Here is a 68,989-nt window from a genome sequence, read left to right on the forward strand (position 1 = left end):
CGGTGTGTATGCCCAGGAGTGCGATCGCTGGATCATATGGCAGTTCTATTTCCAGTTTTCTGAGGAATCTCCACACTGTTCTCCATAGTGGCTGTACTAGTTTGCATTCCCACCAACAGTGTAAGAGGGTTCCCTTCTCTCCACACCCTCTCCAGCACTTATTGCATGTAGACTTTTGGATAGCAGCCATTCTGACTGGTGTGAAATGGTATCTCATTGTGGTTTTGATTTGCATTTCTCTGATGATGAGGGATGTTGAGCATTTTTTCATGTGTTTGTTAGCCATCTTTATGTCTTCTTTGGAGAAATGTCTGTTTAGTTCTTTGGCCCATTTTTTGATTGGGTCACTTAGTTTTCTGGAATTAAGCTGCAGGAGCTGCTTGTATAATTTGGAGATTAATCCTTTATCAGTTGCTTCATTTGCTATTATTGTCTCCCATTCTGAAGGTTGTCTTCTCACCTTGCTTAGAGTTTCCTTTGCTGTGCAGAAGCTTTTGATTTTAATTAGGTCCCATTTGTTTATTTTTGCTTTTATTTCCAATATTCTGGGAGGTGGGTCTTGGAGGATCCTGCTGTGATTTATGTCGGAGAGTGTTTTGCCTACGTTCTCCTCTAGGAGTTTTATAGTTTCTGGTCTTACATTTAGATCTTTAATCTATTTTGAGTTTATTTTGGTGTATGGTGTTAGGAAGTGTTCTAGTTTCATTCTTTTACAAGTGGCTGACCAGTTTTCCCAGCACCACTTGTTAAAGAGACTGTCTTTTCTCCATTTTATATTCTTGCCTCCTTTGTCGAAGATAAGGTGTCCATAGGAGCGTGGGTTTATCTCTGGGCTTTCTATTTTGTTCCATTGATCTATATTTCTGTCTTTATGCCAGTACCATACTGTCTTGATGACTGTGGCTTTGTAATAGAGCCTGAAGTCCGGCAGGTTAATTCCCCCAGTTCCATTCTTCTTCCTCAAGATTGCTTTGGCTATTCGAGGTTTTTTGTATTTCCATACAAATTGTGAGATTATTTGTTCTAGTTCTGTGAAAAATATTGTTGGTAGCTTGATAGGGATTGCATTGAATGTATAAATTACTTTGGGTAGTATACTCATTTTTACAATATTTATTCTTCCAATCCACGAACACGGTATATTTCTCCATCTATTCATGTCCTCTTTGATTACTTTCACTAGTGTTTTATAGTTTTCTATGTACAAGTCTTTTGTTTCCTTAGGTAGATATATTCCTAAGTATTTAATTGTTTTCATTGCAACAGTGAATGGAATAGTTTCCTTAATTTCTCTTTCTATTTTCTCATTATTAGTGTATAGGAATGCAAGGGATTTCTGTGTGTTGATTTTATATCCAGGAAGGGACTGTTGAAATGCACAATGATGGATTAGGTGTTCCTGGCAGAGAGATGAAGCTTGATGCCCATGGTGGCAGCTGCTTCCTCAGTCCTCCTCAGCTGTGCTTCTCGGTCATCTAAACCACAGCCCTTATGCAGCACCATGGGGCCAACAGGACTTCATACACTTCGATGTCAGAGCAGGTGTCTAGTTTGGCTGCGAGGGTGAGCAGTGGGGTGGGTCTGTGGAATCCAGCCTTTGAAATGGGTGGCCTGTGGGTTACAGTCCATGGGGTCAGAAAGGGTCGAACATGACTTAGCAACTGAATAATTATAACAACAAAAGCAGTAGCAGTAACAATAATAGTTAACTGTTGGTCTTTTGGAGAAGATGCTTTCTGGTCATTTTAGTTCAGTGGTAGTTCACAGGGTCAGGTAATTTGGTCAAGGCTCTGTTACCATTAACTGTCAAACCAAGATTTCAGCTGAAGCTTGCTGACTCTAAAGTCACCACGGATAACTGCAAGCAGGGGAAATACAGCCATATACAAGTCATCCTGTGTATTCAAGCTCAAGGTACCGTTGCCTATTCAAACTCAAAGTACCGTCTTGTTTCCAGATTACTCTATCTTTCCCCATTAGACTTTCCTATCATCCCTTCTGATTTCCCCAGTCTGAAACATAAAATCCCATCATTTGAAAAACTCTCTGGTCCTTATTGTCAATAGAATTATTTCTCCTTTGTGCCAGCCACTCATGTTTCCTCCAGGCCTGTAACCAGGGGAAACTATGACTTCCAGAGCATCCTCTGCCCTTTTAATGTCCATGTCTGGACTGCTCAGATACTGGAAATCACACCCCTACACAGGTCAGTGACTTGACCTCCAGCTCCCAAGGGACCCCACTCCTGCCTGCTAGAACTTTGAGGTTTCCTGCTTTTGAACTGTGGTATTGGAGAAGACTCTTGAGAGTCCCTTGGACTGCAAGGAGATCCAACCAGTCCATCCTAAATGAGATCAGTCCTGGGTGTTCATTGGAAAGACTGATGCTGAAGCTGAAACTCCAATACTTTGGCCACCTCATGCGAAGAGTTGACTCATTGGAAAAGACCCTGATGCTGGGAAGGGATTGGGGGCAGGAGGAGAAGGGAACGACAGAGGATGAGATGGCTGGATGGCATCACCGACTCAATGGACATGAGTTTGGGTAAACTCGGGAGTTGGTGATGGACAGGGAGGCCTGGCGTGCTGTGATTCATGGGGTCGCCAAGAGTCAGACGTGACTGAGCGACTGAACTGAACTGATGTCTCCTTGTCTCCCCCATCCCAGACTTCTGGTCCATTTGCATCTCCAGGAAGGATTCAGTAAGTAGATGACAACTCTCTGTGACAGAGGGAAAGCAGGAGTCATTTGAGGGGGGCTCCCTCACCTTCAGCCCACGTGATTAGAGCCGTGCTCTCACCCTCTTGTCCCCTCTCTAGGATGGAAGGTGTGCCATGCCTCTGGTCAAAGGGCTCCTCTTTTGTGCTCGGCATCCCATCCATCCCCACCTCATCATCTCTGATTAACTTCTTCCGTCTTCTATGGGATCACTCACCTAGAGCCGAATATCCTGGAGTGTGAAGTCAAGTGAGACTGAGGAAGCATTACTATGTTGGAGGGGGTGACAGAATTCCAGCTGAGCTATTTAAAATCCTAAAAGTTGATGCTGTTAAAGTGCTGCACTCAGTATGTCAGCAAATTTGGAAAACTCAGCAGTGGCCACAAGACTGGAAAAAGTCAGTTTTCATTCCAACCCCAAAGAAGGGCAATGCCAAAGAATGTTCAAACTGTTGTACAGTTTCAGTCATTTCACATGTTAGTAAGGTTATGCTCAAAAACCCTCAAGCTAGGCTTCAGCTGTAAGTGAACTGAGAACTTACAGATATACAAGCTAGTTTTAGTAAGAACAGAGGAACCAGAGATCAAATTGCCAATATTCACTGGGTCATGGAGAAAGCAGGGGAATTCCAGAAAAGCATCTACTTCAGCTTCACTGACTACACAAAAGCCTTTGACTGTATTGTTGCTGTTGTTCGGTTGCTCAGTCATGTTTGCCTCTTTGTGACCCCATGGACTGCAGCACGCCAGGCTTTCCTGTCCTTCACTGTCTCCCGGAGCTTGCTCAGACTTATGTCCATTGAGTCGATGATGCCATCCAACCATCTCATCCTCTGTGGCTCTCTTCTTTTGCCCTCAATCTTTCCCAGCATCAGGGTCTTTTCCAAGCAGTCAGCTCTTCACATCAGGTAGCCAAAGTATTGGAGCTTCAGAATCAGCCCTTCCAATGAATATTCAGGGTTGATTTCCTTTAGGATTGACTGGTTTGATCTCCTTGCTGTCCAAAGGACTCTCAAGAGTTTTCTCCGGCCCCACAGCTTGAAATAATCAATTCTTCAATATTTCTCCTTCTTTTTGTCCAGCTCTCACATACATACATGACTACTGGAAAAACCATAGCTTTGACTGTATAGACCTTTGTCAGTAAAGTGATGTCTTTGTCTTTTAATATGCCATCTAGGTTTGTCATAGCTTTTCTTCCAAGGAGAAAGCATCTTTTAGTTCCATGGCTGCAATTACTTTCCAGTGATTTTGGAGCCCAAGAAAATAAAGTCTGCCACTTTCCATTTTTTTCCGCATCTATTGCCTTGAAGTGATGGAACTGGATGCCATGATCTTAGTTTTCTGAATGTTGAGCTTTAAGCCAGGTTTTTCGCTTGCCTCTTTCACTCTTATGAATGCAGCTGGTCTCCCATGATGGGGTGCTGGGGGGCAGAGGGGTGATCCTGAGGGGAGGAAGGCTCAGTTCAGCTGCAGGATGGGGACACCCAGGGGCTGTGTCAGCAGAGGTCAGGGTTGGAGCCCCTGCAGGTGAGCACGAGGGCACATCCCAGGCCCTGAAGGGAGGAGTGAGCCTAGGCATGGAACCGGAGCCCCGGGAGGTGGACAGCAGGCAGCAAGGGCCCCTCCCTGTCCTGGGCCTGCGGTCCCGCGGATTTGATCACAGGCACAAAGCCTGCTCCTAGGCTGGTTGGGGAGGCTGAGGCAGAGGAGCCCAGAGTCTGGGGTGGGCTGAATATGTGTGGGAGGTCAGGGGCTTATCCTTGCAGCCCAGGCAACAGCAGGGTGTGGGGTCAGGCAAATCAAGGTGGAGACACACAGGGAGGAGTCCAGCCCAAGGAAGGTGGTTTGTTGCTGTCAGAGGTCTCGGAGCCTCCTCATGACCAGGACACAGACTCCTTGTGCATGGAGAGCCCCCGGCATTGTCACTGTCACCTTCCCAGGGGTTAGCAGGTGGGGACAGGCTGTCCCGAGGGACCTGGGCATCCAGTTCCTTACCACTCAGAGCGGAGCTCTAGGCTTCACTGGAGTTGGTGATTTTGCCCCAAAAGATGATGCTCTGAGAGTCTTTGCTGAGTATGGAAAATAGAAATGGCCTGTTGAAATGCACCATGGTCATTGGGCGTATGAATCCAGAGAACAGGTTAACTTTATTTCTTGCGGCAGCAGCTGCTTCTGTACCCAGCTCCCCCACGTCCAGCGCAGCACTGGGGACCACCTGTGGGGACACCAGAGCAGAACCCACCGGAGATGGGGCGGGCAGCAGTGAGCAGTCAGCTAGCGCCTCAAAGGGAACAGACCTTCATCCACTTTCTGTCTCTGGCCGGTCACTACAGGGTTAACCTGTTCAGTTTGTCCTTCCAACAAATCTCTCAGCCGGTTCACATAGACGTGACCCACGGCTGCGCAAAGCGCAGTCAAATGCTGTAAGTCCTGGGCCCAGGGTCAGAGAAGCAAAAGAGCAGTGGCTCCTTATCTGGATCCCCCTCTGTCCGAGTCCACAGACTGTACTGTCCCCCAAACACCCCCTAGTGCAGGGGGAGGGGTCGGGTCAAGCAATTTATTTCAGCAACTGTCCACAGTCCCTCCACGTCGAAGCAGCAGATGGGTGAGCACTGCTTTCTGCTCCTTTCCTGCCCCAGCTGACATGTCCCTGAGCCCTCAGCTACCTTGCCTAAGATTGGCTTCCCAGCCCTGGACCATGAGGCCCCATAGCCCCTGTGTCTCCTTTACAGGGTCCTCTGGTAGGTGGGGTCACTGTCCAGTCACTGCCCCTCCCCTCAGCTGAGCCTCCAAAAATGAAGTCAGCCACTGTTTCCCCATCTATTTGCCACGAAGTGATGGGATCAGATGCCATGATCTTGGTTTTCTGAATGTTGAGCTTTAAGCCAACACTTACTCACTCACTAAGTATTTACTGCGTGTCCACTGTGTGTTAACCCTTGTTGTTGTTGTTCAGTTGCTAAATCAAGTCCGACTCTGCAATCTCACGGGGTGCAGCACGCCAGGCTTCCCTGTCCATCACCAACTCCTGGAGTTTGCTCAGCGTCAGTCCTTCCAATGCATATTCAGGCTTAACTCCTGTAACCTCACTGAGAATGCAGTCCTCAGTACAGAAGTGTCAGAGTCCCCACTCTCGAAGAGTTTTCAGTGCAGCAACGGGCCCTGATGAGTCAACTTGCAGTTAACATGCATACTGTGCTTTATTCTTTGTTAACAGAGTGGATCAGGTGGACTTCTATCTCAAACCATGTGTAAAACTCACCAGGATTTCCCTGGTGGTTCAGTGGCTAGAACTTCACACCCCAGTGCGGCGGGCCGAGGTCCAATCCCTGGTCAGGGAACTAGATCTCATGTGCGGCAGCTAAGACCCTGTGCAGCTAAATAAAGAAATGTATATTTTTAAAAACTTTACTCAAAATAGTTCAAAGACCTAAGTATAAGAACTAAACCCATAAATATCAGAGAAAAGCAAAATTAACATCCTTGGATTTGGCAATGGATTCTCAAACCTGACACCAAAAATCATGAACAACACAAAAAAGGAGATAAATTGAACTTTTTCAAAATTAGAATTTTTTTGCATCGAAAGACACTATCAAGAGAACAAAAAGACAAATTACAAAATGAGAGAAAACATTTACAAATCAAATATCTGGTGAGAAAATTGTATCTGGAATACTTAAAGAATATTTAGAACTCAACAATAGGACAATCCAATGCAAAACTAAATGGAGGACTTGAATGTCCTTTCCGAAGAAGATACACAAATGGCCGGTAAGGACTGAGCAAAATCTGTGTGTGTGTGTGTGTGTATGTGTGCGCGCGCTCAGTTGTGTCCAACCCCAAGGATTCTAGCCCATCAGGCTCCTCTGTCTGTAGAATTTTCCAGGCAAGGATACTGGAGCATTCCACTCCATTTCCTCCTCCAGAGTATCTTCCCAACCCAGGGATCAAAGCTGAGTCTCTTGCGTCTCCTGCATTGGCAGGAGGATTCTTTTTACTGGAGCCACCAGGGACGCCACCTGTTCAGAAAAATATCTGACCATCATTCATACACAGGGAAATGCAAGTAAAAAGCACGATGAGATGCCACCTGATATCTACTAGAATGATGATGATAAAGATAACAATATACAATATAATAGCAATAATAATGACAAACAACCAGAGTCGTCAAGAGCACGGAGAAGTTAGAACCCTCGTACGCTGCTGGTGAAAATGTAAAACGCTGCAGCTGCTGTGGAAATCAGCTGGGCGGTTCCTCAAAGAACGAAAGGTAGAGGTACCACATGACCCAGCAATTGCATTCCCATGTACACACCCAAGAAAAATGAAAGTATATTTTCACATAACAGCCTGAATGTTCCCAGTAGCATGACACCTAGAAACCTGAAACAGACAAACGACCATCAACTGACAAATGGATAAAAACAATATGATACATTCAGAAAATGGACCGAATTCAGCCAAGGGAATTCAGCCATAAAAAGGATTGAAGGGCTGACACGCATAGCACGTGGGTGAACCTTGAAAGCATCTTGCTAAGTGAATGAAGCCAGGGACGAAAGATCACATATCGTATGATTCCCTTTATAGGAAATGTGCAGACGTTAAATCCGGAGACATAGAAAGCATATTAGCGATTATTTATTAGTGCTGGGGAAAGCAGCAGCAGACAGTGAGAGCTTAACGGGTATGAGGTCTCATTTTCTGTTTCCTCAGTCATGTCCGACTCTTTTTGGCAACCTCCATGGACTGTAGTCCACCGGGCTCCTCTGTCCATGGGATTTCCCAGGCAAGAATACTAGAGTGGGTTGCCATTTCCTTCTCCAGGGGATCTTCCTGACCCAGGGATCAAACCCACATCTCCTGCATTGCAGGTAAATTCTATACCAATGAGCCCACAGGGAATTTAGAAATGATTTTTTAAAAGTTGGAAAGTAAAACGTAGTGATGATTGCACAGCACTGGGAATGTACCAATTGCCATTGAATTTTACACTTTAAAATGATAAATTTTTTGGTATTTAAATGTCATCTCAATTTCAGAGAGAAAGAAGAGAGAATTTGATGCAGGGTAACTAAACTCCCTGTGGAGACATTGTTTGGATTCTAACTGAAGGAAACCAATTAAAAAAATAAACCAAACTAAACATTTGGGGACCACTGAGGGAAGCAAAGACTTGATATTTGAGAATATTAAAGAATTATGTTTTATTTTCAAAGTATGATGTACTATTTTGGGTATGACTTTTAAAATTCTTATCGTTAAAATTTAAAGGATGTGTGGGATTTGCTTCAAAACGACAAAGACGGGGAAAGTGATTGAGAGGCAGAGAAAAATGATGCTGGCCCTATACTGATAATGCCTGAAGCTGCTGATGTGTGTGTGGGGGGTCATTATGCCATCCTCTTTATTTTTGTATATATCTGAATTCTTCTGTAATAAAAATCTAAAAAACGCACAAAAATCATTGAAGGCAGGATTGTGCTTTATTCACCCGTACTTAATAGACCCTTGGCATGAAGTGGGCCCTCCAAGGGAATGAATGACTAACGAATGAGTGGACAGAACCATGCATCCCACCCTAGCCCCCGGTGTGCCCTCCCTTCAGTGAACATCACGAGAAAGAATCAAAGATCCTGAGAAGTCAAGGAAAAGTGAGACTTTTATGTGTTTATGCATTTGTGTATATGGTTGTGTTTCTGTGCAGGCAACGGATGAGCCAATTAAAAGCAAAGTCAAAATGAACAAAGCTGGGAGAAAATTAAGTTTGGCTCACACGGCCTTCAACCCATAAAATTCCTGCCTCTGCCCTCAGTTTGGAGGCTACCTGTGTGCCACCCTTACCACCAAGCCAGCTCAGGAGGGACAAGGCTTTTGAGTTACAAAAGTTTTGCAAGCACTCTTTCTGTTAGCTTTTCTGTTCACACTGCATTAAAGTAGAAAGTTCAGTAGATTATTCATTACTATTTAAAAAGCACTCTTGCCAAAATGAAGAAGCTGCCGTGACATCATGACATTTGCAAGAGTCATAAGCCAAGCTCCTAACAGGCAAGGTCAAGGACGTGAACCCTGCTCTCCACTCATCCCTCCTCTCCCTCTACAGCCTGGATCATTTTGGCCCCATTTCCTGCAACTTCCCCTTGAAAGCCCAGCCTGCATCCTGTCCTGGCCCTGAATCTCTTCTCTATACATCAGCTGGAGTCATTTTCCTACCAGTCATTTCTCCTCACCTCAACCCTCTGTTTAAATCCCTTTAAAGCTTCCTAGGACTCTATGGAAACTTCCCAGAATCCTTGCTGAGTGTCAGGCCAGGCCCCCAGTGCTCCAGCGGCTCCATCATGGCCCAAGCTCTCTGCAGCCCCTTCACATCCTATTCTGGTCGTATCCAGTTTCTTTCCCTACTTGACACTGTCCCACTCATTTTTTTTTTTTCCTAGCTGGAAACATTCTCCACTCTGTTTACCCTCAACCTTCTATTTTCCCTCTACCAGCAGAACTGAGATCCCTTCCTCCACGAAGCCCCCCCAACTCCCCCTGAATTTGGTCGTCCCCTTTCAGCCTCCTTGTTCATCACCCATCTTCCCCATTAAATCCTAAGTCCCACGAGGACCATAGCTGAAAATCCTTATGGGCAAAATGACTTTGTGGTTTAGTGTTCCTCTGACATCCATCTGGTTAGGATAACATCCTGCCTGCAATAATATGGCCTTTAGGGAATTACAGAGCCTCCCTGTTCCTCTATTTCCTCATTGGTAAAATGGGATGAAGAGCAGCATGTATCTTGTGTGATCAGCTCAAGGACTAAATGGGTTATTTCAGGTAGAGGTCTGAGCAGGCTGCCTGGCAGAGAGACCTCAACCCTTCATTTGTGGATGATGTTATTGTTGTCCGGAGCTGCTCTCCCTGGTGATGACAGAGTCCCTGATCACAGCACGGGGAGGCAGGGCTGGGTGTTGTTCTTACTGCATGTGTGTGTTTACTGCTCTTTCACTCCCAGGACACCTATTCTGCCTGCTGATGGGGATCCACTGTCAGGGGAGGAGGTGGAACTGGTCAGGAGGTGAAGGAGCTCAGCTGGGAACCTGGAAGTAGCTGGTCTCCAAGGCTGGGGTGCTGGGGGGCAGAGGGGTGATCCTGGGGGAAGGAAGGCCCAGCTCAGCTGCAGGAAGGAAGGCTCCAGGGGCTGTGCTAGAAGAGGTCAGGGTTGGAGCCCCCTGCAAGTGAGCACGAGGGGACATCCCAGGTCTTGGGGAGGGAGGCGTGAACTTGAACCTGGAATCAGAGACCCTGGAAGTGGGCTTTGGGCAGCCGGGCCTTTCCCAGTCCTGGGCCTCCGGTCCAGTGGGCTTGGTCACAGGCACAAAACTGGCTCCTGGGCTGGCTGGTGAGGCTGAAGTAGGGGGCCTCAGAAGTAGGGTGGGCCTAGTGTGTGTAGGATGTCAGAGGGGCTTGTCCCTGGGTCCCAGGCAGCAGCAGGGCGTGGAGTCAGGCACAGAGCCTCCCTGTTCCTCTATTTCTTCATTGGTAAAATGGGATGAAGTACAGCAAGTAACTTGTGTGATCAACTCAAGGACTAAATGGGTTATTTAAATGGGTTATTTCAGGTAGAGGTTATTTCAGGGCAGAGACACACAGGAAAGAGTCCAGTCCAAGGAAGGTGCTTTATTGCTGGTAAAGGGCTCAGCGCCCCCTCAGGGCACAGACTCTGTGTGCACAGGGGCCCCCAGCATCGTCACTGTCACCTTCCCAAGGGTCAGTGGGTGGAGTTGGATAGGGGGGCTGCTCCTCAATGCACAGAGGCCAGGCTGCTCCGAGGGGACCAGGGCACACAGCTCCTTCTTCAGTGGACCCGCCATTCGGAGGGGAGCTCTAGGCTTCACTGGGGTTGGTGACTTTCCCCAAAAAGATGATGCTCTGGGTGTCTTTGAGAACTATGGCAATCAGGAAGGGCCTGTTGAAGCTCAAGGGGATGTCGATTAAAGACGTGATTGCCACCTTGATTCCCGTGACGGCAGCTCCTTCCGTGCCCTCCTCCCCCACGTCGAGCACGGCCTTGTGGACCACCTGTGGGGACACCGGAGCATTACCCACTGGAGACGGGGAGGGGGGGGGGGTGTGGGCAGGGGCCTGAGTGCCCCTGGGGACCGACGTTCATCCACCCGCTCCTGGTCTGTTGCTGCGCTGGCAACCTCTTCAGTTTGTCTGTCCTCCCATCAGACTGTCAGCTGGTTTGCCGGCGTGATGCACAGGTGTGCAAAGTGAGGTTGTCAGTGATGGGTCGAGGGTTAGAGAGGCACAGAGCTGGGACTCCCTGATTCTGGACCCCTCTCTGAGTCCAGAGACTGTGATGCCCCCAAATTCCCCCTAGTGTAGGGGCAGGGGCCACCTCAAGGCACTTTTTTTTCTTGCAGGGACTGTCACAGTCCTCCAGGTCCAAGCAGCAGATTTGGGTGGAAACAGCTATCCTCCTCTCCTGTCCCAGCTGGCATGTCCCTGAGGCCTTGGCTGCTTGGCCTAGGACGTGATTCCCCAGCCCTGCACCCCTCTGGCTTCTTAGCGCCCGTGTCTCCTTTACCAGGCCCTCTGGCAGGTGGGGTGCGGGGGAGACTGCAGGGCGGTCCAGCACCCGCCCCCCTCATTCACTCTGAATCCTCTGCTTCTCGGACCGCAGTACCAGGACCCCTTTGGGGCTCTTCTTTCCTGCTCTTAGTGTGTATTCATCACGATGGCCCTGACCACTGTTAGTACCTATTCTTCTTCCCTGCTCTGCTGGACTCTGCATGCTGGATAAGAACTATCACCTCCTTCTACAGACGAGGAAACCTGAGGGCTATAGGATTTGCCTCTATGGGAGTGAAAAGTAGAGCTTGGCATGGGGTCCACCACTGATCTCACCTCAGGGGCTTTCCCAGTGGTGGAATCCGGATCACATATTTCAGGGAATGTGGGGACAACCCCCAATATGATGGTAACCCAGCTCTCCTAGGCTTGGGGAGTCCTGGGAAGGGCTACTGAATTATAGGAAATTCAAGGAATTTCTCAATTCAAAATTAGCCAAGCATCTGAATGTCTGCCCCCATTCAAGATCCTAGGAGAAGGATGAATTGTCCAAAACTCGGACTCACCTGGGAAACGCTTAGCTTGTGATCATCTGTGATTCCTGACAGGTCCGCCTCCTGGCTGAAGACTTTCTTAATTTCCAGCTGGGGAAGTATGCCTTTCAGCTGATAGTCACTGGAGATGGAAAACCTTGGCAGGTTGAGTTCATATATCCGTCTAGGAAATATGGAGAATGAACTCATGCTTGACTCAGCTTGATCTTCCGTGGTTTACTCTCCAACCACCACCTTACCCCTGGGGGGAAAAGTACTCCTTCCCTCAGGTTTCTAAACCCATCTGGCTAACTCTTTCTAGCTCTTTAATCATCCTTTCCTTTCTGCAGGAGTCTAACCTAGGGACAGTGCACAGAGGTTGGGACCTGGCCCTGCTCCTCCCCTGCAAGCTTGCGGGGCACAGGAAACACCCTCCTCCAGCATGGATTCCACAGCTGCTGGGAGACTGTGCTGGTGAGGCTGCTCCATAGGCACCAGGAAGGCTTCCTGCAGGAGGTGGCACGGAGCCTGAGTCCCAGGGGAACGGTTGGTCTGACTGGGTGAAGAGGAGCTTACGAGGAGGTGGATGCACTTGCAGGAATGTGGGAAGCCAGAGGGGCTGCTCCACAGCACAAGGGCGGCCTGAGTGTGGGCGGCAAGGAAGGAAGGAGCTGAACCGGGGCTTGGAGGGGACCTCGGGAGCTGGGGGCTGCAGTCAAGGGACTTGGGGACATGAATCATCCAATTCAGAGTCTCCATCTGGCCTTCCCAGTTGAGGACAGGGCAGTTTCAGCTTCTGAGCAGAGCCGCCAGCAGGTTCTTGGAGCAAGAGATGCTGTCTCCCACGCCGAGGCCTCCCTCCCTCTCTCTGTATTTCCCTTAAGACTCTTGTCAGGTGTCTGGTCTTAGGTGCCAAATACGAGGAGGCTGAGGCTCCGCTTAAGCGCTGGGTTCCTTTGGAATGCTTCTCATTGTCATTCCTCATTTATTTATTCATCCCTTCTCCATTTATTCAGTAAGACATTCCTGAACACCCTCCACGGGCCAGGAATGTACAGGCACGCGTCCCCCCAGGGCCTGTAAATCAAGGTGTGTGAGTATTCTCTCCACTTACCACTGTTCACTGCACTCCTGCCCTGTGGCAGCTCTTGGGGTGGGAGGGGGAGGGCTGGGAAGGGAGCACACGCAGGGGGAAGGGGCCCCTTGTCCCGGGTCTCCTGGGATCTGCAGGGAGGACGGGCTGAGAGTCGGGAGCCCCAAGGCCTCAGGTCCCCTGGACAGGAGTCGGGGAGGGGCTGCAGCGTCTACTTCGCATGCAGGCAGGCCTCCAGTCCCCTGCGCTTTATAGAGTGCCTCCCACACCCTTCCCTCCTGGGTCTGCAGACCCTCCACCCAGAACAGAGGGCCAAGGACAGCCCTCCCCTCTCAGCAGGGAGCTGGGCCCCAGAGAAGCACAGGGAGTGGCCGGGGAGTGTGAGCCTGGGAGCGGGACTCTGGGTCGGGGGGGGGGTACCCTGCCCCCCTAATGCTGCCCACACCCCCTCCCTACCTGCCCCTGCAGACCCTGGCCCAGCACTGCCTCTCCCTCTCTTGTCCCCCTGAGATCGGTCTCCTGAATCCCACCTCCTGGCCCGTGTGTCTACCCTCGGTTTACCCAGAGCCCGACCCCTCCCCACACTTCCTGCTCCTCCGGTCTAGCCCCCAGTGCCCTCCCCTGGGTGACCCCACTGGGCTCCTGGCTGGCCTCCCTGCCTCCATGCTTGTCCTGTGCAGGCAGTTCTTCACTAGGCACCCTGGGCAATGCTTTTAATACATTACTCGGGCTATTCACTCTTTGGGTCAAAACCTTGTGACGAGTTTCCATTTCCCTTAGACAGGGGGAATCAAGGGGTCTGCAAGGTCCCATGTAATCTGTATTCCCCCTGGGTTCCCTGACCTTGCCCAACTTCCCCTCTCACTCCCTCTGCTCTGCTGCTCTGGCCTCACTAATGCTCAACCACACCAGACTGGCTCCTGACTCAGAGGCTTTGCACTGGCTGTTCCCTTGGCCAGGAATGCTTTTCCCAACACATCCGCATGGCTCAGTCCCTCACCTCAAATATCACCCAAGGACACTCTATTTGCAATCACAAACTACCTTTGGGAATACTTGTCTTTTTCCTTTATTATCCTTCACTTCTGCATTTCTCACCTCTCAAAGTAACAAATAATTTAGTTGTTTTATTTCTTGTCTATCTCCTGCAATTACAAAGTAAGTGCACTGAAGGTGGGGGATTTAGGGGCTTATTTGCCTACCTACCCTCAGGGTCTGAATTATTATTATTAATATGAGAACAGTCCCTGGGGCATAGCATGTCCTCAATTAATCTGTTCAGCCGGGGTTGAGTGGATCAATGAGTAAATGAGTGGTTGTGATGGAAAGGCCGTGCCAAGCTGGTCCTCAGCCTCTGTCTCACCTGAGCCCTCAGCGGCCTACAGTTCCATCTTCCTCCATCCACCTACAAAGGGTGGCGCCATGGAGAGAATGTGCGTGAGTGTTGTGCGTTGTGTTGAGGGTCCTCAGGACTCAGCACATGTTAGAGGCAGAGGAAACCTCAGCCACTGTCCCCTCTGAGGTCATCATCTTGTAGGAGAAATTCAAGCCCAGAGCCACACAGGCAGCAAAGAGCAAGGTCATCCCCGGGTGGGTTCTCCCAGCAGTTCCCACACCCCTGCACATTCCTGAGGCCCTGTTGCTGGGGGTCAGGAGTCCAGGAAGAGGGCGAAGGACTGAGAAAGCAGGTGGACCCACAGCCCTGTGTCTGGGGACAGTCACCTGGGGTACAGTGATTCTCGCCACCGCGTCAGCGTCTCCGGGATCAGCTTGGCTTCCAGATCCTGCATTTTGCCCTTGTCAGGGAGGATGAAGAGGGCGCTGTCGTTGCTGGTGTACGTGAGCTCCACCAGCGTGCAGCCCAGCTCCTCGTCCCGGAAGAAAGGGGTAATCAGGCCCCCAATGCTCATCATGGGCACCTCCACCGTCTTGTTCTCGCTCACGAAGAACAGTGACTTGGAAGTTTGTTTGGGATCAAAGGGCGTCCTCCACTGGGCTGGAGGCAGAGGGACAGGTCAGGAGTGTGTGACTGCAAAGACCGTGCCCTCTCCTTCCCCCGCCCCCTGGTCCCTGAGAGGGAAGATCCTCCCCACACCAGCAGCCCCCCATTGCACGTGCCTCTAGGGATGGCTCTGCCAGGTGTGACCATACACCTGGAAGGTAGGTAAGCTCTTGGAATGGAAGTGAACACAGATCAGGATTGAAAAGAGGAACATGAAGCAAAGCTGGCTAATTGTTCTACATGAGCAATCAACAGGAATGTGGAGGGCATGGGAGAGACAGAGGTGAGGCTAGGGCCTGGGGAGAAATGGGACCTCCTGGTCCTTCAAGGGAAAAGTGACCAGGGGTTAGTCGTTGGCTTTTCAGGGAGGACACATGTCCCCACAGCCTTGTGAGCCCGGCTGGAGCAGGAGTCACACGGGGACCCGGAGGGCAGGGTGGGGTCAACAGACGAGAGGACTGGCGTCTCCACCCAGGAGGATGGATCCTTGCTGAGGCAGGGACTTCTAGGGGATTTCAGGGCTCTGGGACTTCATGGAGTGCGTATCCATCCCCACCTCCTGCTTTGTTTCCGCCTCTGCTTCTGTCCTCATGGTGAGAGGTAGGGGCAGAGGGAAAGCAGGGCTGGTTGGAGTGCCCCTGGGAAGGAGATTTTGGAGGAAAAAGTCTCAGGATGGGATGGTAGAAGAAAGCACAGGAGATACAAAGGACAATCCAGGGAAAGTCAGCCCCGGATTCCTATTTCAGAGCAATTCAGTTCTCGGCCTTCCTTTGCAGAGGAAAACAGTGGCCCCAGAGGGCCGTTCTGGGCTCTGCCAGGAACTCCTGGCTCAGCGCACCTGCACCTGGTGGGTCTTCGACACCTGACCACGTCTGACTTGGTCATCCTCTTGGGGTCCCTCTTTGCCCTTCTTGCTCCCTGTGCGAAATCCACCTGCCACTACCCCGCCCCTTGTGAATATCCGGGGCCAGGCATCAGACCAGCTTGAAGCCAGGAGAGGTTCCTGTCTAGGAGACTCCCTTCTGCAGAGGCTGCTCCCGGATGGTGGCCTGGCCTGTTCCACCCTAAGTTGATAGAAGGGCACAAATGAAGACCCTGGGGACGCGCAGGCTCCTCAGAGTCTGTCTCACCATGAAGACAACTGGCCTCACTGGGAGCCTCCAGAGACCAAGTCCCCAAGCAGGTCAGAACCAGCCCATGGTAGGCATAGCTGAGGGATCCTGAGGGCTCCAACACCACCTCATCAGGAAGGACATACACAAGAGTGATGGGAATGGGAAGATCCTTCCTCTAGCAGCCGGGAAAGGTTAAATCAAAACAAAACTCTCCCTCTGCATCAGACAACGGGTTAGCAGCGCTCCTGCACTAATGTCCTGTAATGACCACTGGCGTTTGAAAAATCCCAAAACACACAAAGCCTATGGTTGGGGCAGGGTCTTGATGCCCTAGCATCCTAAACTGAGGGTTCATGTGCAGTCACTAAGTCCTGTCTGACTCTGTGATCCCATGGACCCTAGCCCACCAGACTCTAGGCTCCTCTGTTCATGGGATTTTCCAGGCAAGAATACTGGAGTGGGTTGCCATTTCCTCCTCCAGGGGATTTTCCCAACCCAGGAATCAATCTCATGTCTCCTGCATTGTAAGGCAGGTTCTTTACCACTGAGCCACCAGGGAAGCCCACTCCTATTTAGTATTTTGCCTAATGACATCGTTGGCTGACCCAGAACAGAAATAGCCTGCTGCTGCTGCTGCTAAGTCACTTCAGTCGTGTCCAACTCTGTGCGACCCCATAGACGGCAGCCCACCAGGCTCCCCCGTCCCTGGGATTCCCCAGGCAAGAACACTGGAGTGGGTTGCCATTTCCTTCTCCAATGTGTGAAAGTGAAAAGTGAAAGTGAAGTCACTCAGTCATGTCTGACTCGTAGCGACCCCATGGACTGCAGCCCACCAGGCTCCTCCGTCCATGGGATTTTCTAGGCAAGAGTACTGGAGTGGCTTGCCATTGTCTTCTCCGGAAATAGCCTGAAGTCACACACACAAAAAAAGTGTATTTCCTTCTGAATACCAATCCGGGCACCCACCTTTAAAGTAGATGTAATTCACCAGAATCATCTTTGTGAGTCGGTCAAGGTTCTGGAACAAGTCCACAATTTTCCCCTGGGTTTTATTCTTCACGTAGTCGTTTATTAGACTCTTGGCAGCTTCAGGATTCCCGAAGTTGGTGGAGAAGGCCTCGGAGGCGTACAGCACCCGGGCATCTTCCCTGAACTTGTCCAGCAGCTTCAGCTCCTCCTGCACGAACATGGCATTGCCCACGCTCAGCTGCAACTGGTTACTGGGTCGATTGAACGTCTGCAGGAGGTGCTGGAAACCCTGGTGGATTTCTGTCTCGGGGGTCTCTGTGAGGTTGAACTTGAGACCTTCCAGGATCTCCGTCAGGGTGGGGCCACGAGCCCCCAGAGACAGAAAGGCCAAGGCTATGGAGATGCTCAGAGGGGAGAAGATGACATTCTTATTGGGGTTCTTCAAAGCCAACTGCTTGTAGAGGCTGAAGGCAAAGTTGGTGTTGCTGGAGGCTAATGAGTGGTCATCCACAGGCACCCCTTTCTGTTGTTCTTCCGGGGTCACATTCTCTGGGAGGCAGTGGACACTGGAGCAGAGCCCAGCCACCAGGAGCCCCAGAGCCAAGTGCGGGGACATTCTCTCTGCCCTCGTGTCTGAAAAGCAAAGCTCCTTTCAGTCTCTGCGTGTCAGATGATGTCCCAACCCCCACCCACTGACCCTGTGCTCTGTTCTCTTGAGCTCTGCTGCTCTGTGACCTCCCAGGGCTAGGAACCTTCCTGTGTTCCCAACACACATGAGGAGGCTCTGGGCTCCCTCTCACCCTTTGATCAAGTGCTGTGATCGTTAGCAATTTCCCCAGTGGAGAGACTAGGCACAGAGCGGGGAAGGGTCTTCTCCAAGGTCACACAGCAAGCAGTGGAGGAGTGGGGGCGAGGAGCCTAGGGTGCCTGGCTCCAGGGTGGGGAAGCTGGTGACGGGCGTGAGGCGCTCTCCAGCAAGAACCCATTTCCCTCTTCCCGGGAGCAGACTCCGTCAGAGGGGCCTAGGAAGCAGGGCTCCTTTCCCACTGTGTCCCCTCTCTGTGCCCCCAGGAAGGAGCCCTGCACTGATCAGAGGACACAGCACCTCTCTCCGCCCCTGAGGACAAGGGTGTGACCTCAGGGAGGTTCTCCCGTCAAGGTGTCTGGTCACAGTGAGGGTTCAGGAGAGAGGCCGCCACAGGCAGCAGGAGCTGTGCTGGAGCCTGGCTGCCCTGAGGAGGGCTGGTGTAAAGAACAAGGAGGGTAGAGCACTCTGCTCAGCCCCTGCCAGGTGGACACGTGGAGGGTTTCCAACAAGAACCTGGAAAGGCCTCCTGGTGGGGAGAAGCAGGGTGAGCTCAGAGTCTAGAGACCTGGTCGAGGATCTCTTTTGGACCCCCTGTGAGTGCTGTGTGGTGACGAGCCGTGACTGACCCTCTCTGATCTCAGTTCCCACCTTCGTCCAACATGTGGAATGGCTCAGGTGACACATAGGATGAAGTTGCTGGGCTCCTAAGAGGAGTTCCAGACGTGTCACCCCCTCCACTGGCCACCCTCTCTAGGGCTCTACAAGCCAGACTGTGATCCCTGGGGACAGAGGACCGAGCTACTGCCCAGAAGCCTCAGGAGAGACTGAGGTCAAACTGGTGACCTCAGCAAAGAGGGCTGATTCCCTGCAGCCCACTCATCTCAGGGTTCAGAGGACAGAGGGCTGCTAGGCTGGGAGGGGGAAGGGGAGAGAGAAAACAGGTTGCGGAGGGGAGGAGACTGGAGGGGAGGGAAGGGGGTTGGAGGGCAGGAAGCTGAGCTGAGTCTTGTCCAGAGACCAGGGGAAAGGCCTTCACACAAGACTGGGGAGAGAGGTGATCAAGCACCTAAACTGTTAGTTTACTCAGGAGTGATATGATGGTTTTTCCCAAATGAGTTAACCATTTTCTTCCGAAACTGTTCTTGGAGTATTAATTTGTTCTGGTTGCAGGGTTGCCTCTCCTTCTGAGCGGTCTGTCTTTTCAGTGTTGGACAGACTCAGCTCCTGTCTGCTTGCTGGGGTCCCTGGAGGGACAGTGGAGCCCAGCAAACCCCCCACCCCCACCCCGGAGACCCCGGAGCCTCTGCCCAGAGGGACCCGGTACACTAATTCCGTTCCCAGGGCTCTCTGAGAGCAGCGCCCTGTGCCAGGCAAGGAGACGCACCTCAGGGCCCTCAGGGGAGCTCTGACATGATGCTGGATGCACAGCTGGATGGGGCACAGCTGGCTGGAATCACAACCCCAAACACTCAAAAGCAGAAATGTCCCCAGAAGCCCTGGTGGCACGTCCCTCCCTTTGCAGGATGAACACTGAGATCCAGAGAGAGGACTGGTCTTCAGAGGACTCAGAACCCGCCCCGCATAGACACACGTCCTCCTGCCTCCCTCCTGCTTCAGGTTCCACCCACCCCTGACTGAGGCTAGAACCACCCTGGGAAAGGGGTCCCTTGGCTCCCAGTGTGGGAACGTCACGGATTACCTGCCTGGGAGAGCTGGATGTGGGCAGTGGATGCAGAGCCTGCCCAGATGATGGAGTTCCGTGCCTTTGTGTGGCTATTTATCCTGCAATAGGATGAATTGCAATCATTTCTGGCTTGCGAAATGTAGGAGGGAACAAGACCTCAGACTGGAAATTGGCCGATGAACATTTCTGGTAACAGGATTCATAGGTCTTTGCAAACAATCTAGTTACCGAAATAGGTTTTGTGTTTTTTTTTCCCCTTAAAAAATAGCCAGTAAATAAACTCACAAAAAAATCTTTCCCATATTAGAGTTTTATTCTGTTTATGAAATACTCACTGAGGAACATGTGACAACTCAGAAAACATCAAATAGATCATTGAAAACTACTCCAAATTATTGTTCTTTTTAAAGAGTTATTGACTCTTATTAGTGTTTTATTCCTGGTCTGATATCCTCTTTAAGGATCATGGAGAAACCCCAAAAATGTAGAGAAGGGCTTGTAAAATATTTCCCAGAACACTATTGCCCAGGGAAATCCAAGTTAACATTGTGTTCTGTTCAGTTCAGTTCATTTCAGTTGCTCAGTCGTGTCCGACTCTCCGCGACCCCATGAATCACAGCACGCCAGGCCTCCCTGTCCATCACCAACTCCCGGAGCTCACTCAAACTCATGTCCACAGAGTTGGTGATGCCATCCAGCCATCTCATTCTCCGTCGTCCCCTTCTCCTCCCGCCCCCAACCTTTCCCAGCATCAGAGTCTTTTCCAGTGAGTCAACTAGTCTCATGAGGTGGCCAAAGTATTGGAGTTTCAGCTTTAGCATCAGTCCCTCCAATGAACATCCAGGATTGATCTCCCTTAGAATGGACTGGTTGGATCTCCTTGCAGTATAAGGGACTCTCAAGAGTCTTCTCCAACACCACAGTTCAAAAGCATTGATTCTTCGGCGATCAGCTTTCTTCATAGTCCAACTCTCACATCCATACATGACCACGGGAAAAACCATTGCCTTGACTAGACGGACCTTGGTCGGCAAAGTAATGTCTCTGCTTTTTAATATACCATCAAGGTTGGTCATAACTTTCCTTCCAAGGAGCAAGCGTCTTTTAATTTCATGGCTGCAATCAGCATCTGCAGTGATTTTGGAGCCCAAAAAAACAAAGTCTGACACTGTTTCCACTGTTTTTCCATCTATTTCCCATGAAGTGATGGGACCAGATGCCATGATCTTTGTTTTCTGAATGTTGAGCTTCAAGCCAACCTTTTCACTCTCCTCTTTCACTTTCATCAAGAGGCTTTTGACATTGTGTAGTGTTCCTTTATTAGTCACTTTTCTTTGAAGTGTGTGTGTGTGTGAGTGTGCAATACATTATTTGTTTACAGCTTGATTTGTAGGTTGAAGCACTCCTCCCCTATTCCCACAGAAGGGATGTGAGCTTGAGGTGCCTGAAGAGTGTCAGGAGTACAAGTGTCTGGGACCTCTGGTCTCCAGCACCATCTGTTTGGGGGACCTGCTGTGACCTGGACATCGCCCTGCTGTCCTTCACTATTGGTTCTCCCTAGGAGCTAATTGTCCTCCCTTCTCGACCTTGAAGTCTCCTTAGCTGTCTCAATGAGATAATTCCAGGTATTTCCTGGGGTCATGGGAAAAACTTGTCCCTTCATCCATCATAGTCACATCCCTCCAGCCATGACAATCCCTGCCAGACTTCTGGAGACCCCTGGGGTTCTACCAAGCACAGTTTGCAAACCACTGACTTAGTGGTGTTGGGCTTCCCTGATGGCTCAGCAGGAAAGGAATTTGCCTGTAATACAGGACACCAGAGTTCGACCCCTGGGTCAGGAAGGATCCCTGGAGCAGGAAATGGCAACCTGCTCCAGTATTCTTGCTGAAAAATCCCATGAACAAAGGAGCACAGCAGGCTAAGGTCCTGAGAGGTTGCAAAGAGTTGGACATGACTGATCATGACAATGGCTTTGAGGTGAGTGTATGGCTTTGATATGAGGTAAGTTTGGATCCTGAAAGTACTGCTTATCAGCTGTGTGGTCCCATGATATTTATTGAAAATTCATGGACTTTAATCTCTTTATCTCTAAAATGCAGATAAGAAAGTTTCCCTGACTGGAAAGAGGTGGGGGAGGTGAGTCTATGAAGAGTTAGTCAAATAACACTAGGTGTAAGCTCTCAGTTCAGTTCAGTTCAGTCGCTCAGGTGTGACCGACTCTTTGAGACCCCGTGAATCACCGCACGCCAGGCCTCCCTGTCCATCACCAACTCCCGGAGTTCACTCAAACTCACCTCCATCGAGTCGGTGATGCCATCCAGCCATCTCATTCTCTGTCGTCCCCTTCTCCTCCGCCCCCAATCCCTCCCAGCATCAGAGTCTTTTCCAGTGAGTCAACTCTTCGCATGAGGTGGCCAAAGTATTGAAGTTTCAGCTTTAGCATCAGCCCTTTCCCGAATGAACACCCAGGATTGATCTCCTTTAGAATGGACTGGTTGGATCTCCTTGTAGTCCAAGGGACTCTCAAGAGTCTTCCCCAAAGCACCACAGTTCAAAAGCATCAATTCTTCGGATCAGCTTTCTTCACAGTCCAACTTTCACATCCATACCTGACCACTGGAAAAACCATAACCTTGACTAGACAGACCTTGGTTGGTAAAGTAATGTCTCTGCTTTTTAATATGCTATCTAGGTTGGTCATAAATTTCTTTCCAAGGAGTAAGCGTCTTTTAATTTCATGGCTGCAATCAGCATCCTCAGTGATTTTGGAGCCCAAAAAAACAAAGTCTGACACTGTTTCCACTATTTCCCCATCTATTTCCCATGAAGTGATGGGACCAGATGCCATGATCTTTGTTTTCTGAATGTTGAGCTTCAAGCCAACCTTTTCACTCTCCTCTTTCACTTTCATCAAGAGGCTTTTTAGTTCCTCTTCACTTTCTGCCGTAGGGTGGTGTCATCTGCATATCTGAGGTTATTGATATTTCTCCTGGCAATCTTAATTCCAGGGTTGTGCTTCTTCCAGCCCAGCGTTCCTCAAGATGTACTCTGCATAGAAGTTAAACAAGCAGGGTGACAATATAGAACCTTGACGTACTCCTTTTCCTATTTGGAACCAGTCTGTTGTTCCATATCCAGTTCTAACTGTTGCTTCCTGACCTGCATACAGGTTTCTCAAGAGGCAGGTCAGGTGGTCTGGGATTCCCATCTCTTTCAGAATGTCCCACAGTTTATTGTGATCCACACAGTCAAAGGCTTTGGCATAGTCAATGAAGCAGAAATAGATGTTTTTCTGGAACTCTCTTGCTTTCTCCATGATCCAGCGGATGTTGGCAATTTGATCTCTGGTACCTCTGCCTTTTCTAAAACCTGCTTGAACATCTGGGAGTTCACGGTTCACATATTGCTGAAGTCTGGCTTGGAGAATTTTGAGCATGACTTTACTAACGTGTGAGATGAGTGCAATTGTGCAGTAGTTTGAGCATTCTTTGGCATTGCCCTTCTTTGGGATTGGGATGAAGACTGACCTTTTCCAGTCCTGTGGCCACTGCTGAGTTTTCCAAATTTGCTGGCATATTGAGTGCATCACTTCCACAGCATCATCTTTCAGGATTTGAAATAGCTCAACTGGAATTCCATCACCTCCAAAATGGCTGTCTGAGGAGGCTTTACCAATAGCCGTGAAAAGAAGAGAAGCAAAAAGCAAAGGAGAAAAGGAAAGATATAAGCATCTGAATGCAGAGTTCCAAAGAATAGCAAGGAGAGATAAGAAAGCCTTCCTCAGTGATCAATGCAAAGAAATAAAGGAAAACAACAGAATAGGAAAAACAAGAGATCTCCTCAAGAAAATTAGAGATACCAAGGGAACATTTCATGCAAAGATGGGCTCGATAAAGGACAGAAATGGTGTGGACCTAAATGGTGTGAAGCAGAAGATATTAAGGAGAGATGGCAAGAATATACAGAAGAACTGTACAAAAAAGATCTTCAAGACCAAGATAGTCACGATAACGTGATCACTGACCTGGAGCCAGACATCTTGGAATGCGAAGTCAAGTGGGCCTTAGAAAGGTGTAAGCTCTCAGTTCAGTTCAATTCAGTCGCTCAGTTGTGTCTCTTTGTGACCCCATGGACTGCAGCACGCCAGGCCTCCCTGTCCATCACCAACTCCCAGAGTTTACTCAAACTCATCTCTGTTGAGTCAGTGATGCCATCCAACCATCTCATCCTCTGTCGTCCCCTTCTCCTCCTGCCTTCAATCTTTCCCAGCATCAGGGCTTTTACAAATGAGTCAGCTCTTTGCATCAGGTGGACAAAGTATTGGAGTTTCAGCTTCAACATCAGTCCTTCCCACGAACATTCAGGACTGATCTCTTTAGGATGGACTGGTTTGATCTCCTTGCAGCAAGGGACTCTCAAGAGCCTTCTACCACACCACAGTTCAAAATCATCAATTCTTCGTCACTCAGCTTTCTTCAGTTCACTGATTCCTGAATGTCTATGTTTACTCTTGCCATCTCCTGTTTGACCACTTCCAATTTGCCTTGATTCATGGACCTAACATTCCAGGTTCCTATGCAATATTGCTCTTTATAGCACTGGACCTTGCTTCTATCACCAGTCACATCCACAACTGGGTATTGGTTTTGCTTTTGCTCCATCCCTTCATTCCTTCTAGAGTTATTTCTCCACTGAGCTCCAGTAGCATACTGGGCACCTACCGACCTGGGGAATTCCTCACTCAGTATCCTATCATTTTGCCCTTTGTTACTGTTCATGGGGTTCTCAAGGCAAGTATACTGAAGTGGTTTGCCATTCCCTTCTCCAGTGGACCACATTTGGCTGTGGGCCATGTGAGCAGATCGACTAGTTTCCTCTGATTATGATTTCAGTGTGTCTGCCCTCTGATGCCCCCTCGCAATACCTACCGTCTTATTTGGGTTTCTTTTACCTTGGGCGTGGGATATCTCTTCACAGGTGCTCCAAGAAAGCTCAGCCACTGCACCTTATTTTGGACGAGGGGTATCTCCTCAAGGCCGCCCCCCTGACCTTGAACCTGGAGTAGCTCCTCTCGGCCCTTCCCGCGCCCGCGCAGCCACCTATTGGACGTGGGGTAGCTCCTCTCGGCTGCTGGCCGTGGCCTCAGGCATGGGGTAGCTCCTCTCGGCCGCACCTCTTTGCGTGGTCGGTTGCGCCGGGGCTGGCGTCTCTCGCGTCTAGATTCCGAAATGCAGTACTTGGATGCAATCTTAAAAATGACAGAATGATTTCTATTCATTTCCAAGGCAAACCATTCAATATTACAGTAATCCAGGCCTATGCCCCAACCGGTAACGCTGAAGAAGCCGAAGTTGAACGGTGCTATGAAGACCTACAAGACCTTTTAGAACTAACACCCAAAAAAGATGTCCTTTTCATCATAGGGGACTGGAATGCAAAAGTAGGAAGTCAAGAAACACCTGGAGTAACAGGCAAATTTGGCCTTGGAGCACGGAATGAAGCAGGGCAAAGGCTAATAGAGTTTTGTCAAGAGAATGCACTGGTCATAGCGAACACCCTCTTCCAACAACACAAGAGAAGACTCTACACATGGACATCACCAGATGGTCAACCCCTGAAATCAGATTGATTATATTCTTTGAAAGCCAAAGATGGAAAAAGCTGTATACATTTAAAGCAAAAACAAGACCAGGAGCTGACTGTGGCTCAGATCATGAACTCCTTATTGCGAAATTCAGACTTAAATTGAAGAAAGTAGGGAAAACCACTAGACCATTCAGATATGACCTGAATCAAATCCCTTATGATTATACAGGGGAAAAGTGAGAAATAGATTTAAGGGGCTAGATCTGATAGATAGAGTGCCTGGTGAAGTCTGGACGGAGGTTCGTGACATTGTACAGGAGACAGGGACCAAGACCATCCCCATGGAAAAGAAATGAAAAAAAGAGCGAAATGGCTGTCTGAGGAGGCCTTACAGATAGCTGTGAAAAGAAGAGAAGCGAAAAGCAAAGGAGAAAAGGAAAGATATAAGCATCTGAATGCAGATTTCCCTAAAGAATAGCAAGGAGAGATAAGAAAGCCTTCCTCAGCGATCAATGCAAAGAAATAGGGGAAAACAACAGAAAAGGAAAAACAAGAGATCTCTTCAAGAAAATTAGAGATTCCAAGGGAACATTTCATGCAAAGATGGGCTCGAAAAAAGGACAGAAATTGTATGGACCTAACAGAAGCAGAAGATATTAAGAAGAGGTGGCAAGAATACACAGAAGAACTGTACAAAAAAGATCTTCACGACCAAGAAAAGTCATGATAACGTGATCACTTACCTGGAGCCAGACATCTTGGAATGTGAAGTCAAGTGGGCCTTAGAAAGCATCACTACGAACAAAGCTAGTGGAGGTGATGGAATTCCAGTTGAGCTATTTCAAATCCTTTAAAGATGATGCTGTGAAAGTGCTGCACTCAATATGCCAGCAAATTTGGAAAACTCAGCAGTGGCCACAGGACTGGAAAAGGTCAGTCTTCATTCCAATCCCAAAGAAAGGCAATGCCAAAGAATGCTCAAACTACCGCACAATTGCACTCATCTCACACGCTACTAAAGTCATGCTCAAAATTCTCCAAGCCAGGCTTCAGCAATATGTGAACCATGAACTCCCGGATGTTCAAACAGGTTTTAGAAAAGGCAGAGGCACCAGAGATCAAATTGCCAACATCCGCTGGATCATGGAGAAAGCAAGAGAGTTCCAGAAAAACATCTATTTCTGCTTCATTGACTATGCCAAAGCCGTTTTACTGTGTGGATCACAATAAACTGTGGGACATTCTGAAAGAGATGGGAATACCCCGACCACCTGACCTGCCTCTTGAGAAACCTGTATGCAGGTCAGGAAGCAACAGTCAGAACTGGACATGGAACAACAGACTGGTTCCAAATAGGAAAAGGAGTACGTCAAGGCTGTATATTGTCACCCTGCTTGTTTTAAATTATATGCAGAGTACATCATGAGGAACGCTGGGCTGGAAGAAGCACAAGCTAGAATCAAGATTGCTGGGAGAAATATCAATAATTCAGATATGCAGATAACACCACCCTTTCGGCAGAAAGTGAAGAGGAACTCAAAAACCTCTTGATGAAAGTGAAAGAGGAGAGTGAAAAGGTTGGCTTGAAGCTCAACATTCAGAAAACGAAGATCATGGCATCTGGTCCCATCACTTCATGAGAAATAGATGGAAAAACAGTGGAGACAGTGTCAGATTTTATTTTTTTGGGCTCCAAAATCACTGCAGATGCTGATTGCAGCCAGGAAATTAAAAGACGCTTACTCCTTTGGGAAAAGGGAAATTATGACCAACCTTGATAGTATTTTAAAAAACGCAGAGACATTACTTTGCCAACCAAGGCCCTGCCCTAGTCAAGGCTAGGGTTTTTTCCCCTGTGGTCATGTATGGATGTGAGAGTTGGACTATGAAGAAGGCTGATCGCCGAAGAATTGATGCTTTTGAACTGTGGTGTTGGAGAATACTCTTGAGAGTCCCTTGGACTGCAAGGAGACCCTAACCAGTCCATTCTGGAGGAGATCAATCCTGGGTGTTCTTTGGGAAAGGGACTGATGCTAAAGCTGAAACTGAAAGTACTTTGGCCACCTCATGTGACGAGTTGATTCACTGGAAAAGACTCTGATGCTGGGAAAGGTTGGGGGTGGGAGGAGAAGGGGACGACTGAGAATGAGATGGCTGGATGGCATCACCGACTCTATGGACATGAGTTTGAGTGAACTCCGGGAGTTGGTGATGGACAGGGAGGCCTGGCGTGCTGTGATTCAGGGGGGAAGGTCAGACACGACTGAGCAACTAAACTGAACTGAACTGAACAACTTTCTTTATAGTCCAGCTCTCACATCCATACATGACCACTGGAAAAGCCATAGCCTTCACTAGACGGACCTTTGCTGGCACAGTAATGTCTCTGCTTTTTAGTATGCTGTCTAGGTTGGTCATAACTTTTCCTTTCAGTCCTTTTCCTTCCATGTCCTTTCAGTCTCCAGCAATTTCCAGAATTGACTGTATATTTTGAAGTTACAGAGAATCCCAAAGAAAATAGTGCCTAGAACAAGACTACAGCTTATTTTTCTCTTGTAAGTCCTGATATTTTAAGCAGTGGGTTGACATGTTGATTCCAATTTGTCAGGGACTCAGGCTGCTTATCTTCATGTTTTTTGCCAGGTCCCAGAGGGCTCATTGCCACCGCTACCTTCCATTTAATGGGAGTAAGAGGGGAAGCTGGCTTGAAACTCAACATTCAAAAAACTAGGATCAGAGCATCTAGTCTCATCACTTCACGCAAGTGGAAGGAGAAATAGTGGAAGCAATGACAGATATTATTTTCTTGGGCTCCAAATCACTGTGGACAGTGACTGGTGGTTTTTTATTCACTAAGTTGTGTCGACTCTTGTGACCCCATGGACTGTAGCCTGCCAGGATCCTCTGCCCATGGGGTTCTCCAGGGAAGATACTAGAGTGGGTTGCTATTTCTCTCTCCAGGGTATCGACTCAAAAAAAATATACAACTTGAGAGTTGTGAGTTAAGTTTTATTTGGGGCAAAATGAGGACTGCAGCCCTGGAGGCAGCATCTCAGACAGCTCTGAAAAGTCAATATATAAGGTTTTGGTGAAGGGGGAGTTCAATACCCTGAAGCACTCAGTTTGCAAAAGGTTTTTTATTAGTCCTGAGGGTCTGATGTCAACTTAAAGGGATTTAGTGCTTCTCTAGATTTGAGGTCATCTGAGTTAAATTCACCCATTCCAGTCCATTTTAGTTCACTGATTCCTAGAATGTCTACGTTCACTCTTACCATCATCTCATGTTGACTACTTCCAATTTGCCTTGATTCATGGACCTAACATTCCAGGTTCCTATGCAATATTGCTCTTTACAGCATTGGATCTTGCTTCTATCACCAGTCGCATCCACAACTGGGTATTGTTTTTGCTTTGGTTCCATCCCTTCATTCTTTCTGGATTTATTTCTCCACTGATCTCCAGTAGCATACTGGGCACCTACCGACCTGGGGAATTCCTCATTCAGTATCCTATCATTTTGCCACTTCATCCTGTTCATGGGGTTCTCAAGGCAAGTATACTGAAGTGGTTTGCCATTTCCTTCTCCAGTGGACCACATTCTGTCAGACCTCTCCACCATGACCTGCCCGTCTTGGGTGGTCCCACACGGCATGGCTTAGTTTCACTGAGTTAGACAAGGCTGTGGTCCATGTGATCAGATCAACTAGTTTTCTGTGATTATGATTTTAGTGTGTCTGCCCTCTGATGCCCTCTCACAATACCTACCGTCTTACTTGGGTTTCTCTTACCTTGGGCGTGGGGTAGCTCTTTACGGCCGCTCCAGCAAAGCGCAGCCGCTGCTCCTTACCTTGAAGGAGGGGTATCTCCTCACGGCCCCCCTCCTGACCTTGAACGTGGAGTAGCTCCTCTTGCCTGTGCAGCCACCGCTACTTGGATGTGGGGTTGCTCCTCAAGGTCGCTGCCCCTGACCTCGGGCGTGGGGTAGCTCCTCTTGGCCGCCGATCCTGACCAAGATGCTTACTGCTTGGAAGGAAAGTTATGACCAACCTAGATAGCATATTAAAAAGCAGAGGCATTACTTTGCCAACAAAGGTCCGTCTAGTCAATGCTATGGTTTTTCCCGTGGTCAGGTATGGATGTGAGAGTTGGACTGTGAAGAAAGCTGATCACCGAAGAATTGATGCTTTTGAACTGTGGTGTTGGAGAAGACTCTTGAGAGTCCCTTGGACTGCAAGCAGATCCAACCAGTCCATTCTAAAGGAGATCAATCCTGGGTGTTCATTGGAAGGACTGATGCTAAAGCTGAAACTCCAATACTTTGGCCACCTCATGCGAAGAGTTGGCTCACTGGAAAAGACTCTGATGCTGGGAGGGATTGGGGGCTGGAGGAGAAGGGGACGACAGAGAATGAGATGGCTGGATGGCATCACCGACTCGATGGACGTGAGTTTGAGTGAACTCCGGGAGTTGGTGATGGACAGGGAGGCCTGGCGTGCTGTGATTCATGGGGTTGCGGAGAGTCGGACATGACTGAGCGACTGAACTGAACTGAGATATGAGGAGATGCAAGGATTGAGATAATAAAATCTGTTCTTAAAAACATCCAACTATTTAAGACCTGTCCCACCAGATTCCCTGGAGAACAGAGTGCCTCACTCCACCCTGAACTCCCTCAGGGGTTGTTGAAAGTCAATAGTATAGCAGTATGGAATTCAATCTCTGTAGAGGCAGACAGCAAATGTCTTTGTTGTTTAGTCATTGGCAATGATCTTGGTAAGTGCCAATTTGTAGTTGACAAGGGGATCTTCCCAACCCAGGAATCAAACCCGGGTCTCCTGCATTGCAGGTAGATTCTTTTCCGACTGAGCTATGAGTGCGTCCATGAAATTGAAAGACGCTTGCTCCTTGGAAGAAAAGCTATGACTAAACTAGAGAGCATGTTAAAAAAGCAGAGACATCACGTTGTTCACAAAGCTCTGTATGCTCAAAGCCTGGTATTTCCAATAGTCATGTACACATGTGAGAATTGAACTTTAAACAAGGCTGAACTGTGAAGAATTGATGCTTTTTAATTGTGGTGCTAGAGAAACCTCTTGAGAGTTCCTTGGACTGCAAGGAGATCAAAACAGTCAACCCTAAAGGAAATCAACCCTGAATGTTCATTGGAAGGACTGATGCTGAAGCTCCAGCACTTTGGCCACCTGATGCAAAGAACTGACTCACTGGAAAAGACCCTGATGCTGGGAAAGATTGAGGGCAGGAGGAGAAGTGAGCGGCAGAGGATGAGATGGTGGGATGGCATCACCGACTCAGGGCACACGAGTTAGAGCAAATTCAAGAAATAGTGCAGGACAGAGGAGCCTGGCAAGCTGCAGTCCATGAGGTCGCAATGAGTCGGACATGACTTAGAGACTGAACAACAACAATTTTTGATGATCTCATCTTATTAGTCTGGAAAACAAACCCTATATGTAAGGCAGGGGGAAGATAATATTCTATCTTGGTGGAGGGGAAAAAAGTACACTTTGATTGGGTAAAAGACTTGGTATCTAATTTCCAAGAACATTTGTACCCAACACCCAATTTAGACTCTAGAGAAAAAGAAGGACATACTAAACAAATAAATTAGACTATATATATATATATATATGCATATGGAAAAAAGAAATTAATATAATTTTAGTCACAGTAGGAAGCATAAGGAGAAGAAAGAGTAAAAAGAAAGCAAAACATCATAAATCTAAATGATAATATAGGGAATACTTGAGAGAAAATATTGTGCAAAGATAACCAAAGCAATATTTCCCACCCAAGTATGTGGTCTTGGCAGTTCCTGTCAACCATTATGGTGGAGGACAAGTGATGCGTGTGATTTCTGAGTTTAGAACAGCACTGTGAGGAAGGCCAAGCCACATGGAAGCAGCACATGCAGGTGTCCTGACCACAGCTCAGCTGAGATCTTGGCTCACAGCCAGCATCAACCACCAGACATGTGAGTGAGGAAGCGTTCGATGGCTTCCTTCAGCCATGGTCCACAAGTAAGCACAGGAGACACCCAGAGTGGAAACAGCCTTCCTGAGCCCAATCAGAATTGGATGCCACAGTTGTGACAGACAATAACAAGAAGCGATTGTTGTTTTATAAGATGACATTTGTATAACCAGCAAAAATATTTTTTAACTGAAGGCAAAGTATTGATTTTTTTTGACAAACAAAATCTTAGACAGTTCATTACCAGTAGACCTGCATTACAAAAAGTGTTAAAACAAGTTCTTGGGACAGAAGGTAAATAGGCAAATAAAAATTTGTACAGAGGAATAAAGAGTGCCAAAAATAATAAAAAGTGTTTTTTTTTTCTTATTGTGAAACTCTTTAATGGGCAATTAACTGTGTGTAGCAAATCAAAGTTGCAATGTATTATGGAATTTAACACGTGTAAATTATAGAAAAGTGAGCAATTGCTCATGGGACAGAAGGATGAACAAAGCAAAAAATACTGAGGTAAGCTTTTATACTTCACTGGAGGTGATACAGTACGATCAGATACATATTGATGAGTTAAAGATTTATCGTATATTCTCAATACACTGAAAAAATACACAAACTAAGAAGTACAGGTTTTAATCCAACAGTTGGGTACAACAAAAACATGAAAACTCCTCAAATAATCCAAAAATACCGCAAGAGAAAAAGAAAAAAAAAAACACCAGAATACAGATGGATCAAATATAAAACAAATAGAAAGTTAGAAGATCTATGCCAGTCATATCAATAATACCTTTCTGTGACTAAAATTAGAGTGATGTACTCACTCACTCACCCACTTATTTATTTACCAAATATTCATTGAGTCCCCACTATGTGTAATCCATGTAGACCTGCTGAGAATTCAATGGTGTACAAATATCAGGATACCAGCTTTTAAGAAGCTTTAAATATTGTAATGGGCACAGATATTAAAGTGTCAATTAAAACACATTGTAATATATTTCTTTGAAAATAGAGTGGGTCAGGGTGATGGTTCACACCATATATAAAACCAGTCAAAATGGATCAAAGACCTAAGTGTAAATGCTAAACAGATAACACTCTTAGAATACATCATAGAAGTAAATTTTTATGATCTTGGATTTGCAATAGATTCTTAGATCTGACACCAAAAGCATTAGCAGTAACAACAAAAATAGGTAAATTGGACTTCATCAAATTGAAAATTTTGTGCATCACAAGTCAACTGTCAAGAGAGTGAAAAGAAAACCTACAAAAAGAGAGAAAATATTTGCAAATCATACATCTGACAAGGTAATTGCATCTAGAATATTTAAGGAATATTTACAGCTCAATAATAAGAGACAAAAATCCAATGAAAAAGTGGAAAAAGGACTTTAATAGACATTTTTTCAGAAAAGATACACAGGTGACTACTAAGCACTGAACACATGCTCACCATCCTCAGGGAAACCAAAACCGCAAGAAGACATTAACTCAAATCTAAGAAGGCTGTATTAATAATAATAATAATAGAAAATCAACAGCATATGTTTCAAGAATATGGAGAAATTGGACCCCTTGTACATTGCTGGTGAAGAAGTAAAGTGGTGCAGTTGCTCTAGAAAAGGGTTTGGAGGTTCTTCGAAGAAGTAAATGTCGAATGACCTTGCATGCATGCCTGCTAAGTTGCTTCACTGTGTCCGACTCTTTGCAACCCCATGAATTGTAACCCACCAGTCTCCCTCTGTCCGTGAGATTCTCCAGGCAAGAATACTGCAGGGGGTTGCCATGCCCTCCTCCTCCAGGAGACCATCCCAACCCAGGGATCAAACCCAGGTCTCCCACACTGCAGACTGATTATTTACCATCTGAGCCACCAGATGAAAAGGAAATAAAATACTGAAACACAGGCCGTGTGGATGAATCTTGAAACTATCAGGCTAAGGGAAAGAAGTCGGTCACCAAAGGCCACATATTGTATCATTCCCTTTATATAAAATATTGAGATGTTAAATCCAGAGATACACAAATTTGTATTAGTAGGTACCGGGTCCTGGGGAAAGCTTGTAACGGGCAGTGAGAGCTTAATGGATATGGGGTTTCATTTGGGGGTGATTAAAACCATCAGAAGCTAAAAAGAAGTGATAGTTGTACAGCATTGTCAGTGTGCCAATCACCACTGAATTTTTCATGTTAAAGTGGTTCATTTTGTTATATGAAGTTCACTTCAATACAGAGAGACTTAGAGATAAAGTAATTAAATGCCATGCGCAGACCCTGCGTCTACAATGCATCCTAATTCAGAAAAAAAAATTTAAGTTTAGGCACCACGTAGGGGAGTAATAACTTGATATTGGATAATATTAAAGAATATGTTTACTTTTAAGTGTGATATGCCATTTTAAGTATTTTAAAAAATTCTTATAGTTAAAATAACAAGATATGTAAGATTTGCTACAAAACAAACCCAAAAGAGGAAAGGGGTTAGGAGGTAGGGAATAATTCTATTGGCCCCACGTTGAGAATGACTGAAGCTGCTGATATGGATGTGAGGTTATGTCATCCTCTCTGCTTTTGTAATGTCTGAAATTTTCAGACTACTAAAACTAAAAAATCCTTCAGGGAGAGACTGTGCTTTGTTACCCAATACGTAATGCATCCTCAGCGTGAAGTGGATGCTCCATAGTGAACGTTTTGCAAACATTCTATCTGCTGAGCACATATATTAACTTTTCTGTTCATGTTGCATTAAAGTGGAAAGTTCTATTAATTCATTTTATTAAATAGATTTATCATTTAAAACTGATCTAGCCATAATGAAGTAGCCATCACGACATTTGAAAGGTCATAAGCCAAGCTCCCATGAAGGGTGTAGCCTCACAGCAGGAGGTGACCCAGAGGACACAGAATCCCTGTGCAGGTAGAACCCCAGCAGAGTCACTGTCACCTCCCCAGAGGTGAGCAGGTGGGGACAGGCAGGGTGGATCCTCAGTGCCCAGGGGCCAGGCTACACCCAGGGACCTGGGCACCCCGCTCTTAAGGGAGGGCACCCACAGCTCAGAGGGGAGCTCTAGGCTTGATTGGGGTTGGTGACTTTCCCCAAAAAGATGATGCTCTGGGTGTCTTTGAGAACTACGGCAATCAAGAAGGGCCTGTCAAAACGCACAGTGGTTCTCGAAAAGGCCAGTTTTTCTATGCCGATTCCCGTGGCAGCAGCTCCTTCCGTGCCCTCCTCGTCCACGTCCAGCGCAGCGCCGTGGACCACCTGTGGGAACACCAGAGCAGTACCCACCAGAGACCAGGTAGGCAGAGGTGAGCAGTCACCTAGCATCTCTAAGGGGACTGACATTCGCCCACCTGCCGCTGGCCTGTCACTGCCATTCGTCTGTTCTATTTATTTGTCCTCCCAACAAACTGTCAACTGGTTTGCATAGTTGTGATACACAGAAGTGCAAACTGAAGGCAAGGCTGTGAGCGATGTGCCCGGCATCAGAGAGGCAAAGAACAGGGACTCGCTCTCCTAACCCAGAGACTGTGCCACCTCCAAAGACCCCCTAGGATAGGGGGAGGGGCCAGGCCAAGGCATTTTTCTTGCAGCCAACTGTCCACAGTCCCTCCATGTCGAAACAACTGATGGGCGAGCACTGCTTTCTGCTCCTCTCCTGCCCCCGCTGACACGTCCCTGAGCCCTCAGCTACCTTGCCTAGGATTGGCTTCCCACCCCTGGACCACGAGGCCCACAGCACCTGTGTCTCCTGTACCAGGTCCTCTGGCAGGTGGGTGCAGGGGAGACTGCAGGGCTGCCCAGCCACCCCCCCCCACCACTCACTCTGACTTCTCTGCCTCTAGATCACAGCACCAGGACACTGGGTGTTCTTCTCGCGTGCTCTTAGTGCATTTCATCACGGTTGCTTTAGAGACCTTGTTAGTAACTATAACCTCTTACCTGCTCCGCTAGGCACCAAACAGGAACCAACAACTATATGCTCCCTTTAAAGATGAAAAGTTGGGGGATGCAGAAATGTGATCATTCCCCTCTACAGGCAGTGAAAGATGGAGCCTGACAAAGGGTCCACGGCTGTTTCCACTCCGGGTCCTTCCCAATGACAGGCTTCTGTGTCACTTTATAATTCAGAGAAGGTGGGACCTGATGTCACCCTGATTGTCACCCAGCTCTCCTGGGCTTGGGGAGTCCCAGGGAGGGAGACTGAGTTACAGAAAGCGCAGTTATTTTGCAAATTCAAGGGGACCTGCCATCTGTCTGGCCTCCACGTTTCACTCTCTTATGGGAGGATGAATTGTCCAAACTTAAGACTCACCTGGGAGACTACCAGGTCCCCAGCCCCCGTGAGTCCTGACAGGTCAGCGTCAGCAAACATTTTCCTAATACCCAGTTGGGAGAGGATGTCTTTCAGCTCATAGTCGCTTTTGATGGAAAATTTTGGCAGGTAGAGTTCATGTATTCGACTAGAAAACATGAAAAATAAGTTTGCACACCTGCTTGAAAAGATGTCCACCTTTTCCCACCTCACAGTATGGTCTTCCAAGGATTCCTCTTAACCAACCCCCTTCTCCCTGGAATAAGGACTCCTTTTCTCAGTTTCTAGACCCCTCGGGCTAAATCCCCTTATTTTGTTACTTATCCATTCCAATCTGCAGCAGTTAAACATGCCAGCAGTCACCAGGGCAGGGGGAGGTTAAGGAGGCTGCAAGGCCCCGAGTTACCTGAGTCCACCCCCGCGGGGACCCCGACCTCGCCCAGCTTCCCCTCTCACTCCCTCTGCTCTCCTGCTCTGGCCTCACTAATCCTCAACCACACCAGGTTCGCTCCTGCCTCAGAGGCTTTGCCCTGGTTGTTCCCTTGGCCAGAAGTGCTTTTTCCCAACACACCCAGAAGGCTCAGTCTCTCACTGCAAGCAACACCTGAGGGCCACCCTATTTACGATCACAGACTACCCCTGGATACGGCTTTCTTCACCCTTTCACTGTGCTTTCTTCTCCCCACCTCCCCGTTGGTCCCCTCTCAACCTGACAAAGAATTTGTGTTTATTTCCAGTCTGTGTCCCGCAATTAGGAGTGCCACGAGGGCAGAGGAGTTATTTGCTGACCGACCACAGGGTCTCAGGTAGTCCCTGAGGCACAGTGTGTCCTCAGTTAACCTAGTCAACCGGTGCTGCCTGGGCGAAGGAAGGAATGAAGCACTACACGGAAAGACAGTGCGAATATGGTCGTCAGAGCCCGTCACACCAAGCCCTCACCTGATTCGATTCAACCGTCTGAAGAGGAAAAATTAAAATTTTACATAACCTCCTGTTCGTTCTGCCTCTGTAACTCAGCTTGCTTCTTCCAATGCCTGGATCTCGTAGGTCACGTGGTCTCAGAAAGTGGGGACTTTGAACACTAGGAACTGGAGCTTATCTCATTCTCCCTTGTTCAGCTTTTTGCAATTGCCCAGCCCCTGCAAACCTGCTTAATGCTGCCTGTCCATGCAAAGGCCAGGCATCCTGCACCCCATCTTGACTGCTCTTCCCATGCACGCAAAATCCCTCAGATTAAACCAGCGTGTTAACAGCTAGTGTTCTCCACTATAGTCTGCTACAGTCTCTCTATAAGAACTCTGTAACCCCTTTGTTCAGGGCTCAGAGCTAAGAGTGTTAACTCCTCTGGGCCGACTGGCATAATAAACCTGAGTTCTTCAACTCTCTGAGTGTGGTGCTTGGTTTCTTGAATATTGATTTCTGCAACGCTTATACCTTCAAAAGGAGGAGCGTGGGGAGGAGAACATGAGTGCTGGGCATCACGTTGAGTCCTCATGACTCAGCCCCTCTTAGTGTGAGGCGAGCCCTCAGCTCCCACCCTCTCAGACGTCATCATCTTACAGAAGGATTTAAGCCCTGAGCCAGGCAGGCAGCAAAGGGCAAGGTCATCGCGGGATGGGCTCTCCCACCTCTGCCCCGACCCCGGACATTAATAAGGCCCTGTTGCTGGGGGTCAGGAGTCCAGGAAGAGGGGGATGGACCGAGAAGGCAGGTGAACCCACAGCTCTGGGTCCTGGGGACAGTCACCTGGGGTACAGTGATTCTCGCCACCGCGTCAGCGTCTCTGGGATCAGCTTGGCTTCCAGGTCCTGCATTTTGCCCTCGTCGGGAAGGATGAAGAGGGCACTGTCGTTGCTGGTGTACGTGAGCTCCACCAGCGTGCAGCCCAGCTCCTCGTCCCGGAAGTAAGGGGTTTTCAGGTCAAGGGTCATCATAGGCACCTCCACCGTCTTGTTCTCGCTCACGTGGAACTCTGCCTGCTCAGTGTCTTTGGGGTCAAAGCGGGTCTTCCACTGGGCTGGAGGCGGGGGGACAGGTCAAGAGTCTGTGAGTGCAAGTCTCTCCCTCCTCGGCCCTGGTCCCTGAGCGGGGAAGACCCTGCCCACGCCAGCAGCCTGCTCGGTGTGACCATACACCTGGGCAGGTGGGTACGTCCATGGGGGTGGGGTAAACTCTGCAGGTCAGGGTTGGGAAGGGGAGCATTAAACCAAGCTGGTTAACTGTGCTTCAGGCGAAGTCAACAGGAATGTGGAGGGCAAGGGAGAGATGGGGATGAGGCTGGGCCTGGGGAGATATGGGACCACCTGGTCCTTCAAGGGGACATGTTAGTGACCAGGCGTTAGTCGTTGGCTTTGTAGGGAGGACACACGTCCCCACAGCCTTGTGAGCCCAGCTGGAGCAGGAGTCACATGGGGACCCGGAGGGCAGGGCAGAGTCAGCAGAGGAGGGGGCTTGGGTATCCCCCAAGGAAGATGGAGACCTTAGTGTCAGGGAGTTGGCTTCCTGGGGAGATTAGAGCCATTGGGCTTCATGGAGTATATATCCACCCCAGCTTCTGCTTTGTTTCCACCCCTGCTTGTGTCCCCATGGTTAGAGACAGGAGGAGAGGGAAAGCTGGGCTGGTGAGGGTCCCCTTGGGGAGGAGAAAGTCCTGGGACAGGTCAGCATGGCAGGAGATGAGAACACAGAAAAGTCAAGGAAGAAACATAGTCGATCTGCCCTGGATTATTAACAATTTTCCAGAGAACAGGGAACCTGTGCCTTCATTTACAGAGGAAAATACAGATCCAGGAGGGCTACCCAGGGTTCTACCAGGAGTCCCCAGTTCAGAGCGAACATGTCCCCTCCAGCTGGTGTCCCTTAGACACCTGACCAACCCCTAGCTCAATGATCATTCTTCGTGTCTTTATTCCGTGTCCCTTTTGCACTGCTGGCTCCGTGTATGATATCTTTCTGCCTTCACTCTGCCCCTTATGAGTTTCCAGGATGAGGTTTGCAGTGTTGGGTTTCTACCAATGGGGCAGGGCTCTGGACCAGCTTGACTCTTGAAAAGAGTCTGGCCCGGATGTTGTCCTTCCCTGAGGCTTCCCTCTGGGGTTGACCTTGTCAGTGCTACCCTCATAGCTATGCTGCTGCTGCTGCTAAGTCGCTTCAGTCGTGTCCGACTCTGTGCGACCCCATAGACGGAAGCCCACTGGGCTCCCCCATCCCTGGGATTCTCCAGGGAAGAACACTGGAGTGGGTTGTCATTTCCTTCTCCAATGCGTGAAAGTGAAAAGTGAAAGTGAGGTCGCTCAGTCGTGTCTGACTGAGTGACCCCATGGACTGCAGCCTACCAAGCTTCTCCATCCATAACGGAGCACAACTGATGTTCCTTGAGTTGGCCAGGCTGCTCAGAGGCTGTCACAGCAGGAAACCGGCCATGAGCCCCACCTCCACCTGCTGGGACCAAGTTCCCCTAGAGGGAGCCCAGGTCAGACACAGCCCACAGCGTGTGGAGCAGTGGCCTTCCCTGCATGTGTTAAAAGAAGCTGGGGTTCCCAGCCACTCTGCAGTGACCTGAGAGGAAAGTTCTTTCCTCTAGGTAGCCAGGCAAGTTTGAGAATAAAAAGGCTCCCTGTGGCTCAGACAGTAAAGAATCCACCTGCAATGCATGAGACCTGGGTTCGATCCCTGAGTTGGGAAGATCCCCTAGAGAAGGGAATGGCTACCCACTCCAGTATTCTGACCTAGAGAATTCCCATGGACAGAGGAGGCTGACAGACTACAGTCCACGGAGTTGTAAAGATTTGACTGAGCGACTTTTGCTTCACTGTGGCTCAGACAAAGGGTTAATGGCTCCCCTGCCCTTGTGTGCTGCAATGACAGTGTGATTTAGAAAACCCTCAAATCGACAAAGACTGTGATGGGGAAGGGTCTTAGTGCCCGAGCCCCCCTCACCGATGACAGCTCCTTCTATGATGCCCAGCAACACAGTTGGCTGAGCTGAAATAGAAATAACCCTGAAGACACAAAACTAAAGGTGTGTTTCCTTCTGACTCAACAGGACACCCACCTTTAAAGTAGATGTAATTCACCAGGACCAACACTGTTCTTGGGGAAAGGTGCTTGAACAGCTCCTCAATTTTCCCCTGGGTTTTATTCTTCACATAGTCGTTTATTAGACTCTTGGCAGCTTCAGGATCCCTGAAGTTGGTGGAGAAGGCCTCGGAGGAGTACAGCACCTGGGCATCTTCTATGAACTTGTCCAGCAGCTTCAGCTCCTCCTGCACAAACATGGCGTTGCCCAAGCTCAGCTGCAGCTGGTTGCTGGGTCGATTGAGCATCTGTAGGAGGTGCTGGAAGCCCTGGTGGATCTCTGTCTCCTGGATCTCTGTGAGGTTGAACTTGAGACCTTCCAGGATCTCTGTCAGGGTGGAGCCACGGGCCCCCAGAGACAGGAAGCCCAAGGCTATGGAGACGCTCAGCGGGGAGAAGATGACATTCTTATTGGGGTTCTCCAAAGCCAACTGCTTGTAGAGGCTGAAGGCGAAGTCGGTGTTGCTGGAGGCTAACGTGTGGTCACCCACCCTTCTGTGTTGCTCCTTCACCACCACGTTCTCCGGGAGGCAGTGGACGCTGGAGCAGAGCCCAGCCACCAGGAGCCCCAGAGCCAGGAGGGGAGACATTCTTTCTGCCCTCGTGTCTGAAAAGCAAAGATCCTGAAGTCTCTGTGTATTAGATGACATCCCAACCGCCACCTACTGTCCCCTGTGGTCTCTTGCCCTGCTGCTCTGTGACCTCCCAGGGGTCGAAGCTTCTTGGGCTCCCAATACACATAAGGAGGTTCTGGACTCCCTCTCACGGTTTGATCAAGTGTGTGGTTGTTACCAATTTCCCCAGTGGAGAGACGGGGCACAGAGCAGGGAAGGGTCTTTTCCAAGGTCACACAGCAAGCAGTGGAGGAGTCGGGGTGAGAAGCCTAGGGTGCCTGGCTCCAGGGTGGGGAAGCTGGTGACCGGTGTGAGGTGCTGTCCCGTAAGAAACCATCCCCCTCCCAGGAGCTGACACCATCAGAGGGGCCTAGGAAGCAGGGCTCCTTTCCCACTGTGTCCCCTCTCTGTCCCCCAAGGAAGGAGCCCTGCACTGATCAGTGCACACGGCACCTCTCCCCAACTCTGAGGAGAAGGGCATGACCTTAGGGAGGCTTTCCCATCTAGGTGCCTGGTCACAGAGAGGGTTCAGGAGAGAGGCCGCCACAGGCAGCGGGAGCCGTGCTGGAGCCTGGCTGCCCTGAGGAGGGCTGGTGTAAAGAACAAGGAGGGTAGAGCGCTCTGCTCAGTCCCTGCCAGGTGGACACGTGGAGGGTGTTTCCAACAAGAACCTGAAAGGCCTCCTGATGGGGAGAAGCAGGGTGAGCAGAGTCTCAGGGACCTGGTCGAGGATCTCGTTTGGACCCCTTGTGAGTGCTGTGTGGTGACGAGCAGTGACTGACCCTCTCTGATCTCAGTTCCCACATTCGTCCAACGTGTGGAATGTCTCAGGTGACACACAGGATGAAGTTGCTGGGCTCCTAAGAGGAGTTCCAGACGTGTCACCCCCTCCACTGGCCACTCTCTCTAGGGCTCTACAAGCCAGACTGTGATCCCTGGGGACAGAGGACCGAGCTACTGCCCAGAAGCCTCAGGAGAGACTGAGGTCAAACTGGGTGACCTCAGCAAAGAGGGCTGTTTCCCTGCAGCCTCTGCCACTCGTCTCAGGGTTCAGAGGAGAGAGGGTGCTGGGGTGAGAGGGGGAAGGGGAGAGAGACAGGAGGCAGAGGAGGGGAGGAGACTGTAGGGGAGGGGGGTGGAGGGGAGGAGGCTGAGCTGAGTCTTTTCCAGAGACCAGGGGAAAGGCCTTCACACAAGCCTGGGGAATCCGTTGGCTAAACTGTTAGTTTACTCAGGAGTGATACAATGGTTTTCTCAAACAAGTTAACCATTTCCTTCCGAAGCTATTTTGGAGGAATAGTGCTTTTTCATGTGTTCTATTTGGAGGGTTGCCTCTGCCTCTGAGAAGGCTGTCTGTTCAATGCCGGACAGACGCACCTGACTGTTAACTTGGCTGGGGTCCCTGGAGGGACAGTGAAGTGCAGGAAATGCCCCTGGAGACCCCTCTACCCAGATGGACCCAGTGCACTCATTCCGTCCCCAGGGCTCTCTGAGAGCAGCGCCCTGTGCCAGGCAGGGAGACGCACCTCAGGGCCCTCAGGGGAGCTCTGACCTGACGCTGGATGCACAGCTGGATGGGACACAGCTGGCTCGAATCACAACCCCAAAGACTCAAAAGCAGAAATGTTCCCAGAAGCCCTGGTGGCACGCCCCTCCCTTTGCAGGATGAACACTGAGATCCAGACAGAGGCCTGGTCTTCAGAACCCTCCCAGCATCGGACACATGTCCTCCCACCTCCCTCCTGCTCAGGTTCTACCAACTCCTGACTGAGGCCAGAACCACCCCGGGAAAGGAGTCCCTTGGCTCCCAGTGTGGGAGCATCTCGGATTACCTGCCTGCGAGAGACGTAGAGAACGGACCCAAACTCACCGTCTTCCTGGGTTCAGGAGTTTCGTGACTGTTCATCTATTTATCCTGCAAAGACCTTGTCTCAGGCTTGCGAAATGTAGGAGGGAACGAGACCACAGACTGGAAATGGGCAGATGAACATTTCTGGTAATAGGATTCATTAGGTCTATGCAAACAATCCAGTTACAGAAATAGATTTCTTTCCCGTTAAAAAATAGCCAGTAAATAAACATACAAAAAAGTATTTGAAGTTAAGAGTTTTCTTTTGTTTATGAAATACTCACTGAGGAAGATGTGACAACTCAAAAAACATCAAATGAATCATTGAAAACTACTCCAAATTATTGTTCTTTTTAAAGAGTTATTGACTCTTATTAGTGTTTCATTCCTGGTCTGATATCCTTTTAAGGATCATGGAGAAACCCCGAAAATGTAGAGAAGGGCTTGAAAAATATTTCCCAGAACGCTAGCACCCAGGGAAATCCAAGTTAACATTGTGTTGTGTTTCTCTATTCGTCACTTTTCTTTGAAGTGTGTGTGTGTGTGCACATTTGTGTATGTGATAGGACATGATTTTAAAATGCAATACACTATTTGTTTAGAGCTTGATTTGTAAGTTGAAGCATTCTTCCCGCATTTCCACAGAAGGGCTGTGAGCCTGAGGTCCCTGAAGAGTGTCAGGAGTACAAGTGTCTGGGGCCTGTGGTCTCCAGCACCATGTTTGGGGGACCTGCTGTGACCTGGACATCGCCCTGCTGTCCTTCACTATTGGTTCTCCCTAGGAGCTAATTGGCTTCCCTTCTTGACTTTGAGGTCTCCTTAGCTGTCTCAGTGAGATAATTCCAGGTATTTCCTGGGCTCATGGGAAAAAACCTGTCCCTTCATCCATCATAGTCACATCCCTCCAGCCATGACAATCCCTGCCAGACTTCTGGGGACCGCTGGGGTTCTACCAAGCATAGTTCGCAAACAACTGACTTAATGATGTTGGGCTTTCCTGATGGCTCATCAGGAAAAGAATCTGCCAGTAATACAGGACACCTGGCTTCGACCCCTGGGTCAGGAAGGATCCCTGGAGCAGGAAATGGCAATCCGCTCTGGCATTCTTGCCTGAAAAATCCCATGAACAAAGGAGCACAGCAGGCTAAGGTCCTGAGAGGTTGCAAAGAGATGGACACAACGCACCACGGTGATGGCTTAGAGGTGGGGGTATGGCTTTGGAATGAGGGAAGCTTCAGTCCAGATAGTCTGCTTACCGGGCTGTGTGATCCCACAATACTTATTGAAAATCATGGACTTTAATCTCTTTATATCTAAAATGCAAATAAGAACACTTCCCTTACTGGAAAGAGGTGGGGGAGGCTTGTCTGTGAAGAGTTAATCAATCACACTAGGTGTAAGCTCCAGTAGGACAGAATTTTGTTTCTTTTTTTATAGTGCTGCATGCTTACTGAATTTCATAGTATTTATTAACAGTAAGACACTGAGATGGTAAAGAAATGTTTGGCTTCATCGGTCCTGAATTCATGATCTCTGTCCTTTGAGTCTCCAGTAATTTCCAGAATTGACTGTATATTTTGACGTTGCAGAGAACCCCAAAGAAAATAGTAGCTAAAACAAGACTACAGTTTACTTTTTTCTTGTCCTGATTTAAGCAGTGGTGTGTTGAAATGGTGATTCCAATTTACCAGGGACCCAGGCTGCTTGTATTCTTCATGTTTTTTGGCCAGGTCCCAGAGGGCTCATTGCCACATCCACCTTCCATTTAATGGGAGTCAAGAGGGGAAGGAAGCTTGCTTGAAACTCAACATTCAAAAAACTAAGATCATAGCATCCAGTCTCATCACTTCATGACAAATAGAAGGAGAAATAGTGGAAGCAATGACATATTATTTTCTTGGGCTCCAAATCACTGTGAACAGTGACTGCATCCATGAAATTTTTTTTTTCATTAATTTTATCTTTATTTATTTATTTTTTAATTTCTAAAAAAGAATTTTATTAAAAAAGCACAAATGCAAAGAAATGAACAGAGGAAAATGTATGCGTCGAACCTGGACTGGTCACTTATGATAATATACATGCTACAATTCCATTCTCCCCAATCATTCCACCTTCACCCTCTCCCACAGAGTCCCAAAGACTGTTCTAAATGCCTATGTCTCTTTTGCAGTCTCTTATACAGGGTTCAGGTTACCATTTTTCTAAATTCCATATATATGCGTTAATATACAGTATTGATGTTCTTCTTTCTGGCTTACTTCACTCTGTATAATTGGCTCCAATTTCATCCACCTCATTAAAACTGATTCAAATGCATTCTTTTTGATGGCTGAGAAATACTCCATTGTGTATATGTACCAAAGCTTTCTTATCCATTCATCTGCAGATGGACATCTAGGTTGCTTCCATGTCCTGGCTATTATAAACAGTGCTGCAATGAACATTGGAGTACATGTGTCTCTTTCAATTCTGGTTTCCTCGATATGTATGCCCAGGAGTGCGATCGCTGGATCATATGGCAGTTCTATTTCCAGTTTTCTGAGGAATCTCCACACTGTTCTCCATAGTGGCTGTACTAGTTTGCATTCCCACCAACAGTGTAAGAGGGTTCCCTTCTCTCCACACCCTCTCCAGCACTTATTGCATGTAGACTTTTGGATAGCAGCCATTCTGACTGGTGTGAAATGGTATCTCATTGTGGTTTTGATTTGCATTTCTCTGATGATGAGGGATGTTGAGCATTTTTTCATGTGTTTATTAGCCATCTTTATGTCTTCTTTGGAGAAATGTCTGTTTAGTTCTTTGGCCCATTTTTTGATTGGGTCACTTAGTTTTCTGGAATTAAGCTGCAGGAGCTGCTTGTATAATTTGGAGATTAATCCTTTATCAGTTGCTTCATTTGCTATTATTTTCTCCCATTCTGAAGGCTGTCTTCTCACCTTGCTTAGAGTTTCCTTTGCTGTGCAGAAGCTTTTGATTTTAATTAGGTCCCATTTGTTTATTTTTGCTTTTATTTCCAATATTCTGGGAGGTGGGTCTTGGAGGATCCTGCTGTGATTTATGTCGGAGAGTGTTTTGCCTACGTTCTCCTCTAGGAGTTTTATAGTTTCTGGTCTTACATTTAGATCTTTAATCCATTTTGAGTTTATTTTGGTGTATGGTGTTAGGAAGTGTTCTAGTTTCATTCTTTTACAAGTGGCTGACCAGTTTTCCCAGCACCACTTGTTAAAGAGACTGTCTTTTCTCCATTTTATATTCTTGCCTCCTTTGTCGAAGATAAGGTGTCCATAGGAGCGTGGGTTTATCTCTGGGCTTTCTATTTTGTTCCATTGATCTATATTTCTGTCTTTATGCCAGTACCATACTGTCTTGATGACTGTGGCTTTGTAATAGAGCCTGAAGTCCGGTAGGTTAATTCCCCCAGTTCCATTCTTCTTCCTCAAGATTGCTTTGGCTATTCGAGGTTTTTTGTATTTCCATACAAATTGTGAGATTATTTGTTCTAGTTCTGTGTGCATCCATGAAATTAAAAGATACTTGTTCCTTGGAAGGAAAGCTATGACAAATCTAAACAGCATATTAAAAACAGAGACATCACTTTGTTCACAAAGGTATATATAGTTAAAGCTATGGTTTTTCCAGTAATCATTTACAGATGTGAGAGTTGGACCATAAAGAAGCTGAATGCTGAAGAATTGATACTTTTGAACTGTGGTGCTAGAGAAGACTCTTGAGAGTTCCTTGGACTGCAAGGAGATCCAACCCTTCAATCCTAAAGGAAATCAAGCCTGAATATTCATTGGAAGGAATGATGCTGAAGTTGAAGCTCCAAATACTTTGGCCACCTGATGCAAAGAGCCAACTCACTGGAAAAGACCCTGATGCTGGGAAAGATTGAGGGCAGGAGGAGAAGTGAGAGGCAGAGGATGAGATAGTTGGATGGCATCACCGACTCAATGGAGATGAGTTTGAGCAAACTTGGGGAGATGGTGAAGGACAGGGAAGCTTGGCGACCTGCAGTCCATGGGGTCACAAAAAGTCAGACATTACTTAGAGACTGAACAACAACAAATTTTGATGGTCTCATCTTATTAAGCTGTAAAACAAACCCTAGCTGTAAGGCAGGGGGAAGATAATATTCTATGTTGGTGGGAGGAAAAAAGTACACTTTGGAGGGCGTTCCCAAGATGGTGGAGAAATAGGACAGGGAGACCACTTTCTCCCCCACAAATTCATCAAAATACCATTTGAATGCTGAGCGATTTCCACAAAACAACATCTGAACCCTGGAAGAGGACACCAAGCACCCAGAAAGGCAGCCCGTTCTCTTCCAAAGGAGGTAGGTCAAAATATAAAAGACAAAAAGAGAGACAAAAGAGTTAGGGATGATGGAAACCCATCCTAGGGAGGGAATCATGAAGGAGGAGAAGTTTCCACACAGTAGGAAACCCTTTCACCGGCAGGTCTGTGGGGAGTTTTGGAATCTCAGAGGTCAACATTACCAGGAGGAAAAAAAAACCCCACAGAATATGCACCTAATGACAACTTCCAGCAGAGAAGTAGCCCAGATGCTCGCCTTTGCCACCAGCAAGTGGGGGTTGGACAAGGAGGCACGGGCTGCATGCTTAGGATAAGGACTGGGGCTGAATGTCCTGAGGACAATCTGAGAGAGCTTAGGTGAGATAAAAACCCAAACTGTGGGATAGCCAGAGAGAGAATAAAAAGAGAACTTTCCAGCAAAAGGCTCTAACCTAGTGTGCAACCTGGCCCTCAAAGGACTGAGGGAACACCAAAGGAAAGCTAGCCACCTGCATCAGGCCCCTCCCCCACCACCAGAGGCAGAGAGGCAGGTGAGTCACAGCCAGAGTTGGAAGGCAAGGGGCAATCTCGGCCCCAGAGATGGCACCCTCCACCAGACTGTGAGCAGGCTCTCAGTTGCTAACCATGTCTTCCTGGAATCCTGGACGGTTGACATCTGCCAGGTGGGTCGCAGCCTGAGATCAGCTCCCCAGAGGAGACACACAGCTCACCTGAGATGGTGCTCTCTGGCGTGTGGGGGCGGGGGGCAGAGCGGCTGGGACCGGGGAGGTGATTAAGATACATGGCCCACCTGGGACAGTGCACTCACAAAGCACCTGGTCACCTGAGCTGCTTGGACCTGGGAAGGGCACAAAACACACGCCCAGCTGAATCTGTGCCCTTGTGGAGAACATGAGAAACTGAACCTGAGCAGCTTAGACCTGAAAAGTGCATGAAATGCAGGCCTGCTTTGGACAGTGCCCCTGGAGAGCAACCTGGAGCCTGAGCAGTGTAGACCCAGAAAGCACATGCTGCTGTGAGCTGGGGCAAACTCAGTGTGGTCCATACACTGCGAGCACTCCCAACACATGCCAGAGATATTTGTTTGCAATGTTCCTCCCTCCCCACAACACAACTGAACAAGTGAGCCTAAATAAAGTGACCACCTTCGCCCCCTTGTGTCAGGGTGCAAATTAGACACTGAAGAGACTTGCAAAGAGATGAAGCCAAAATAAACAAAGAAGAGGGAACTGCTCTGGAAGTGACAGGTGCAACAGATTAAAACTCTGGAGTTTTGACTAAACATTGGAAGGGACCTATAGAACTTGAGAAGAAATACAAGCTGGGAATAAGGAGCTATCTGAAACTGAACTGACTCCACACTGCCCACAAAAGCTCAAGGGAAATTCTTAGATGTATTTTTACCATTATCACTTCTAATGTTTTTTTTTAATTTTTAAGTTATTTATTACTTCTTTAATTTTAATTTTATAACCTACTATTACCTTGCAAAAAAGACCCTATTTTAAAAGCAAATTCCGTATATATATATATATATATTTTATAATTTTTGTGATTGATTTTGTTTTGTATTTTTAATATTCTTTTTTTGATAGTCTAACCTCTACTATCAAAATTCTCCAAGCCAGGCCTCAACAATACATGAACCGTGAACTTCCAGATGTTCAAGCAGGTTTTAGAAAAGGCAGAGGAACCAGAGATCAAATTGCCAACATCCGATGCATCATGGAGAAAGCAAGAGAGTTCCAGAAAAGCATCTATTTCTGCTTTATTGACTATGCCAAAGCCTTTAACTGTGCGGATCACAATAAACTGTGGAAAATTCTGAAAGAGATGGGAATACCAGACCACCTGACCTGCCCCTTGAGAAACCTGTATGTAGGTAAGGAAACAACAGTTAGAACTGGACATGGAACAACAGACTGGTTCCAAATAGGAAAAGGAGTATGTCAAGGCTGTATATTGTCGCACTGCTTATTTAACTTCTATGCAGAGTACATCATGAGGAACGCTGGGCTGGAAGAAGCACAAGCTGGAGTCAAGATTGCTGGGAGAAATACCAATAACCTCAGATATGCAGATGACACAACCCTTATGGCAGAAAGTGAAGAGGAACTAAAAAGCCTCTTGATGAAAGTGAAAGAAGAGAGTGAAAAATTTGGCTTAAAGCTCAACATTCAGAAAACTAAGCTCATGGCATCTGGTCCCATCACTTCATGGCGAATAGATGGGGAAACAGTGGCTGACTTTATTTTGGGGGGCTCCAAAATGACTGCAGATGGTGACTGCAGCCATGAAATTAAAAGACGCTTACTCCTTGGAGGGAAAGTTACATCCAACCTAGACAGCATATTGAAAAGCAGAGATATTACTTTGCCGACCAAGGTCCGTCTAGTCAAGGCTATGGTTTTTCCAGTGGTCATGTATGGGTGTGAGGGCTGGACTATAAAGAAAACTGAGCGCTGAAGAATTGATGCTTTTGAACTGTGGTGCTGGAGAAGACTCTTGAGAGTGCCTTGGACTGCAAGGAGATCCAAGCAGTCTATCCTAAAGGAGATCAGTCCTGGGTGTTCATTGGAAGGACTGATGCTGAGGCTGAAACTCCAATACTTTGGCCACCTCATGCGAAGAGTTTTACTCATTGGAAAAGACCCTGATGCTGGGAGGGATTGGGGGCAGGAGGAGAAGGGGATGACAGAGGATGAGATGGCTGGATGGCATCACTGACTCGATGGACATGAGTTTGAGTGAACTCCGGGAGTTGGTGATGGACAGGGAGGCCTGGTGTGCTGTGATTCATGGGGTCGCAGAGAGTCAGACACAACTGAGCGATTGAACTGAACTGATTAAAAAAAATGCATTTGAATCAGTTCTAATAAGGTGGATGAAACTGGAGCCTATTATACAGAGGGAAGTAAATCAGAAAGAAAAACACCAATACAGTGTATTAACACATACATATGGAATTTAGAAAGATTGCAAAGATGACCCCATATGTGAGACAGCAAAAGAGACACAGATATAAAGAACAGACTGTTGGACTCTGTGGGAGAAGGCGAGGGTGGGATGGTTTGAGAGAACAGCGTTGAAACATGTTTATTACCGTATGTGAAATAGATCATCAGTCCAAGTTCGGTGCATGAAACGGGGCACTCAAAGCCGGTGAAATGGAGCAACCTGGAGGGATGGGATGGGGAGGGAGGTGGGAGGGGTGTTCAGGATGGGGGACACTGGTACACCTATGGCTGATTCATGTCAGTTATGGAAAAACCACCACAATATTGTAAAGTAATTAGCCTTCAATTAAAATAAATAAATTATTTTTTTTTAACGGAGAAGGCAATGGCAACCCACTCCAGTACTCTTGTCTGGAAAATCCTATGGGCGGAGGAGCCTGGTAGGCTGCAGTCCATGGGGTCGCTGAGGGTCGGACATGACTGAGCGGCTTCACTTTCACTTTTCACTTTCATGCATTGGAGAAAGAAATGGCAACCCACTCCCGTGTTCTTGCCTGGAGAATCCCAGGGACGGGGGAGCCTGGTGGGCTGCCGTCTATGGGGTCACACAGAGTCGGACACGACTGAAGTGACTTAGCAGCAGCAGCAGCGATACATGAGAAACCCATCATTCACCCTTACAGAAACTCAAATGAAAACTACAATAGACAGTACCCCAAGTCTAAGAGAGATATGTTAATAATAATAATAGATACTAAATGGCATGTGTTGTCAAGGATATGGAGAAATGAACCCACCCATTGTACACTGCTGGTAAGAAAGGAAATGGTGCAGTTGCTCTGGAAATTGGTTTAGTGGTTCTTCAAAGAGCTGAATGCAGAATCAGCACATGAGCCAGCAATTCCATGCTTACGTACACACCCAGGGAAAATGAAAACACGTGTCCACGCAACAGTGTGCACATGAGTGTTTAGAGCAGCTAGTTTATAACACCCCAGAAACCTACAACAGCAAAACGATCCGCAAAGCGGCAAATGGAGAAACAGTGCTGCATACTCAGACAATGGAACACTCTTCAGCCACAGAAAGGAACGGAAGACTGATACACATGCAGTGTGGATGAATCAACATTATGATACGTGAAAGAAGCTGGTCACCAAAGGGCACATGTTGTATTATTCCCTTTATATAAAATACCTGGATGTTAAATCCAGAGATACCAAACTCATACGAGTAGTTACCATGCCCTGGAGAAAGGGTATAATGGGGAGTAAGAGTTTAAAGGGTATGGGGTCTCCTTTGGGGGTGATTAAAATTGTTAGAAACTAAAAAGAAATGACAGTTGCACAGCACTGTGAATGTGATAATCATCATTACATTTTATACTTTAAAATGGTTAATGTTATGTTATGCAAATTTCACTTCAGGAGAGAGTAACTAAATGCCTTGTGTAGACATTGTGTAGACACTTTCTTGGATCCTAATTTGAAAAGAATTTGTTTTTTAAGTTTAGGCACCCATCAAGGGAGTGATAACTTGATATTTGATAATATTAAGGACGTATGCTTATTTTTAAGCATGATATGCCAGGACTGATGCTAAAGCTGAAACTGCAATACTTTGGCCACCTCATGCGACGAGTTGACTCACTGGAAAAGACTCTGATGCTGGGAAAGGTTGGGGGCGGGAGGAGAAGGGGACGACAGAGAATGAGATGGCTGGATGGCATCACCGACTCTGTGGACATGAGTTTGAGTGAACTCCGGGAGTTGGTGATGGATAGGGAGGCCTGGCGTGCTGTGATTCATGGGGTCGCGGAGAGTCGGACACGACTGAGCGACTGAACTGAACTGAACTGAAAATTCTTATGATTAAAATAACAAGATGTGTGAGATTTGCTACAAAGCAAATCTCAAAGAGGAAAAGGGTTAGGAGGTAGGGAATGATTATATTAGCCCCATGTTAATAATGACTGAAGCTGCTGAGATGTATGTGAGTTTATGTCATCCTCTCTAGTTTTGAAATGCCTGAATTTTTCCATGAAAACCAAAAAGTCCTTGAGGGAGACACTGTCCTTTTTTTCCCAGTACTTTTGAACTGTGGTGCTGGAGAAGACTCTTGAGAGTCCCTTGGACTACAAGGAGATCCAACCAGTCCATTCTAGAGGAGATCAATCCTGGGTGTTCATTGGAAGGACTGATGCTAAAGCTGAAACTCCAATACGTTGGCCACCTCATGCGACAAGTTGACTCACTGGAAAAGACTCTGATGCTGGGAGGGATTGGGGGCGGGAGGAGATGGGGACGACAGAGAATGAGATGGCCGGATGGCATCACAGACTCTGTGGACATGAGTTTGAGTGAACTCCGGGAGTTGGTGATGGACAGGTAGGCCGGGGTGTGCTGTGATTCATGGGGTCGCAGAGAGTCGGACACGATTAAGCGACTGAACTGAACTGAATGCATCCTCAGCATGAAATGGATGCTCAAGAATGAATGAAGGCGTGGTTCCCGTGCATATCATCATAACCCTTGTGTTCCTTCCTTTTACAACATCAAGTGAACATCAGGAGAAAGAATTCAAGATCCTGACAAGTCAAGGAAAACTCAGACTGTGTGTGCTTATGTCCAGGCAGTAGATGAGCAGAATAAAAATAAGTCATAGTAAACAGGACTCAAAGAGTCCCTTGGACTGCAAGGAGATCAAACCAGTCAACCCTAAAGGAAATCAGTACTAAATAGTCATTGGAAGCACTGATGCTGAAGCTGAAACTGCAATCCTTTGGCCACCTGATGCGAAGAACTGACTCCTTGGAAAAGACCCTGATGCTGGGCCGGAGGAGAAGGGGATGACAGAGATGGTCAGATGGCATCACTGACTCGATGGACGTCAGTTTGAGCAAAGTCCGGGAGTTGGTGATGGACAGGGAAGCCTGACGTGCTGCAGTCCATGGGGTTGCAAAGCGTCAGGGCACGACTGAGCAACTGATCTGAGCTGATAGTAAACAAAACTGGGAGCAAATGAAGTCTGGCTGGCACCCACTAACCCATGCTCACCCTGCTTCTGTACTCAGGCTGGAGGCCCCCTGTGTGCCACCCCTGCCACCAGGCCAGCTCGGGAAGCAGAAGGCTTTCGAGCTGTAAAAGTTTTGTAAACACTCTCTCTGTTGAGTACATATTAACTTTTCTGCTGCATTAAAAATAAAAAACAAAAAAACTGCTCATCTCCCTCCAGCAACACCCAGACCTGGATGCAGATACACCCTGGGCTGTGGTACCAGCTCCTTGCACACCTGGACCCAGGACAGGAGGGTCACAGCCCTGAGCTGGGGCAGCTCACAGCCTCCTTCAGGGTGATGCCAGGCAGCCCTGGCCAAGGGGCAAACAGCCATGAGCATCAGCATTCAGGCAGGACAGGAGTTAATTCACAAGAGAAAGACTCTCGGGACGTTCGTATTGCCTCTGGAGCCATCCAACTGGGGAAAAACCATTTCAGTGACCTGTCTCTCACACGTGTTCAAACATGTACTTACATGCACACTCACACACACACTCTACCGTTTATCCCACTGTCGGTGAGAAAACTGAGGGCCAAGGAGGCCCACCCCTGTGCCAGGGGGCAGAGTGGGCTTTCTCCATCTCACTGACACCCAACAGACTGTTTACACCCACTCCAGTGACCCCACATCTCTCACCTCAACTCTTTGTGCCCTAGGCGGTGTCCTCCCACACTGAGTCTCAGACCCGTGACTGCATGTCTCTCTGGGCCGTTTTCAGGCCTCTCCACCTCCATCCTCAGCCCTGCAGATGGCATCTCAAACTCCACAAGGAGGCTGCTAAGGAGAGAGTCAGAAAGCCCAGGACTCGGAAGGGTGAGCACCAGGAACTCCTGAAATCAGACATCAGGGAACCCCTTGCGGAGCCTGGCAGATCTACATGACACCACGGTCCCCTCTGTCCCATCTCAGGCTTCCCCCTACCCCTCCTGCAGGGCAAATATCACTCAGCAAGTGATGTTGGCTCCTACGCTGTAAATCAGCAGAGGCCTTGGAGCTAAGGAGACCCCAGAGCATCCTATTGGGAAACCCAGCTGTCCCTCATGGGGGGAGTCTTGACCTGAACTCTCATCCTCCACTGGTCAGGATCCCCTCCCACCTCCTCCATCCCAGGCAGTCTGCTCCCTCCAAGGATTCTGGGCGCCAGCCCCCTGGCTTCTTCCTGTGCAGCCCCGGGTTAGGGGTGCGGTCAAGTCACATCTATTAACTTTCCCTTAGGACTGTGCCATGCTGCAGCCTTGCTGCTGGTCATCCCACCTCCTGAATCTCTCCTAAGTTCACACAAACAGACCCAAGGAACGAGCAACATCTTTATAACACACAAGCCAGCTCCAGCCCAGCTCTTGCCAGGCTGAAGGCTAAACCCTAGAAAAGCTGACTGCACCCCCTCTTGGCTCTCCTCTTACCGTCCAGCGGGGGTGGGGGCTTCCCTCATTCTGCTCACCTTGTCCTTGCCCTGCCCCATCCCAGGAACCACTCATTCTCCCCTTATCCCTAAGTCCCCTTCCCTGTCCCCCGTCTGCCTCTCCCGTGGTCCTGGGGTGGTGGCTTTCCTCCCCACTCTGTTCCCCCTCCCCGGTGTCTTGCCCTTTTGGGCGTCCTCCTCTTTACACCCCTTGGCACTCAGCTGAGGGGACCTCCTTCCATCTGTGCTCACCTGTGCATCCTGGGAGGATCAATCCTGATGCTCCCCTCCTGCTTGATTCTCCCCTGAACTTCCCCTGAGCGGATCTCTTCACGGCCTTCTGGGAACCATGCAGATCTCCTTACATCAACCCTCTGTTTAAATCCCTTTCAAGCTGCCTAGGACCCTATGGAGCTTTCCCAGAAGCTTCGCTGAGTCCCAGGCCCCCAGTTCCCCAGCAGCTCCATCACGGCCCCATGCTCTCTGCCGCCCCTCCCTTCCTGCCCCAGTTGTGCCCGGTTTCTTTCCTTTTCTTGGCAATGCCTCCCTCACTTTTTCTCTTGCTGGCAACACTTTGCTCTCTGTTCACCCACAACCTTCTACCTTTCCTCTGCTGGCAGCACTGCAATCCCCTCCTCCAGGAAGCCTTCCCTGACTTCCCTCTGAGTCTAGTCCTCCCCTCTCAGCCTCCAATCCCTTTGTTCATCACCCATCTTCCTCATTATATTCTAAGTCCCATGAGGGCCATTGCTGCAAGAATCGTTACAGGCCGAGTGACTTTGTGGTTTAGAGTGTTCCTCTGACATCCATCTGGTTGGGATAACGTTTTGCTGGCAATAATTTCTGGCTGTGTGGCCCTGGGGGAATTACTGAGCCTCTTTGTTCCTCAGTTTCCCAATTGGTAAAAAGGGATGAGTGAAACTGCAATACTTTGGCCACCTCATGCGACGAGTTGACTCACTGGAAAAGACTCTAATGCTGGGAAAGGTTGGGGGCGGGAGGAGAAGGGGACGACGGAGAATGAGATGGCTGGATGGCGTCACCGATTCTGTGGACATGAGTTTGAGTGTACTCCGGGAGTTGGTGATGGACAGGGAGGCCTGGCGTGCTGTGATTCATGGGGTCGCGGAGAGTCGGACACGACTGAGCGACTGAACTGAACTGAACTGAACTGAACAGCGAGTATCTCATGTGACACAGTACTAAATGGGTTATTCCAGGCAGAGGTCTTAGCAGCTTGCTTAGAAGAGAGATCTCTTCCAAGAGATGTCAGTTGTGGGTGATGTCATTGTTACTGCGTGCTCTCCCTGGGGGTCTCACAGCCCCTGCACATCAGGGGGATGAAGGGCTGTGTGTTGCTCTTATTACACACTGTGTGTTTACGGCTCTTTCACTCCTAGGAGCACCATACTGGTGGCTGATGGGGATCCTCTCTCAGGGGAGGAGGTGGAATTGGCCAGGCAGGGGAGGAACCTGGAAGTAGCTGGTCTCCCAGGTTGGGGTGCTGGGGGACAGAGGGAGTGATCCTGTGGGAGAAGGCACAGCTCAGCCGCAGGAAGGAGGGGTCCAGGGGCATGTGCAAGCAGAGGTCAGGCTTGGAGCCCCTGCAAGTGAGCACCAGGGCACATCCCAGGCCCTGAGGAGGAAGGAGTGAACCTTGACCTGGATCCAGAGCCCCAGGAAGTGGTCATCGGCAGCAAGGCCCCTCCCAGTTCCAGTCTTGAGGTCCAGTGGGCTTGGTCACAGGCACAAAGCCTGCTCCTGGGCCGGCTGGTGAGGCTGAGGCAGAGGGGCCCAGAGGTGGGGTGGGCTGAACGTGTGTGGTAGGTTGGGGGACTTGGCCTTGGGGCCCAGCAGCAGGGTGGAGACACACAGGAAAGCATCCAGTCCAAGAAAGGTGCTTTACTGTTCTGTGGCTCAGAGCCTCCTTGTCACCAAGACATACAGCCCCTGTGCACCTGAAGACCCTAGCATTGTCGCTGTCACCTTTCAAGGATGAGCAGATGGGGCCAGGCAGGGGGCGGGGCGTGCCTCGGTACACTGGGGCCCGGCTGCTCCCAGGGACCTGGGCACCCAGCTCCTTAGGGAGGAGGGGAGCTCTAGGCTTCCTTGGGGTTGGTGACTTTGCCCAAAAAGATGATGCTCTGAGTGTCTTTGCAGAATATGGAAATCAGAAAGGGCCTGTGGAAACTGACAGTTAACGCGTGCAAGGATGAAGTCATCATTCTGACAGCTGTGACAGCAGCTCCTTCCGTGCCCTCCTCGCCCACATCGAGCACGGCCTTGTGGACCACCTGTGGGGACACCAGAGCATTACCCGCTGGAGACGGGGAGGTGGGGTGTGAGCAGGGGCCTGAGCGCCTCTGGGGACCGATATTCATCCACCTGCTCCTGGTCTGTCAACCTGTTCAATCTGTCTGACTTCCCATCTAACTATCAGCTGGTTTGCTGCTGTGATCCATGGATGTGGACAGTGAAGCTGAGAGTCCTGGGCCCAGGGTCAGAGAGGCAAAGAGCGGGGGCTCCTGGATCTGGATCCCTCTCTGTCTGCTGTCCCCCAAGTACCCTCTAGTGTAGGGGGAGGGGCCAGCTGGAGGCATTTTTCATGCAGGGAACCGTCCACAGTCCTTCCATCCCGAAGTTGCAGATGAGCGGCACTGCTTTCTGCGCCACTGTGGCCCCAGCTGACGTGTCCCTGAGCCCTCAGCTTCCTCGCTTAGGATTGGCTTCCCAGCCCTGGACCACGAGGCCCCATGGCCCCTGTGTGTCCTTTACCAGGTCCTCTGGCAGGTGGGGTGCAGGGGAGACTGCAGGGCTGTCCGGCCACCCCCATTCGTTCTAACTTCTCTGCTTCTAGGATGGCAGCACCAGGACCCCTGGCGTCCTTCCTGCCTGCTCTGAGTGTATATTCATCACGATGGCCCTGAGCCATTGTTAGTAGCTCTTACCTGCTCTGCCAGTTTCTTTCTGCTGGGTAAGAACTACCACCATATCTTATAGATGAAAAAAGCTAAGGGCCACAGGACTTTAACTATTTGCCTCTTTAAGTAGAGCTTGGCATGGGGCCCACTGATTCCACTCCAGGGGAATTCTTTCCCAATGATGGACTCCTGGTCACATTATATTTCAGGGAAAGTAGGGACAACTCCCAATATGATTATAACCCAGTCCTGGGGAGGTGACTGATTTATAGGAAATTCAATGAATTTGCAAATTCAGAATTAGCCCAACATCTGCCTTTCTGCCTCCATTTAAGCTCCTATAAAAAGGATGAATTGTCCAAAGTTTATACCTGGGAAACTGCCAGCTTGTGGTCATTTGTGATTCCTGAGAAGTCTGCATCGTTGGTGAAGATTTTCTTCATACCCAGCTGGGAAAGGATGTCTTTCAGCTGGTAGTTGCTGGAGATGGAAAACCTTGGCAGGCTGAGTTTATCTATATGTCTAGGAAATGAGAAAGATAAACTTGAACTCATGCTGGACACGGTGTCTGCCTTTCTTCCACCTCACAGCTTGATCTTTTGTGGTTTCATCTCCAGCCACCTCCTTAACACTGGAAAGATGAACTTCCTTCCTCAGTGTCTAGACCCCTCAGGCTAACTCTCCTTAACTCCTAATTATGTACTCCTGACTGCAGGAGTCTAATGTCCCTAGGGCTGGGGCCGTGGTATTGCCAACACAAGTCCCTGCCTCTCCCCTGCAAGCCCGCAGGGCAAGGAAAATACCCTCCTCCAACAGGGATTTCACAATTGCTAGGAGATTGTGCCCAGGAGGCTGCTCCACAGGCACCAGGAAGGCTTCCTGCAGGAGGTGGCATGGAGCCAGAGTCCCAGGGGAGGGGACGGATCTGACTGGGTGAAGAGGAGCCTAGGAGGAGATGGATGCACTTGCAGGAATGTGGGAAGCCAGAGGGGCTGCTCCACAGCACAAGGGCAGCCTGAGTGTAGGTGGCAGGGAAGGAAGGAGCTGAACGGGGGCTTGGAGGGGACATGGGGGACTGGGGGCTGCAGTCAAGGGACTTGGGGACATGAATCATCCAATTCAGAGTCTCCATCTGGCCTTCCCAGTTGAGGACAGGGCAGTTTCAGCTTCTGAGCAGAGCCGCCAGCAGGTTCTTGGAGCAAGAGATGCTGTCTCCCACCCCGAGGCCTCCCTCCCTCTCTCTGTATTTCCCTTAAGACTCTTGTCAGGGTGTCTGGTCTTAGATGCCAAATATGAGGAGGCTGAGACTCCCCTTCAGCTGTGGGGTGCCCCTGCACAGCTGCCCACACCCCCCTCCCTACCCGCCCCTGCAGACCCTTGCCCAGCACTGCCTCTCCCTCTCTTGTCCCCCTGAGATCGGTCTCCTGAACCCCACCTCCCGGCCTGTGTGTCTACCCTCAGTTTACCCTGAACTCGACCCCTCCCCACACTTCCTGCTCCTCCTGGTCCAGCCCCCAGCGCCCTCCCCTGGGTGACCCCACTGGGCTCCTGGTGGCCTCCCTGCCTCCATGCTTGTCCTCTGCTGTCTGCTGTCCACTCAGCACCCTTGGTGATTCTTCTAAAACATCACTCAGATCTTTTACTCTTTGACTCAAAACCTTGTGATGAGTTTCCATTTCCCTTAGACGCTGGGGGAGTCAAGGGGTCTGCAAGACTCCAACTGACCTTAGTCCTCCCTGAGGACCCCGACCTCTCCTAGCTTCCTCCTCACTCCCCTGCTCTCCTGCTCTGGCCTCACTAATTCTCAACCACACCAGGCTTGCTCCTGCCTCAGAGGCTTTGCGCCGGCTGTTCCTTTGGTCAGTGATGCTTTTCCCCGCGACATCTGCATGACTCAGTCCCTCACCTCAAACATCATCTAAGGGCTATCCTAATTATAATCACAAACTACCTCTAGGTCCAATTTTCCTTCTCTTTTTCCTTTATTTTCCCTCACCTCCCATTTCCCATCTGAGTACAAAATTATTTAGTTATTTATTTCTTATCCGTCTCCCCCAATTACAGATGAAGTGCCATGAAGGTGGGGAATTTAGTGTTTTATTTGCCGACTCAGGATCTAAATTATTCCCTTAGACATAGCATGGTCCTCATTAATTAATTCAACCAGTGCTAAGTGGATGAATGAACAAATGAGTGGCTATGGTGGAAAGACAGCTTGTCCTCAGAGCCTGTCTCACCTGAGCCCTCACCTGATCCCGATTCTCTCTCTTCCTCTCCACTGTCGGAAGGGGGAGCCAAAGAAAGAATTGCATGAGCATTGGGTGTCGTGCTGAGAATCCTCCTGACTCAACACATGTTGATGTGAGAGGAACCCTCAGTCCCCTTGCCCTCCCCTCCTCCGATGTCATCAACGTATGGAAGGAAAAATGTTGGCTCCAAGTCCCTAAGGTAGCAAAGGGCAAAGTCATCTCAGTACAGGTTCTCCCACCACTGTCCCGGCCCTGGACATTCCTGAGGCCCTGTTGCTGGGGGTCAGGAGTCAGGGAAGAGGGGGCCGGACCAAGAAGGCAGGTGAACGCACAGCTCCGGGTCCCGGGGAGTCACCTGGGCTGCAGGGAGTCTCGCCACCGCGTCAGCGTCTCCGGGATCAGCTTGGCTTCCAGGTCCTGCATTTTGCCCTCGTCGGGGAGGATGAAGAGGGCGCTGTCGTTGCTGGTGTACATGAGCTCCACCAGCGTGCAGCCCAGCTCCTCGTCCCGGAAGTAAGGGGTTTCCAGGCCAAGGGTCATCATGGGCACCTCCACCGTCTTGTTCTCGCTCACATCGAACTCTGAGTCGTAAGTGCGGTGAGGATCAAATTGCGTCTTCCACTGGGCTGGAGAAGAAGGAATAGACGAGGTCTCTGTGAGTACAAGGGCTGCATCCTGTCCCTCTTCTGCCCTGGTCTCTCGTGAGGAAGACCCTCCCCGCACCAGCTGCGCCCCTGTAGCTTGTGCCTCTAGGGGTGGGCCTGCCAGGTGTGACCATACACCTGGGCAGATGGGTACACCCTTGGGGACGGGGGTGAACCCCACAGGTCAGGGTTGAGAAGTGGGGCATGAAATAAACCTGCTTAGTTGTGCTCCACAGGAAATCGACAGGAATGTGGAAGGCAAAGGAGAGATGGGGGTGAGTCTGTGTCTGGGGACAAATGGGACCTCCTGGTTCTTCAAGAGAACATGTTAGTGACCAGGGGTTAGTCATTGGCTTTTCAGGGAGGACACACATCCCCACAGCCTTCTGAGCCCGGCTGGAGCAGGAGCCACATGGGGACCCAGAGGGCAGAGCGGGGTCAACAGAGGACAGGACTTGGGTCTCCAGCCAGGAGAATGAATCCTCTCTGAGGCCGGGACTTCTAGAGGAGTTTAGGGCTCTGGGGCTTCATGGAATGTGTATCCATCCCCACCTCCTGCTTTGTTTCCACCCCTGCCTGTGTCCTCAAGGTTAGAGGCAGGGTAGACGGAAAGGGAGGCTGCCTGGGGTGACCCTGGGGAAGAGATTTGTAAGGAGAAGGTCCTAAGGTGGAATAGGAAAGGGAAGCACAGAAAACTCAAAAAACAACCATAGCAGGACAGGCCTGGATTCGTTTTTAAGAATAATTCAGTTCTAAACTTTAATTTACAGACAATTATGGTGGCCCAAGAGGGCTGTTCTGGACTTTGCCAGAAGTCCCCAGTTCTGGACTAACTTGTCTCCAAGAGCTGGTGTCTCTTACACAGCTGACCACTTCCTGACTTGCTAATCCATCTCTGGGTCCCTCTTTGCCCTTCTTGCTCCCTGTGTGAAATCCACCTGCCTCTACTTCGGCCCCCTTGTGAATATCTGGGACTGGGCATCAGACCAGCTTGAAGCTGGGAGAGGTTCCTGTCTAGGAGGCCCCCTTCTGCAGAGGCTGCTCCCGGATGGTGGCCTGGCCTGTTCCACCCTAAGTTGATAGAAGGGCACAAATGAAGACCCTGGGGACGCGCAGGCTCCTCAGAGTCTGTCTCACCATGAAGACCACCAGCCTTACTGGGAGCCTCCAGAGACTAAGTCCCCAGGCAGGTCAGAACCAGCCCACGGTAGGCACAGCTGAGGGATCCTGAGGGCTCCAACACCACCTCATCAGGAAGGACATACACAAGGTGATGGGAAAGGGAAGATCCTTCCTCTAGCAGCCGGGTAAGGTTAAGTCAAAACAAAACTCTCCCTCTGCGTCAGACAACGGGATAGTAGCGCCCCTGCACTAATGTCCTGTAATGACCATTGGAGTTTGGAAAATCCCAAGACAGTCAAAGTCAATGGTTGGGGCAGAGCCTTAGTGACCAAGCCCCTTAAGCTGAGGGCAGCCTTCTCTATAGTGTTTTGCCTAATGACATTTGGCGGAGCCAGGAAATAGCCCTGAAGCCTCTGAAAATAAGTATCTGTTCCTCTAAACTCCAAACTAGGCACCCACCTTTAAAGAAGATATAATTCAACAAGATTAAATTTGTGAGCTGGTCATGATCACTGAAGAGCTTCTCAATTTTTCCATGAGTTTTATTCTTCACATATTCATTGATAAGCTTTACGGCAGCTTTGGAATCCTTGAAGTTGATGGATAAAACCTCAGAGGCATAAAAAGCCTCGGCATCTTTCCTGAACTTGTCCAGCAGCTTCAGCTCCTCCTGCACAAACATGGCGTTGCCAACACTCAGCTGCAGTTGGTTGTTGGGTCGATTGAACGTCTGCAGGATGTGCTGGAAGCCCTGGTGGATTTCTGTCTCGGGGGTCTCTGTTAGGTTGAACTTGAGACCTTCCAGGATCTCCGTCAGGGTGGGGCCACGAGCCCCCAGGGACAGGAAGGCCAAGGCTATGGAGATGCTCAGCGGGGAGAAGATGACATTCTTATTGGGGTTCTTCAAAGCCAACTGCTTGTAGAGGCTGAAGGCGAAGTCGGTGTTGCTGGAGGCTAATGAGTGGTCATCCACAGGCGCCCCTTTGTGTTGTTCTTCTGGGGTCACATTCTCTGGGAGGCAGTGGACACTGGAGCAAAGCCCAGCCACCAGGAGCCCCAGAGCCAAGTGCGGGGACATTCTCTCTGCCTTCGTGTCTGAAAAGCAAAGCTCCTTTCAGTCTCTGCGTGTCGGATGACGTCCCAACCCCCACCCACTGTCCGCTGTGGTCTCTGTTCTCTTGGGCTCTGCTACCATGTGACCTCCCAGGGGTAGGCCCCCTCCTGGGCTCCCAACACACACACGAGGAGGCTCTGGGCTCCCTCTCACCCTCTGATCAAGTGCTGTTTCCCCAGTGGAGAGATGGGGCACAGAGCGGGGAAGGGCCTTTTCCAAGGTCACACAGCAAGCAGTGGAGGAGTGGGGGTGAGGAGCCTGGGGTGCCTGGCTCCAGGGTGGGGGAAGCCGGTGACAGGTGTGAGGTGCTGTCCCGTGAGAAAGCATCCCCCTCCTGGGAGCTGACACCATCAGAGGGGCCTAGGAAGCAGGGCTCCTTTCCCACTGTGTCCCCTCTCTGTCCCCCAAGGAAGGAGCCCTGCACTGATCAGTGTACATGGCACCTCTCCCCACCTCTGAGGAGAAGGGCGTGACCTCAGGGAGGCTCTCCCGTCGAGGTTCCTGGTCACAGTGAGAGTTCAGGAGAGAGGCCGCCACAGGCAGCGGGAGCCGTGCTGGAGCCTGGCTGCCCTGAGGAGGGCTGGTGTAAAGAACAAGGAGGGTAGAGCGCTCTGCTCAGCCCCTGCCAGGTGGACACGTGGAGGGTGTTTCCAACAAGAACCTGGAAAGGCCTCCTGGTGGGGAGAAGCAGGGTGAGCTCAGAGTCTAGAGACCTGATCGAGGATCTTGTTTGGACCCCCTGTGAGTGCTGTGTGGTGACGAGCCGTGACTGACCCTCTCTGATCTCAGTTCCCACCTCCATCAAACAGGAGGAATGGCTCAGGTGACACACAGGATGAAGGTGCTGGGCTCCTAAGAGGAGTTCCAGACGTGTCACCCCCTCCACTGGCCACCCTCTCTAGGGCTCTGCAAGCCAGCCTGTGATCCCTGGGGACAGAGGACCGAGCTACTGCCCAGAAGCCTCAGGAGAGACTGAAGTCAAACTGGTGACCTCAGCAAAGAGGGCTGTTTCCCTTCAGCCTCTGCCACTCGTCTCAGGGTTCAGAGGAGAGAGGGTGCTGGGGTGAGAGGGGGAAGGGGAGACCGAGGAGGGGAGGAGGCTGAGCGGAGTCTCAGCCAGAGTCCAGGGGAAAGGCCTTCGGACAAGCCTGAGGACAGAGGTGATCAATTGCCCCAACTATTTAGTTTGCTCAGGGCTGATGCAATGGTTTCTTTCAAAAAGAGCTAAATATTTTCTTCTGAAATTATCCTGAAGGAATGGTGCTTTTTTATTTAGCCAGGTTAAGGCTCTAAACAGACTCGCCTCCCTTCTTCTTGGCCGGGGGCCCTAGAGGGACAGTGGAGCCCAGGAAACCCCCCTGGAGACCCTTCTGCCCAGAGGGACCTGATGCACTCATTCCGTCCCTAGGGCTCTCTGAGAGCAGCGCCCTGTGCCAGGCAAGGAGACGCACCTCAGGGCCCTCGGGGCAGCTCTGACCTGACGCTGGATGCACAGCTGGATGGGGCACAGCTGGCTCGAATCACAGCCCCAAACACTCAAAAGCAGAAACGTCCCCAGAAGCCCTGGTGGCACGTCCCTCCCTTTGCAGGATGAACACTGAGATCCAGAGAGAGGACTGGTCTTCAGAGGACTCAGAACCCGCCCCCCATAGACACACGTCCTCCCGCCTCCCTCCTGCTTCAGGTTTCACCCACCCCTGACCAAGGCTAGAACCACCCTGGGAAAGGGGTCCCTTGGCTCCCAGTGTGGGAGCATCTCGGATTACCTGCCTGGAAGAGCGGGATGTGGGCAGTGGATCCAGAGCCACCACCTGCCCGGATGCTGGAGTTTCCCGGGTGCTTCTGTGTATTTATCCTGCAAATGTGAAATGTAGGCGGGACAGCACAGTGTTCTGTCCTCTGACTGGAAATGGGCAGGTGACCATTCCTGGTAATGGGTTTTATTAGTTCCACTCAATCTCGTTACCAAAATTGCTTTTTCACCCTAAAAAATAACCACAAAATTAGCACACACAAAAAAGCCTATCCTGTGTTAGAGTTTTCTTCGTTTATAAAATACTCATTGAGGAACATGTGACAACTCAGAAAACATCAAATGGGCAATTGAAATTTTCTCCAAATTATTGTTCTTTTTAAAGAGTTATTGACTCTTATTAGTGTTTTATTCCTGTTTCTGATATCCTTATTGAGGATCATGTAGAAACCCCAAAAATGTAAAGAAGAGCTTGGAAACCCCTAGAACTCCATTTCCCAGGGAAATCCTAAGTTAACATTGTGTTGTGTGTCTTTATTGGTCAATTTTCTTTGAAGTGTGTATGTATGCACATGTCTTTATGTGATAGGACTCTCCAAACACAAACTCACACATGTTTTTCTTTGTTTTATTTTTCATTTTGCTGTGCTAGGTCTTAGTTGAGGCAGGTGGGATCTTCAGTTTTGGCATGTGGGATGGGGTCAAACCCAGGCCCTCTGCATTGGGGGTGCTGAGTCTTAGCCCACAGACCACCAGGGAAGGCCCTCACACATGGTTGCTAATATGCTCTAAGCTATTTGTTTGCAGCTTGAGGCACTCCTTTCTTATTCCCACAGGGCTGATGTGAGCCTGAGGACCCCAGAGAATGTCAGGAGCTCAAGTGTCTGGGGCCACTGGTCTCGGCCTTGACCTTCACCCTTCTGCCCTTCACTATTGGTTCAACGTAAGAGCTGGTTGTCCTCCACCCCTGATATTGATGTCTTAGATGTCTCATTGAGCCAATCTCAGGTATTCTCTGGGCTCAGGGAATAAACCTACCCATTCATCCCTCATAGTCGTCACCCTCGAGCTATGACAACCCCTGACAGACCCCTGGGGACCACTGGGGGTTCCATCAAGCACAGTTTGCAAACCGCTGGCTTCGTGGTGAGGTTATGGCTTTTACACGAAGTAACCTTCAATTCTGAAAGTACTATTCACCAGCTGTTTGAATCCAGGCAATTTACCAGAAATCGACCAACCTTAAATTCTTCAACTCTAAAATGTAGATAACAACACTTCCCTGACTAGAAAGGGGTGGGAGGACATCTCTGTGAAGATTTAGTCAAATAATACTGAATGTGAGCTCTAATAGAACAACTTTTTTGCTGTTGTTTTGCATAGTGTGGCATCGTTTGTTGTCCAGATGCTAAGTTGTGTCCAACTCTTTGTGACACCATGGACTGCAGCACGCCAGAATTCCCTGTCCTTCACTATCTCCCAGAGTTTGCTCAAATTCATGTCCATTGAGTCGGTGATGCCATCCAACCATTTCATCCTCTGTTGTCCCCTTCTCCTCCTGGCTTCAATCTTTTCCAGCATCAGAGTCTTTTCCAATGAATCTGCTCTTATCAGGTGAGAGGGACTGGAGGGACTGAGCTTCAGCATCAGTCCCTCCAGTGAATATTCAGGGTTAATTTTCTTTAGGATTGACAGGTTTGATCTCCATGATGTCCAAGGGACTTCTGCATCATTACAGAACTTAAAAAACATTCAGTGACAGAAAGGCACTGAGATGATCAAGAAGAGTTTGGTCTCATCCTTCCTGAAATCATGATCTATGTCCTTTCAGTCTCCGGATATTTCCAGAACTGACTGCATAATTTTAAGTTACGGAAAATCACAAAGAAAATAGACATGAAAACAAAGTTGCAGTCTACTTTTCTTTTGTAAGTCCAGATGTAAATAGCGGGTTGACAAGGTAATTCCATGTTGTAAGGGACTCAGGATACTTCTATCCCTCATGATCTTTGCCAGGTCCCAGATGGCTCTTTGCCACATCCACCTTCTGTTTAACAGGAGAGCAAGGGATAGGGCTTCCCGCATAGCTCAGTTGGTTAAGAATCCACCTGCAATGCAGAAGACCCCGGTTCGATTCCTGGGTTGGAAAGATCCGCTGGAGAAGGGATAGGTCACCCACTCCAGTATTTTTGGGCTTCCCCTGTGGTTCAGCTGGTAAGGAATCTGCCTGCATTATGGGAGACCTGGGTTCAATCCCTGGGTTAGGAAGATCTAGAGAAGGGAACGGCTACCCACTCCAGTATTCTGGCCTGGAGAATTCCATGGACTGTATAGTCCATGGGGTTGCAAAGAGTCGGACATGACTGAGCAACTTTCACTATCACTTCAGGACTTCTCTTATAGCTCAGTTGGTTAAGAATCTGCCTGCTATGCAGGAGACCGGGTTTGATTCCCAGGTCAGGAAGATCCCCTGGAGAAGGAAATGGCAACCCATTTCAGTATTCTTGCCTGGAGAATCCCATGGACTGAGGAGCCTGCCAGACTACAGTCCATGGGGTCGCAAGAGTTGGACACGGCTTTGTGACTAAACCAAGGGATAAAAGGAAAGGCACCCTGCTTTTTGAGAGAAATTGTCTAAATATCACCTGCTTTATTTCTACTTCTGTTCCATTGGCCAGAGCTTGATCCTAGGGCTATATCTAGCTGTAAGGAGGCTGTGCTGTGAGGTCAATATTCTACGTTGGATAACCCATGTCACAGCTGAAAATGGGAGGCTTATTTCTCAAGAGAAAATGAGAATGGACACGCATCATGACTTCTAACCTTGCCACCATGTTTTACCGGAGTGTTCCCTAGTCTTCTGGCCCCAGGGGAGTCATCGTTTTTCTTAATGCTCTCATTAGGCTGTAGAGAAGGCTGTGACATGAACATCCTACATGAATGGTGGTTGTTGGATTCCATAAATGTTCTGTACCAATTGGTCTGCTGGTCCCAAATATTGGTACAGGATATTTCTGCAGTTCAACAACCACCATTCATGTAGGATGGTCATGTCGCGGTCTTGTCTGTGGCCTAACGAGAGGATAATTTGTAATGATCCAGAATCCATTGGCTCCTCATCTTTGAAGTGAACCCCTTCAGAAAATCTCTCAATAGCCACTAAGACTACAGGACCACTGGAGCCTGTTTACCTCCTCAGTCTTCAATCCTTTTTCAACATTCTATCCTCCAAGGGACCCCAGGCTTATTTCTGAACCACACAAAAGGAGTTAAAAAGGAAATTAGGGACCTACTGTTGTGTTAAAAGATAATTTTGTTCTCTTGTGGTATACCACTCCAATCTTTCCTTCCATCATATCAATTTTCCTTTTTTTCTTGTGTTAAATCTAACAATCTCTTATCAGGACTCTTGGCACTTAGAGTTCACATGAATAATCCAGGATAAACTCCTCATCTTCCATTTCAACATCCTTCAGTTAATCAAAAGTGTTAACCAATAATCCTACCATCCTCAGACCCCTTTTTTCAGCATAAAGGTGACATTCATAAATTTTAGGGAATTTGAACATGGCTATATTTTGATAACCTATTTTTCAACTTGTCACCAAAAAAAGGGAAATAAAGAACCCTCAAATGTTTTATGAAGAGAGGAAGAGAGAAAGTGCATGTGGAAAAAAAAATATTTTTAATGGCCTCATCTTATTCAGTTCAGTTCAGTCGCTCAGTCGTGTCCAACTCTTTGCGACCCCATGAATCACAGCACGCCAGGCCTCCCTGTCCATCACCAACTCCCAGAGTTCACTCAAACTCATGTCCATCGAGTCGGTGATGCCATTAAGCCATCTCATTCTCTGTCGTCCCCGTCTCCTCCCGCCCCCAATCCTTCCCAGCATCAGAGTCTTTTCCAGTGAATCAACTCATCGCATGAGGTGGCCAAAGTATTGGAGTTTCAGCTTTAGCATCAGTCCTTCCAATGAACACCCTGGACTGATCTCCTTTAGAATGGACTGGTTGAACCTCCTTGCAGTCCAAGGGACTCTCAAGAGTCTTCTCCAACACCACAGTTCAAAAGCATCAATTCTTCGGCACTCAGCTTTCTTCACAGTCCAACTCTCACATCCATACACGACCACTGGAAAAACCATAGCCTTGACTAGACGGCAAAGTAATGCCGTCTTTGGTTGGCAAAGTAATGTTTCTGCTTTTTAATATACTATCTACACTGGTCATAACTTTCCTTCCAAGGAGTAAGCGTCTTTTAATTTCATGGCTGCAATCAGCATCTGCAGTGATTTTGGAGCCCAAAAAAATAAAGTCTGACACTGGTTCCACCATTTCCCCATCTATTTCCCATGAAGTGATGGGACCAGATGCCATGATCTTAGTTTTCTGAATGTTGAGCTTCAAGCCAACCTTTTCACTCTCCTCTTTCACTTTCATCAAGAGGCTTTTGAGTTCCTCTTCACTTTCTGCCATAAGGGTGGTGTCATCTGCATATCTGAGGTTATTGATATTTCTCCCGGCAATCTTGATTCCAGCTTGTCCTTCTTCTAGCCCAGCGTTCCTCATGATGTACTCTGCATATAAGTTAAATAAGCAGGGTGACAATATACAACCTTGACGTACTCCTTTTCCTATTTGGAACCAGTCTGTTGTTCCATGTCCAGTTCTAACTGTTGCTTCCTGACCTGCATACAGGTTTCTCAAGAGGCAGTTCAGGTGGTCTGGGATTCCCATCTCTTTCAGAATGTTCCACAGTTTATTGTGATCCACATAGTCAAAGGCTTTGGCATAGTCAATGAAGCAGAAATAGACGTTTTTCTGGAACTCTCTTGCTTTCTCCATGATGCATCGGATGTTGGCAATTTGATCTCTGGTGCCTCTGCCTTTTCTAAAACCTGCTTGAACATCTGGAAGTTCACGGTTCACATATTGCTGAAGCCTGGCTTGGAGAATTTTGAGCATGACTTTACTAGCGTGTGAGATGAGTGCAATTGTGCGGTAGTTTGAACATTCTTTGGCATTGCTTTTCTTTGGGATTGGAATGAAGACTGACCTTTTCCAGTCCTGTGGCCACTGCTGAGTTTTCCAAGTTTGCTGGCATATTGAGTGCAGCACTTTCACAGCATCTTATTAGGCTGGGAAATAAACATTGGATTTAAGGCAGCAGGGAGAATAATATCCCATCCTGGTAGGAAAAAATAAGTACATTTTGATTGGAAAAAAAAGAGTTGGTATCTAATTTCTAAGGACATTTGAAACCTACACCTCATTTAGACCTTCTGGAAAAGGAAGATAAATATTAAGGGAAACAAATTTGAAAAAATGGACCAAAAGAAATTAATACAATTTTAGTCACAGTAGGAAATATAAGGAGAAGAAAAAGGAGTAAACAAAAAAGAAGTTCATCAAAAATCTAAATTATGATATCAGGAATACTTGGTAGAATATATTTTTCAAAGAGAACTAAAACATTTTTTATCTCATGATGTGGCCTTGGCAATTCCTGGCTGTATC

At 48.7% G+C, this 68,989-nt stretch overlaps 3 protein-coding genes across 6 annotated transcripts; all 3 read right to left on the reverse strand.

Annotated features, from left to right (window-relative positions):
- Window positions 1-10,376: 10,376 nt before the first annotated feature.
- LOC129550094 (serpin A3-8) lies at window positions 10,377-19,561 on the reverse strand. Of its 2 annotated transcripts, none has more exons than XM_088829880.1 (5): window positions 19,510-19,561; window positions 16,996-17,631; window positions 14,635-14,908; window positions 11,853-12,003; window positions 10,377-10,791 (listed from the first exon to the last, which is right to left on the reverse strand). In XM_088829880.1, exons 2-5 carry the CDS (start codon window positions 17,612-17,614, stop codon window positions 10,597-10,599), a joined length of 1,239 nt encoding a protein of 412 aa, XP_088686006.1. In that variant the 5' UTR covers window positions 17,615-17,631; window positions 19,510-19,561; the 3' UTR covers window positions 10,377-10,596. The 2 variants fall into 2 exon arrangements, with proteins under 2 accessions (XP_088686006.1, XP_055273557.2); XM_055417582.2 differs by having other exon boundaries at window positions 19,506-19,560.
- A 12,176-nt stretch (window positions 19,562-31,737) lies between these two features.
- Window positions 31,738-42,154, reverse strand: LOC129550621 (serpin A3-3). 3 transcript variants are annotated; one of them, XM_055418460.2, is made up of 5 exons: window positions 41,951-42,154; window positions 39,444-40,073; window positions 37,136-37,406; window positions 35,390-35,537; window positions 31,743-34,335 (listed from the first exon to the last, which is right to left on the reverse strand). In XM_055418460.2, exons 2-5 carry the CDS (start codon window positions 40,054-40,056, stop codon window positions 34,141-34,143), a joined length of 1,227 nt encoding a protein of 408 aa, XP_055274435.2. In that variant the 5' UTR covers window positions 40,057-40,073; window positions 41,951-42,154; the 3' UTR covers window positions 31,743-34,140. The 3 variants fall into 3 exon arrangements, with proteins under 3 accessions (XP_055274436.2, XP_055274435.2, XP_055274432.2); XM_055418457.2 differs by lacking the exon at window positions 41,951-42,154 and having other exon boundaries at window positions 39,444-40,532; XM_055418461.2 differs by lacking the exons at window positions 35,390-35,537; window positions 41,951-42,154 and having other exon boundaries at window positions 31,738-34,335; window positions 39,444-41,777.
- A 13,251-nt stretch (window positions 42,155-55,405) lies between these two features.
- LOC129550169 (serpin A3-7-like) lies at window positions 55,406-63,538 on the reverse strand. Its single transcript, XM_055417637.2, has 5 exons — window positions 63,486-63,538; window positions 61,065-61,700; window positions 59,195-59,465; window positions 56,962-57,112; window positions 55,406-55,963 (listed from the first exon to the last, which is right to left on the reverse strand). The coding sequence occupies exons 2-5, from the start codon at window positions 61,681-61,683 to the stop codon at window positions 55,769-55,771; spliced, it is 1,236 nt and encodes a 411-aa protein (XP_055273612.2). The 5' UTR covers window positions 61,684-61,700; window positions 63,486-63,538; the 3' UTR covers window positions 55,406-55,768.
- Window positions 63,539-68,989: the final 5,451 nt, after the last annotated feature.

The sequence above is a fragment of the Moschus berezovskii genome, chromosome 21 (assembly GCF_049115385.1).
Source record: "Moschus berezovskii isolate FMDL1 chromosome 21, NW_MosBer_1.0, whole genome shotgun sequence".
Lineage (NCBI taxonomy): Eukaryota > Metazoa > Chordata > Mammalia > Artiodactyla > Moschidae > Moschus > Moschus berezovskii.

Excerpts from the sequence above, each read along its gene's own strand:
- LOC129550094 (XM_088829880.1), bottom strand. The coding sequence starts at position 17,614 with ATGTCCCCGCACTTGGCTCTGGGGCTCCTGGTGGCTGGGCTCTGCTCC. Across the intron at positions 14,909-16,995 it reads GAATTACATCTACTTTAAAG|CCCAGTGGAGGACGCCCTTT; the intron begins GTGGGTGCCCGG and ends CTCTGCCTCCAG. Across the intron at positions 12,004-14,634 it reads CGAGAATCACTGTACCCCAG|ACGGATATATGAACTCAACC; the intron begins GTGACTGTCCCC and ends CATATTTCCTAG.
- LOC129550621 (XM_055418457.2), bottom strand. The coding sequence starts at position 40,116 with ATGTCATCTAATACACAGAGACTTCAGGATCTTTGCTTTTCAGACACG. Across the intron at positions 37,407-39,443 it reads GAATTACATCTACTTTAAAG|CCCAGTGGAAGACCCGCTTT; the intron begins GTGGGTGTCCTG and ends CCCCGCCTCCAG. Across the intron at positions 35,538-37,135 it reads CGAGAATCACTGTACCCCAG|TCGAATACATGAACTCTACC; the intron begins GTGACTGTCCCC and ends CATGTTTTCTAG.
- LOC129550169 (XM_055417637.2), bottom strand. The coding sequence starts at position 61,683 with ATGTCCCCGCACTTGGCTCTGGGGCTCCTGGTGGCTGGGCTTTGCTCC. Across the intron at positions 57,113-59,194 it reads CGAGACTCCCTGCAGCCCAG|ACATATAGATAAACTCAGCC; the intron begins GTGACTCCCCGG and ends CTCATTTCCTAG. Across the intron at positions 55,964-56,961 it reads ACAAGCTGGCAGTTTCCCAG|GTGGTCCACAAGGCCGTGCT; the intron begins GTATAAACTTTG and ends GTGTCCCCACAG.